Consider the following 72,089-nt stretch of genomic DNA (forward strand, 5'->3'; position numbering starts at 1 on the left):
CACAGAAACGGATAACTGGTGCCAGAGCCACGGCCTGAAGTTAAATGCCAAAATGCATAGTCATACCCTTTGGGAAAAACAAGGTTACCCCTAGCTACCAAATAGGTGGCAATCCACTGAGCACAGAAGAAGTTATCAGGGACCTGGGGACCCAGGTTGATAGTAGTCTGTCATTCGACACCCATGTAGCTAAAGTAGTTAGGAAGACTTTCTACATTGCCCACCTTATCATGAAGGGATTCTCATCTAGATCAAGGGAGGTCATAGTCTCCCTTTACTCATCACTCATCAGACCAATGATTGAGTACAATGCCCCATTTGGGATGTATCTGACCCGACACCTGCAGCAGCTGGAGAGGCCACAAAGTTCCTCACCAAAAGGATAAAGGGTCTCAAAAATCTGTCCTATGCTGCCCGACTGAAAGAACTCCAGCTCTATTCAGTCGCATACCGCTTGCCCAGAGGTGACCTTTGCCTAACATACAAGGCCATGTCAAACCCAGATTTGATGAATATGCTTCACCTCAAAAATCTAGATCCATCAGAGCCACAAGGCGGGAGACTTAAACCTCGACACGGCTATTAATAGGACGTGCTGGAGGGATAGATTCATTACCCAAAGACTCCCTATGCTGTGGAACAAAATCCCGGTACATGTGAGGCAGAGCACCTCGCTGGCCTTGTTCAAGAGAAATCTTGACCAATGGATGGGAGATCGCAGATATACCCCAGGGATTACCTCAGTGTCACTGCTCGACAGAGGCACAGCAAAATAATGGGTATAGTTCCCCATACTAAAGGGGTGGCGTAAGCCACAAAACGATGGGCTAGGCTTGTAAATGCCCTCGGGCAGATAGCCTAGTATAAACCTATGAACCTAAACCTATGAACCTATGAACTTACCCAGCACAGACCTCTTGCTATCCCTCCAGTTTTAGATATTGTGGATGATGTTTACTTGGAGTCTAGTTTAAATCCAGACACTCTACCTCCTGCTCCAGCCAAACCAGACAGATACTACAGAGTACCTGACTCTCACAAATTCCTTTATAAAAGCCCTGTGGCTGACCCAGAAACAATTTCCCAGGGTCCTAAGGGAGCTAAAGTTTCTATGGCTAAAAATCCTGTGCCCTCTGAAAGGGACTCCAGAGCCCTAGATAGATGGGGAAAGAAAATATACACCTCAGCAACTCTGGCTGTGAGAGCATTTAATTGTCAGTTTCACATGCTGAAATATCAGCAATTCCTAATGTCTCAATTAAAACAAAAAATGAGCACACATACTGAACATTCTGAATTCAAGGAAATGCAGGATCTGTTGCATGCAGCTGAACAGGTGGGCAAACATACTTTACAATGCGGATTTGATTCGTTGGAAGCTTCCTGTAGAGCAGCTGTTACTGGCTGTGTCATACGTAGACATGCTTGGTTAAAAGAACAAACCCTTCCTGATCATGTTAAAGCAAAATTATTGGATGCACCTTTACAGCAGGATGTATTATTTGGTGTCAAAGCAGAAGAGGTTTTAAAGAAAATGGAGGATAAGGCAAAGTCTATGCAGACGGTCAAGGATTATTTGCAGACAACTGGCACATCATCACAAAAGACAAATGGGTCCAAAACATTGTCTCAAGGATGCAGACTCCTCTTTCATATCTTACCAAGGATAAAAGGAATGCCAAACTTGCCACCAAATCAATGGGCAGAGGCACAAAACAAATTACAGCTCTCATGGACATGAGAGCCATTCAACAGGTACCTACACAGGAGCAAGGACAAGGATTTTACTCAAGACTCTTTCTAGTCCCAAGAAAGAACAAAGCGTGGAGACCCATTCTGGATCTTTCAATTCTGAACACCTATCTGCAAGTACCAAAATTCAAGATGCTAACACTACAGCAGCTTCTTCCCATGCTGGGCAAGAATGCTTGGCTAGTAATGTTGGACCTCAAGGAGGCATACTTGCATTTCCCTATCAGAAAAAATTGCTGAAGATACCTCCGCTTCATTGCAGGTTCAACGCATTATCAATTCTCTGCACTCCCTTTGGCTTATCTACTGAGCCCAGGGTCTTCACAAAATGCCTGGCACCAGTAATTGCATACTGCAGACAAAGAGGAATTCAAATATACCCATACCTGGATGACTACCTTATTCAAGCAGAAAGCAAGGACATTCTTTTAAACCATCTGGCATTTGTCAAACACCTTCTAAGTTGCCTAGGGTACACAGTAAACAAAAAGAAATCAAAACTAGTGCCCTCACAAAACATAATATTCCTGGGTGCCAGCTTGAATACAACGGCCCAGATGGCTTATCTCACGCCAGTCAAGCAACAACAGCTGACTCAATAATTCAAAATAATGGCAACAAAGACCCAACTCCCTGCAAGAAAAATTCTGCAGGCCTTGGGATTCATGGCATCTTGCATACTACTAATACCATTTGCAAAACTGCATATGAGGAAATTACAATGGTACCTGAAAAGCGTATGGACTCAGCACAGCCACAGTTTGGAAACAATGATACCACTCTTTCCCTGCCTTCAACAGGAGTTTTTATGGTGGGCACAGGCATGTCACCTCAACAAGGGTCAGCCTTTCACCTTACCCACAGCCAGGCAAACTATGACAACAGATGCATTGGACTATGCCTGGGGAGCACACATGGCAGGACAGTGCATTCAGGGCAAATGGACTACAGATCAGAGGCATCTGCATATCAATCAAAAAGAAATGCTAGCAGTACAGAATGCCCTAACAGCTTTCAAGGACCTCTTACACCCAGGACAACTAATAAAGACTGACAATACCACAGTAATGTGGTACATAAACAAGCAAGGGGGCACACATTCCTACCCTCTATACAGGCAAGCAATGACCTTGTGGAACACTGCACTGTCTTACCAGGTTCAATTACAAGCACAATTCCTGCCAGGAAAGAAAAACACATTGGCAGATGACCTAAGCAGAAACATCATGGATCCACATGAGTGGAAACTAGATCCACAAGTATTTGCAATGATGGCTCAAAAATGGGGACGCCCAGACAGATCTGTTAGCAAGCCTCCACAACTACTAACTTCAAAGATTTTGCACAAGGACATTCCATCCACAAGCTTGGAAAGTGGACGCCCTCTCATTCAGTTGGAAAACATTAACAGTGTATGCCTTTCCTCCACTGCCTCTTCTAGCAAAGGTACTGCTGAAAGTCAAATTAGAGAGGCCACAAATGATACTTGTTGCACCAGACTGCCCACGCCAGCATTGGCTTCCAATTCTAAGGAACATGGCCCACGGCCCACCATGGATTTTACCACAAATTCCTTACCTGCTCACCCAGCGAGACAATCGGATACTACACAGCCAGCTCAAGACTTTAAACCTGGCAGCATGGCAAATTACCTAAACAACCAGCCAACACCTCTATCCAAAGCTGTTATGGATGTCATCCTGGAGGCCAGGAGGCCCAGCACCAGGAAAACCTATTCAGACAAATGGAAAAGATTTTGCGCCTGGAACCAGGCTAAAGGCCAATATCCCCTTGATCCAAACATTCCTCAGATTCTACAATATTTAACCAAGATGTTGCACAAAGGACTTTCCTTTTCATCTATTAAGATCTACACCTCAGCAATTTCAGCTCATTACATCACGGATCCTCCTCTATTCTCACATCCACTCCTAAGACAGTACCTCAGAGGGGCTAAGAACATAAGACTGCCAAGGAGAGCACCAACACCTACTTGGGATCTCACCTTTGCTATGGAAAAGCTTACACTGCCGCCCTTTGAACCAGCTTTTTCAGCTGATTTAAAATTTCTTTCATGGAAAACTGCCCTGCTACTAGCAATAACCTCAGCTAGAAGAATCTCAGAGCTACAGGCACTAATGGCAGTAGAGCCTTTCCTCATTTTTCATCAAGACAGAGTCTCTCTGCAAACTAACCCTTCCTTTATGCCAAAGGTGGTATCCAGTGTGGCCCTAAACCAAACCATTAATTTGATCACCTTTTTCCCAAATCCCCAGAACAAAGGAGAAAGACTTCTGCACTCTTTGGACATTCACAGGCAATTACATTACTTCTTGGATAAAACTAAGGCTTTCAGAAAAACTGACCAGCTCTTTGTAGCCTATGCTACAGGATCACAAGGAAGAGCTATCTCAAAACAGGCCATTTCTAAATGGATAGGGCTTTGCATACATCTCTGCTACGCGCATCATGGGAAACCGGTACCTGCTAACATTAGGTCCCACTCCACCAGGGCTATAGCTACATCAGCAGCCTTTCTCAAGGGAGTGCCAACCAAGGATATTCTGGAAGTTGCAACTTGGAGTTCAGTGCACACCTTCACCAAACACCATCACTTACCTCTATATTCTAAGACTAGAGCTGGTTTTGCCACTGCAGTTTTGCAGGACCAACTAGCTTCTTCTAACCCTGTTTAACTCCACCTCCCATCCTTAGCTTTGGGATTCAACCCAAGTGTGATGACTGCAGCAGGGTAACACGATGAGCATAGAACAGTTTTGTACCTACCATAAATGTAGATGTTCGAGTGTTCACCCTGCTGCAGTCCAGGTTACCCTCCCTCCATCCCTTCTGAACTAGCTGAACTTAGCTATACCACTCTATCCTATACTACCTTTGTGGTGTATTTGCTTGTGCCTAAAGGTATTGTTTTATTTTTATCTAGCTATATATATATATATATATATATATATATATATAGCCTACCTATTGGGGGCACCTGACATCTGGGGCAAGAAAAACTGAAGAAAATGGTGTCAGATGCCTCTTGTATGCACCTGGCGCTCTGACGTCAGGGAAGAAGCGACAGCAACCGACGCCGGACCAAGACTTTGGAATTCAGGCCGACTGCGGAACCGCCTGATGGCAGGATAACTCAAGTGTGATGACTGCAGCAGGGTGAACACTCGGAACATCTACATTTATTGTAGGTACAAAACTGTACTTTCTACTTAAGCAGGCCCAAATCTGTAAGAAAGTCTGAGCAACTACTGGTGGAATTTGCTTCAGGATCAGAGGGGAAGGCTATATCAAAGCAGACTGTTTCTAAGTGGATAAGCCACTGCATTCTTTCTGCTACTTGCACCATGGTAAACCTGTGCCCAAGGGAATCAGGTCACATTCCACCAGGACTGCCTCTACCTCAGCAGCTTTTCTCAGAGGAGTTCCAACCAAAGACATTCTAGAAGCTGCTACTTGGAGCTCTGTCCATACCTTCACAAAGCATTATCATTTGCCTCGCTTCTCCAAATCCAGGGCAGGCTTTGCCACTGCAGTTCTACAGGGCCTTATAGCTGCTCCTAATGCTATTTAGTTCCATCCTCCCATCCATAGCTTTGGGATTCTACCCAAATGTAATGACTGCAACAGTGAAACACGAAGAACATAGTACAGTTGTGTACACTTACCATAAATGTAGATGTTTGAGTGTATTCACTGTTGCAGTCCGGGTTACCCACCCACCATCCCCCTTTTCTATAACTTCTCTTTCCTTCACTATATTCTAAAGCCTTTGTGGTAAAAGTGCCTTTACATCTATTGTTTATACATATATATATATATATATATATATATATATATATATATATATACATACATCTTTTTTTTTTAATAAAATAATGTCGGCTGCATGTTTTATACCCCTGACGTCATGGAAGAGGAGACTGCAATCGATGCAAGACCCAAGACTTTGTTATTCAGGCCGGCTGAGGGCAACCTAACAGCAGATTACCCAAATGTAATGACTGCAACAGTGAATACACTCGAACATCTACATTTATGGTAAGTGTACACAACTGTACTTTTGTTTATACTTAAACCATTTTTTTTTTAATTTATACTTGAGTATGGATGCAAGAAGTAAATGAAAAATTAACAGTCCATACAATGTCATCCGTGTAATTATACATTATTGGCAAATGTACTTCCTTCATCATTTTGTATCCACCGCTGCTTGATGTTTTATTAATTTTCTTCACTATTACATTCACAATTAATGATAAAATTACACTACTAGCTGGGCATCCCTGCTTTATTCCACATTCTATTTTTATTTGGACGGCGCAGTGGTGCAGCCAGTAGCATTGTCCTCTCTCAGCAAGAGGTTCTCTGGTTCGATTTTCAGCTGGGTGCCTTCTGTGTGGAGATTGCATGTTCTCCCTTTGTTCGTGTGCGTTTCCTCCAGGTGCTTGGTTTCCTCCCATGTTACAAAGACATGCATCTGGAGCATTTCTCTCTGGGCATCTGCTAAAAATTGGCTTGTTCCAAGGTGGACTTTCCCAGTTAACTGTTAAATAAATAAATATTTCTTCTCCAGTCCAGCCATTTACATTTAGTTTCGCATAGTTCCTTTTGTAAACAAATTTTATTACGTGTAATATTTTTTTTGCTTACATTATATGCCTGCAAAATTCCCCATAATAATTTATATTGAATATTATTCTAGGCTTTACTTGTATCCCCATCATAATCTTTGCTTCCACATTTTTTTCTCTTATTATCCATAGCAACTCTTTACTCCCTTTTTCTTTTCTTCCAAATACATTTTGATCATATATTCTATCCATGTTTTTGTAACCTTTTTGTTATTATTCCCATAAAATATGTATAATCCATATTATTCAGTTTTATAAGTCTCCAATTTTATCTCCTCTTCATTTCCTTTTTTAAATATAAATTTTATGCCTCCTGTACATATCTTTCTAATTACAGTTTGTAACCATTCATTCATAATTTCTATAAAAATTATTTGTTGCCAAACCTTCATTTCTTTATACATAACCATATTCAATTCCATCAAGTCCTGTTACAGAATTCATGTTAATATTTTTTAGAATTTCATTCAATTCTTTCATGTTTTTTTTTTTTTGGTTCTAAATACTCATTTTTATTATATTTTTCACCTTTTTAAATTTGTTCTATGTTTTCTTCTCGGTTAATAATTCCAGTACATATTTTTTAATTATTTCGTATATTCTTTCTTTGCTGACTTGTTTGCTTACCTTCCTTATTTTTAATTATCTTATTATTTTACTTCTTTTATTATTTTACTCAAATATGGTGCTACCTCTTCTTTCTAACTCCTTTTCATTAATTCTCTTTATTCCTTTTCCTATGTTTGTATAGTCTTCATGTTCATGTGCTTTAACCCATATAGCCACATAATCTGGAAATCTAGCATACTTGATTCCTTTTTTCTTAACTTTTAAGCTATCGGATATTACAAAAAAAATCAGTTTCTGTCATAATTTCATTCCTTTTGTGGGTCCAGTGCTCATATTTTTTTTCTTAAATTACAATTAAAATTACCCACCACTATAATGTCCATATTTATGCAAACATATTCGGGAATAGTATTAAACATAATTTCTCAGTCTTTTTTTTTTATTATTACGTATGCATATAAAGCTGTAATTTTATACACACACTTTTCCATCTCATGTCTATTACTGTAATTCATCCTAGTTCTGCTATGGTTACGTCTAATATTTTAATGCTTTCTTGACTAATAACATATGCCCGAGTATGTTTTTCCCCTTATGTTCCAAACTACCACCCCATTCCAAAGTTTTTTAGTTTGTGTTCTTTCTTTCTCTGTTAATAATCTGATATCTTCTAAAACAATATGTGCATCTACTACAGCACACCATTGTAATATACCTATACTCCTCTTAAGATTTTTCATACTGTTCACATTTAAAGCTAATTTCAGCTTTTAAAAACAGTTAGTGTAATAAAACGCTTATCCCGTTCCTTTATTTTCTCTAAGCATTATATTTTTTAATTTTCTTTTCCTTTCATTAACTCTCTTCCCTATCAGATTTTCATTTCTTACTATACACCAGTCAGCTTCTTCCTCACTTGTCTCCTCGGTTTATTTTTCCTTGTTACTTTAAGTTCATGTACAATATCTTTCAGTCACATCTTTTTGTACATTTTCTTGTATAACACATTCTTCTATCTTTTTCTCCTGTATAACTTTATTTTCATTTTCTTGCACATTCATTTCACATTCAAGCCATGAGTAACCAGTATTGCCACCTTTTTTGCACTTTAAAATTGCACATTGTTTTTCATTATGCCCCATTTTACCACATAGATGACATCTTTTTTATCACATTCATTAATTAAATGATAATTTTCTCCACAAAAATAAGTCTTTGCTTGACCCCTGTATTTGACAAAACTCCAATTACCATGAACATTAATGATATTAGGTACATGCATAACATTATCATTTTGATTGTCATTATTATTCCACATTTCTGTCCCACAGTCCTCTTTCATCGTATATTTTTGTAGGGTCCATTACTTCTTTAAATATAGCCAGCAGATGTTCTTTCAGTTCTTTTGTTATAACTTCACTTCTAAACTGGATCATTATTCTTTTTTTTTTTTTGTATGTAAGAAGCTTGCACCACATATATTCTGACAGTGGATAGATATTTTTCCTTTGTTCATATGCACCCAAAACATTTCTCATGGCCTGCCCTGTTTCAAATATCAAGTCACAAAAAGTCTCTCTATTAAAATAAATGCATTTACCCCTTTTGTTTTGACATCCAGAGGTGCTATGACAGAGTCCCAGATCTCATACCTATCAAGACTTTCTTCGTTTTTACTGCTCACATGTACTGTATATTTTTTCTTTTATTTCTTCTTTCTTCTTTGATCCTTCCACAACAGTTTGTGCATAAGTTTTTGTCTCTGGAACTTTTTCTAGCACAGTCTCTTCTCCTTTTTCTTCTATTTTTTCCATATCATCACTCAGTGAAATTGCTGCTCCATTTTCTAGCTCACTTTGGTTTACCATTTCTTCCAAATAATCATCCCTCACCCCCCTCCCATTGGGGGGTTGTAATTTTGCATTTTCAGAGGTAACTGTCTCTTCTAGCAATCTCCTGAAAGTTTTCCTCTGAAGCCATGTCTGTTTCTGATACAATTTCCTTTTCCTCCAGTGTCACTGTTTTTCTGCACCCACATCATCCGAAAAATCTTCGGGTAACAATTCTACCATTTCAACTACATTTTTAACAACTTTCATTCCAATTTCAGCACAAGCTGAATCAGCCATGTTTCTCCTTGTTTCTCCAGGCCACCTTCATGCCTGGAACAGGAAGTCTGTTGTGTCACACACACATGCTTCCCCTACTGCATAAAAGTAGGGGAAGTTCCCTGATGCCCTGGCCAAATTTTCCCTACTAGTTTAAATACCACCTCGGGTTTCCCCTGAAAAGAGGCGATCACCTAGTTAGTGGGACTAACCTGGTCAAAAAAGGATACATAGATAAATAAATCTATTCTTCTATTTAACATATACAAACTTTAACACAATTGAAAGTACGTATGCTCACAGACTGGATAATAAAGTGGATAAGTCACAATTTTCAGATTATATACAGTGGTAAATTCATGACTATTGACATGAATGTCAGCCTTCAATGGCAATCTTTAATGCAACTAAATGTGCTCATTAATGTTCCTTCTCTAGCCAGCCTCTCTATGTACCATCCGAGTATAGTCTTCTCCTTCCAAAAAAAAATGCAACTTACTGCACTCCAAAACACATACCATAAGCCATCTGATCAATATTCAAGTATTCTTGAAGTGTCATAATCTCACTGCGACATACTTGTATCCTTCCATTGTTTCTTTGTGAATTGCTTATCCAATCTCCCTTCCCAATCCTTTTTAACCTCTTCTGATTGATTCTTATAGATGTAATGCAATATCTATATGCTGTACTAATTATTCCCTTTTTAATGTCTGTTTCTGTTCTTGATTCTACTAAAAGCTCTGCCAGTGTTGATCTTTCATGTAGGACTCCCCCTTATTTATTTTTCTTTGCCTGTACTCTTGATATCAATCCTTGATAGGGAAGGCAGTCTCTAACCTGCAGTCCAAATAAATTCTTTGCATCTTCCCATTGTCATCTTTCCTTCTAGTTACTTGCTCCCGATACCTTCTTTTTTTCTCCAGTAAATTTCACCCCCTCTTGCCTTTTGTCTGTATCCCTGTTTGTTTTACAGTCATCCCTAGTGACAGAATCTCCTTTTTCTATTCAGGTGTTTGCTTCATTCTTAAAATACTTTCTACTACATTATGGATATAATATTCTGTACGATCATTGTTATTCTTCTTAAAGACATGCATCCAAAATCAGTCCCAGTCTCTCCTCGTTTCTTGAGCCCCCCGTTTCATCATCATCCCTTTCCCCTTTGAATTATAGTTTTCTGCTTGAGCTATGTTACACGAGCCTTAACAGTGTAGCTCTGAAATAGCCTTCCAAATTGGGTAATCCCAATCCGCCCTGTTCTGCTGGAAAAATCAGCTTTATCCCACTTGACTCTTGCCATCTTCTCCTCCCAGATTAAGTCCTTCAGCTTTTTACTAATTGCTATTCAGAATTTCTCCTCTTGTTCATAAAAATATGCCTGACCTGTGTATAAGACTAAAGGGACTGAAAACATTAACTGCTTGTTTCTTGCTATCCATATCCATATGACAAAGTTTCCATTTTCTCAGTTTTTTATTATGTTTTGTTTAATGTCTTCCCACATATCCTTAGCTGCCATACCAGAATAATTTTTAATCCATACTCCTAAATACTGTCCCCATAAATATGGATATTGCTGAACCAGTTTGTTTGTGGGTATGTAATTTACCACTTTTGCCTTTGTTTTAACTTCATTAAATTTGTATCCCGAAAAGATTTGAAACTTTCTCAAAATGTTCCACAACACTGTAATGTCTCTTTCTAGTTTTGTCAGGTATAAAATAATATCTGCAAATAGAGCCAGCTTTTCTTGACTACCATGCCAATTATATCCATGGATTTCTGAATCCCTTATTTTCTTTGCCAGTGGTTCTAAATATAAAACAAATAAAGGTCAAAGAGGACACCCCTGACTGAATCGTCTGCTCAAGCAGAAATTATCAGAGAAGACCCCCCCACTTAAATTTTCACTTCCGATCCCTCATGCATCTGTCTAATCAACCATATATTTTTTCAGGAAATGCAAATGCTTCCAATTCTCTGCTTATAAACTCCCAGCTTACTCTGTCAAATGCTTTCTCTGCATCAAGACCCACCAACAACAATGGTATTTTCTTACATTCTGCTTCTCTCTGGATTGTCAGTGTTATGTTAATGTTGTCAAATGTTTGCCACCCCTCCACAAAACCACATTGTGATCCATGTCTGTCAATTTTGGCATTACTTTTGCCATTCTTTTAACCACTATAGATATGGACACGTTATAATCATGTTTTTAGTTGAAATGGGCCTGTATGAAGTTGGAGCTAATGGATCTTTACATATTACAGCTACCACTGCTTTCTTCCAGGATGTTGGTACTTCTCCTCCTCTTAAGATACTGTTAAACAAAACCGTCCAGATCTTTATCAGTTTTTTCCCTCCTATCTTCCAAACTTCCACAGGAATACAATCTCTTCCTAGGGACTTTACTGTAAATTGGTTATGCATCACAGTTATTATCTCATTTCCTCCTATCCTAACCATTGGTAATTGTGCCTCATCTGTCTCTTAACTTGGCATATTTAATTCTTCCATAAACATTTTCATTTGTATGTTTTCTTGGTTTCCATATTTCTCTGTTTTATACAGACTTTCATAGAATTTCTGAAATATTTCTAATATCTCTACAGGATATCATGTTACCGTCCTTGTTATAGGCTTCCTAAGCTTGGTGACAACCCCTCTACTTTTGTTGCCTGAGTAGTTGTACTGAAAGTTTTTGTGCTGTAGTGCTATTTTGTGCTCTAGTGCTACAATTGCATAACAGCATTCATTTTAAACTTGTACATATCAATGTAATCTCTTATTTTCTGCTTAGCATTCTGCAGCTGATCCTCTTCTTGATCTGTGAGATTCCCCCTATGCGGCAATACTTTTAAAACATTTGTCAGTGCCTCTAAACAATTCTTGTTATTACTAAATCACATTCCCATTATTTTATTTCTAGCATACTATACATTTGAAGAACTTTATCACACACAATTTACCAGCTGTTTGCTTCAAGATGTCATGCTGTTTCTTCACTACTGCAATAGCTTAATCACTCTCACAAGACTTCAGCTGCCATGAAAAACTGTTTGGTCAAAAGTTTCAAGTCATGCATTATATCATCAAGCAGCACAGAAACACCTGGAAGCAAAAGCCTTTTGATCACTGCAGCACTTTTGTCATCAATACCAAGTTGATCTTCTGCCATGTGATTGACTTCACTGTACATCTCCAACAAATAACTGTTTCTTCCTAAGTTTTCTGCAGAACACGTGACATAGTATCCTTCATGTAGTCTGCACACACTTGCCTAAAATTGCACATCATACAAACTTTTTGTTGAAACTCAAAGCTTATTACATAGAACAATGAGGGGAAACCATCAGCTTCCATACATGACTCGTGTACCAAAACTTTTTAAATTTGAAATGACCTTTTTTTGTGCATATTCTAACCAAACTTGGTTGTAGCATAGTATTTTTCTTGCCCCCATGTACAAAACTTGGATTTCCTGTCAGAGTAAATGCAGCTGTTAAAATAAGCATTGTCTTGTTTCCCCTGTGGTTTTCTAAATAAATATGTCTGTTGTGTTGTAGTATGTCCTTTCAAACCTTTTTTTGTTAGTCTTGCAAGTGATGCATTTATTATTAAAAGCGTTGTCTTGGCTTTTACTTAAGGCCAGTTGCTTCCGTTCTTTATAGAGAATGAAGAAACTGCCTCAAATCCTTCAGAGAAGGACTTAGTAAAGCAACTTGAGTTGGTGCCTAAGGATTGTCAGGCCTCCATACAAGAAACCTCCACCCGGCAGGTAGTAGATACAGCAGTTTATTTGGAACAGGCTGAAGCTACTGCTGAACAATCTGCTTCTGCTTCCACTGGTGGTTTTGTTTCCTTAGTTCTGGAGCAGGGAAAAGGATGTCCAGCAAGCAAACAAGCTGAAGGTAGGGGATGCATTTTGCATGGATGCATGCCTTGAGTGTGTATGGATTGCTTTGCACATTGAAAGTCAGTTCCTGAATCAATGAATGAACTGCTGATGTGATTTGGATATCTACTTTAGCAACCTTTGTGCCAGATATTTGATATGCTATTGTTTACTGGCTCTTTCTTTCCTGATAGCTGACTTGGCATTTGAAAACTGTGCAAGGCTGATTATGTGTGAGGAATTTTCTAAGTATATGAATGCTAACTTGGTTTACATATTCCAGAAACGCATACCAAGTGAAAAAATACAAGTACAAGTATGACTAACCATCACCAGAGTAATTCTGTTGTTCAGTATTTAAAACACATACTAAGTGCAAAAATAAAAGTGTAATGATCAGGTATCCCTAACAGTCACCAGAGTAATGCTGTTCGGTATTTCTTTCATGAAAGCAGTTTGTTATATTACCATTAAACTGTCGAGCTGAAATTACTGTTTTACAAAACCTTTAAGTTTTATTCTGAACGCTGAAAATTTGGGGAAGCTTGCTTGCTGAACTGTGATTTAGGGAATCTTATTCGATGAGCTGTTGTGTACTTTTCATTCTTCTGCAGTGATTAATCCTGTATTATCACTGACTTATGGCTCACAGGCTGTGCTCTCCTACCTTGCTGCCATCTCAGACAGTGATGTATATAGCCATCTTGTAAGAAGTAATTGAAAAAAGAACCAGTCACTGAGGGGAATACGACCTGTGATAAGATGATTAAGCAGGGGTTTCTTGAGTATTTCTCTCAAGCAGATTCCACTTGGATTTATACATATCATGACTCCAAAACAATCTGAAATGGATTGTTTGCTGTTCTCAGATTGGTTCAGTGGTTTCCATCATAATATTAGAAGTGTAAGCTAGGATTTCTGAAGAATACATTTTTGGGGGTGAAGGACTAGGTTATTAGTGTCTGGGCTATGGAAAGGAATGAGATGACATGGTGTGTGGCAGTGTTGCACAGGCCATTTAGAACAGTGGCCTGGTATGGTGCAGTTTAGACAGAGCAGAGGCTTGCCCAGCATCTGATAAAGAATGTAATGGTAGAAGGGAATCTAGTTCAGGTAGTACAGCCATTCTTAAAGAAAAACTCCACCTTAGAACTAAAAATATCTGTTTTTTACTCTGTTTTCTGAACTGTTTTAACAACTCAATCACTTTGACTGCTTCTTGTAGAATTCTAATATGTTTTCTGCAAAATGGCTGCCATTAATAACATATCAATGTGATCTTGTTTTTTTCAAGATTTTTTCTTTTCCATAATCCATTTCAGGTCTCCTTTATATGAGTCATGCTTGACATAAGGAAGCAGTGGTGTATTCCCATGCCATTTACATAATGGGATTAGTTGTTGGTCACTGTCATCTTACATACCTTCTGGACTTCAGGATTACTTATTTTATTTCTTTAATGTCTGTCATTTGTGTGTGTCTCAGAGCTTGTTTTACAGTATATTAAGGAGTTGTGCAGCTGCACCCAAAAATGTAGCTAAATTGCAGGTCTTTGTTGAAAGTATCTTCTTGTAGTCCTAGATGAATTCACTGTCCTCTCCCCCCACCCTTTCTCTCGGGTATTAAAACTGTCATTGCTCTGTGGAATTCTTGTAGTTCTGTGTATACGTAACAGATGCTACTGGAAAGAAAAGTAATTTTGCTCCTCAGTACCAGCAGTGGAAAGTTTATTGCTTTCATTCATTCATTTATTTATTTATGTAGATAAGTAGATGTTAATTTTTTACTGTTGCAGTCATCAGCTGTGGGTTATCCCTGCTGTGGTAGCCCGCAGGTGGCCCGAATACCAGAGTCCATGTTTTTTTTTTTTGCATCTGCTGCCTTCGCTTGTATTCTGATGTCAGGTCGTCACTGCTATAAAGCAAGGCAGCCAACATCATCACATCAGTCTTTCTTGCTGTGGAGTCCGTAGCAGAAGCAGTTTTCGTGAATGCTGATTGGTTGTTACCAGAAGTTGAATTTCAGCTGAAAATGTTTAAAGAGAAGTTGGGCATCCTTTTTTCTTGCACTAACCAGTGTCTGAAAAAGTTAACAATTATCTCACCTGGGGAAAGCAGATCCCACTCCGAGACTTCCATTCTTACTTCATCACTTGTTTAGGCCCAGACCACGGTGTCCCCCATTGCCGGTTCTGTGCCCTCTTTAATGCGAGAACCATTTGCCATAGAGCTTTTTGTAGACAGTTGTTTTCATGTTCCGTCATCGCATTCCGATATGGCATTCATCAGCCAACAGTCTGTGAGCATTCTGAAAAAACGTAGAGATAAAAGTAGAGACAGACCACACAAGGCTAAGCTTTCTGATGACACTACCGCTAAGCAGGTCGTCAGTTCTCCAGAATTAAGTGAGGAGCTTTCACAGCCTGTGATGCCCAATTCGATATCTATGCAGGCCTCTACTGAGACTCTTTCGTAGTCCAGTATGCTGCACTAATCTTCTTTGTCTTCTGAGCCTTTGGCTGTTTGCCTCGGTTGGGTCCGGAGCTGCGACACAGGCACTGGCTTCCAAGGAGACGGTTCACACTACCGAATCTAGACAAAAAAATGCCTTCTTCGCATCCGACTACCGTTTCTCTCAGACAAATGGATTCTCTCGGGCCTAGTAGCCAGGCCACTCCTAGGAAATCTGCTTCTAGCCACCATCTTGCTACTGCTCCACCACCCCAAGCACAAATGCTTAAAATGACGGAGGATCTCATCTTCCTTATCCAGGGTAGTCAGGCCACAACTTCTAAAAGGAAATGCACCCTTCTCCAGAAATTATGACAGAATGGGATTCTGAGGAATCTGATTATTCAGTTTTTGAAGAGGAACAGCATCCCTTAACTGCTTATGAGGATTCAGATGCAGAGGAATCCATCCCTTCTTCCTCCCCTCCAGAGGACCTTTCTGTTGGGGAAACCCTTGTCTCCCTCAGGGAACATTTCCAGTGGTAATCTCCGGACTTTCCACAGTCTAAGAAAAGACTTGGACCTGCCCCACCACAGACCCCTGGCTATCCCCCCATTTTAGAAGTGGTGGATGATGTTTTCTATGAATCCAGCTTAGCCCCCTGATGCTCTCCCTCCTGCTCCCAGTAAACCTGACAGGTACTACAGAGTACCAGATTCTCACAAATACCTGTACAGAAATCCTGCTGCAGACCCAGAGGTCATTACACAGGGACCTAAATGAGCTAAGACTAGTTCTGCCAAGAATCCTCTTCCTTCTGACAAGGACTCCAGAGTTCTGGACAAATGGGGTAAAAAAGTGTACACCTCTGCAACCTTAGCCATCAGAGCACTCAGTTGATAGTTCCATGTGTTAAAATGTCAACAACACTCTTTAGAACTATTAAAACAGAAGATTGGTACATTTCCTGACTGTGACAATTCAAAAGAGTTAGCAGATTTACTACGCTCTGCTTGTCAAGCGCCCAAACACACTATGTGGATATGATGCCCTAGAAGCCTCTAGCAGGGCAGCAGTGACAGGATCTGTTATTAGAAGACATGCATGGCTGAAGGAACAAACTCTCCCTGATCATGTCAAGTCTAAACCTATTGATGCACCCCTAGATAAGGAGCGCTTGTTTGGGGGAAAAAGCAGAAGAGGTGCTTAAAAAGATGGAAGACAAAGCAAAATCTATGCAAACATTAAAAGATTTCCTTGAGGTTCAACCTCCCAGATTCAGCAGGAACTAAGCACTGGGCCTTCCCTGCACCTAGCAGATAGGGCCAAGGTAAGGGACAGACCACCCAGTCCCTTATCCCAGGGCCAGCAGAGAAGCAAACAATGGACCACTTCCATCTCTAAGGCAGAGAGTTCTAAGCCAACCTTCTATGACAAACGCTCACAATGACTCCCCCTCCCCACTCTGCCCTCCCTTCACTCATCAAAAACTAGGAAGAAGGCTATCCCTCTTCAAAGATAATTGGCTTTCTGTAACAAAGGACCAATGGGTCTTAAAGATCATTTTTCAGGGATACAAATTTTCTTTCAGTGAGCTCCCAATTCCAAGAGTTTTCCCAGACTTCCCTCCAAATCAGTGGGCAGAGGCATTTCTAACAGGTCTAAACTCTCATATCCCAGGAAGCAGTAGAACCTATTCCCTCAGATCAAACAGGCAAATGCTTTTATTCCAGGCTATTCCTTGTTCCCAGAAAAGAAGGCACTTGGCGCCCCATCCTGGATCTATTCATTCTGAACACCTCCCTGGTAGTCCCCAGATTCAGAATGCTAATTTTGCAGAAGCTGCAGCCTATGCTAACCAAAAATGCCTGGCTAGTGACCTTAGACCTAAAAGATGCCTACCTCCACATCCCCATCAGGGAATTGTGCAGGAAATTCCTGTGCTTCAGAGCAGGCTCACAACACTTTCAGTTCTCTGCACTGCCCTTTAGCTTATCTACTGCTCCCAGAGTATTCACCAAATGCTTGGCCCTGGCCATAGCATTCTGCAGATGAGAAGTTTACAGATTTACCCTCCCTGGATGATTGCCTCATTCAGGCAGAGTGCAAAGCAAAGCTGTTCCATGACCTTCTCTTTGTCAAGTCACTCCTAACTTCCCTAGGGTTCACCATCAATGAGAAGAAGTCAAAGCAAAACCCCACCAGGAAGATTATTTTCTTGGGAGCTGTGCTAGACACAGCATCACAAATGGCCTTCCTATCCCCAGAAAAGTAGAACTTCCTGCCTCTCTACTTTACCAACCTGGCTTCCAGAAGTCACCTCACTGTGAGGAAGTTCCTGAAAGCCCTAGGATACATGGCATCTTGCATCCTTCTCATTCCCCTGGCCAGGCTTCACATGAGAAAACTTCAGTGTTATTTAGAGAACCTTTGGTGCCAACACTCTCTCCCTAGAGACCTCTCTCCCTCTGATCCTATGTATAAGGGCTGAGTTTCTCTGGTGGGCAGAAGCCTTTGCCAGGAACAGGGGTCTTCCCTTCATCCTCCACCCTTCTGGCCAAAACATCACCACCGACACCTCAGACATTGCTTGGGGTGCTCACCTAGCAGGCAGGTGCACACAAGGTCTTTGGGTTGTCCAGCAACGTCACTTGCACATCAATCAGAAAGAAATGATAGCAGTACAAAAGGCTCTGACATCTTTCAAACCCCATCACAGGCCAGGGGTTCTCCTTATAAAAACAGACAACACCACAGTAATGTGGTATATCAACAAACGGGGGGGGGCCCAATCTTACCCCCTGTGCAGGTTATCCATGAGCCTCTGGCTTACAGCCACCTCCATGGGTCTACACCTAATTGCCCAATACCTACCAGGGGTCAACAACACCCTGGCAGACCACCTATTCAGAAATTTACAGGACCGCCATGAATGGTAGATCCACAGGGAAATCTTTCTGCAAATCACTAAGTTGTGGGGGACTGCAGAAGTGGATCTCTTTGCCTCGCACCTCAACCACCAGCTGTAAAAGTTCTGTACCAGGGAATATCACCTCCTAGCCTGGAAGGTGGATGCCTTTACCTTCCCCTGGAACTCCCTCTTTGTGTACACGTTCTCTCCTCTGCCCCTTATTCCCAAGATATACTGATCAAAATAAGGGAGGAGAGACCAAAGGCCATCCTCATTGCTCCAGATTGGCCCAGACAGCATCGGTACCTCTTACTGCGCAGCCTGACTTTACAGCCCCCCAAGCAGCTTCCCCTGATCTCAGACCTCTTGACCCAGGTGAGGGGGAAGATACTGCACCCAGACTTACTCTCAGTCTTTCAGCATAGCTTATACCTTAAAAGCTAACAAGGAGTCCCTGTTAAGCAAACAGGTCATAGACATCATCACAGAGGCCAGAAGGCCTAGCACCAGAAAATCATATGCAGGGAAATGGAAAAGATTCTGCTCCTGGAACCAGTCCAAAGGGGCCAGTACCTTCCATCCCTCTTACCTTGGATTACCTAGCCGAGTTGCTTAATAGTGGCCTCTTTCTCCTCTATTAAAATCCATGCCTCAGCCATTTCTGCCCATTACAATTCAGACCCACCCCTCTTCTCTCATCCTTTGATTAAGCAGTTCCACAGAGGGGCTTCTAATATCAGACCTCCCAGAAGGCCTCCCATGCCAACCAGGGACCTGAATTATGTTCTAGAAAAATTAAACTTGCCTCCTTTCGAATCTGCTGCTCCTACAGAACTGAAATGCCTCTCCTGGGAGACCGCCTTCCTACTGGCTATTACCTCAGCCAGAAGGGTATCAGAACTTCAGGCTCTCATGGCTGTTGAGCTCTTCATCTTTTTTCATGCAGACAAGGTCTCCCTGAGGACTAACTCCTCCTTTATGCCCAAGGTAGTATCTCATGTGACCCTCAACCAGACCATACACCTACCCACCTTCTTTCCCAACCCTCAAAACAAGGGAGAAAGAATTATATACTTGCTAGACATGCACAGACAACTCAGATACTATCTGGGCCATACTAAACCATTCAGAAAAACAGACCAACTTCTTGCCAGCTTTGCTACTGGAACAGAGGGGAAGCCCATTTCCAAACAAACCATTTCCAAATGGATATCACACTGCATCCATTTCTGCTACAGACTACTTGGGGAAACCCCTCCTCTAAGTCTGTCCATACCAATTCCACTAGGGCAGCCTCAACTTCCACAGCCTTCCTCAGAGGAGTCCCCACCAGGGACATATTGGAAGCTGCCACCTGGACCTCTGTCCATACCTTTACAAAGCATTACCACCTACCTCTTTTTCTAAGTCTAGGGCAGAGCTTGCCTTTTCAGTTCTGCAGGGCCTGCTGACCCATGCCTAGGACTCTAACCTATCCTTCCATCCCTCTCCTCAGCTTTGGGAATCCTCCCACATGTGATGACTCCAACAGTGAAACACTAAGAACAAAGTACAGTTGTGTACAATTATAAATGTAGATGTTCAAGTGTATTGTCTGTTGCAGTCCTGGTTTCCCTCCCTCCATCCCCCATATAGCATCTTCCCCTAGGGGACATGAGCTTCCCACAGTGGCTTTTAGCCACCAGGACCACTTTTCCTCATTTCCTTGTGCTTCTGATGGGTTAGAACAAGAAAAACTGATGTAATGATGTCTGCTGCCTTGCTTTGTAGCACTGATGACCTAACATCAGACTGCAGGCGATGGCAGCCAACGCAAAAAAAATTGACTCTGGTATTCGGGCCGGCCGAGGGCTACCACAGCAGGGATAATCCACAGGTGATGACTGCAACAGTCAATACACTCGAACATCTGCGTTTATGGTAAGTGTACACAACAACTGTACTTTAAAGTACTTCACATCATGCTTTTCTAATGTTTTAATGAAAGGGCAGATAGCACATGCAATCCAAAATAATTCCGCTGTATTTCTGATGGTTTCCATCAATTGTTAAATTTCCTTTATTGACTAGAAAAAGCTGATGTACTCCACTTGTGTAAGGACTTATTCAAAGATGTCTCTTCCCAGACATGCATCCTCCTGTGGAAGGATGTCACAAGAAAACATAAAACAGCTTTTTATAAACAGTATTAGTGCACCTTGTTCATAGGGTTGCCACCTGGCTCTTTTCCTTTACAGAAGTCTTAATTTGGGCAGTTTTGTCCTATTTTGATTGGAGGGCATGAAAATGGTAAATGTGTTGATACTTTACAAAAATTACAAGAAAAAATATTTTCTGATTTTTCTTTAAATGTCGCAGATATCTTTGATACTACATCTAGGTAATCTTAAAATGTGTAGTAGTATAAACAACAAACATTTAAAGTTTAAGGCTTAGCATTTCAGTACTGTTATGCTGCTTATGTAAATTTGTCAAAAGAGGGTTATGCTGCTTATGCAAGTTTGTCAAAAGAGGTGACCACTGCCAATGGATTGTAAGGAGGATGAGTGTCACTCATCTTTGACTAATATAGATGACGACCAGGTGGGGTAGTTCATTTATATGCTTTATTACATAGAAATACATCATGATGGATAGCAGCATTACAAAATATAAACAAAGTGATTAACTGACAGATTACACAGACATATACATAGCTGCGGTGGTGGTGCTGCGGTAGCATTGTCGCTTCACATTAAGACGTTGTCTTCAATTCTCAGCTAGAGCGTCTTCTGTGGGGAGACGTGCGTGAATGGGTGTACCTTCGTTGAAGGTTGTGCGTCAGGACTAGCAACTCGGCACGTAAAAATCTACTGTCAGTCATTAGCGGACCGGAATTCCACTGTGGCGAAAGACACAACAACTACACAGACATATGCATGCTTACATCTCAACAGCTTACTACAAAATGGCAGTCAGGCTCACACGTGCTCAGTATTTTAACTTTAATGAGGATCTGTGGTGGTGACGCGACATTCGAATGTGTGCCCTATCAACTTTCAATCGTACTATCTGTGCCTGCCATGGTGACCATGGGGAATGGGGAGTCAGGGTTTGATTCTGGAGAGGGAGCCTGAGAAATGGCTACCACATCCAAGGAAGGCAGCAGGCATGCAAATTATCCACTCCTGGCTCAGGAAGGTAGTGTAACAATACAAGACTCTTTCGAGACACTGTAATCAGAATGAGTACACTTTAAATCCATTTATACCCTTGTGCAAGCCCCTAGAAAGCTTCTTAAAGGCATACATAGAATACTGATCTACACCCCCCCCCCTTATATAGATTGTTGCTGTCAATGAAATGACAGAGTAAGACATGCAATAATGTAGACAGAAATAAACACAAAGACATGCAATAATATAGACATCAGAAATAAACACAGTGTTCATGTCCAAGTTGCTGTGTGTCTGTAATATGGTCTGGAAATGCGATCTGATCTAGTAATATAATAATCAGTACTGGGTTTAGCAACAGGAACAGTATTCGGTGAACAACTCGTATCAGGAATTTCAGGATTCACCTCAGGAACAAGGGATATTTTACTGGAACGTCCTCTGAAACTGGAATGCTGGATAACTCACTCTGAGATGGTCTTTTTCACAATCTAAATGCTGTGGTACAGGCTCGGACAGAGGCATCAAATGTTTCCGATTCCACTTAAACTCTGCTCTTTGTGATTCCACAATGTATGATCTTGGCTCTGGGCAAACACTTTTCATGACTCCAATCTGATCATAGCCTTTGCATGGTTGCATTCTCACCATCTCTCCTTCACTTAATGGATTGAGTGGTTTGCTGGATTTGTAATAAGACTTCTGGGTTAGGCGCTTCTTTCACAGTGGGTTTTCACTGATCTGTTATTCTTGGCACTTGGAACCAATAAACTACTGCTGACTGATCATGTAGTTCTGGTTGGTCTTAACAGAAGTATTTGGGCAGGTGAACAAAGATCTTTATCACAAGGAATATTTCTGAGATTCAAGAGATTTCAGGAAAACATGACTGTTATCTCGTTACGACTTCTCTGGTAACTGCTTCACATTTTGAACTGCACGTTCTGCCAAACCATTTGACTGCGGGTATTCAGTACTACTCATAACATGGATAAAGTCCCACTCTTTGATGAATCTTTTGAATTGTTGGCTAGTAAACTGTTACCATTGTCAGAAATAACTTTGTGCGGACTACTATGGAATGCAAAACGATGCTTCATCTTAGTAATGATAGTACTGGATACTAGATTAGGAAGCAGGTCAATCTCGAACCAATTAGAATAAGAGTTTACTAACACCAAGTAATGTTGACCATTCCATTCGAAAATGTCATTGGCTACTGTCGACCAAGGTAGTTCAGGAATCTGGTTTAGCTGAAGTGGTTCCTTCTGTTGATGTGGCTTTGTACTATTACATACAAAACAAGATGAATGTACTCTCTCAATGTCTTGTGACGTAGAAGGCCAAAATACTAGTCCTCTCGTCCTTCTTTTGGTAGAATCAGTTAATGGGTGCCACAGTGCAAGATAGCAATGTACTCTGGATGCAAGGACTTTGGAACAATGACTTTTGGACCTTTCATGGTGATAACATTGTCAGACAAGCTAGATTACTTTAACGGCCATCCTTGATTGATTAGGTGGTTGAGCTTCTGTTGAAGAGGATCTGAGGCTGTGTGATTTCTAAGCTCATCAAGATGTGTGGAAGAAAAATTTCCCACTTCCATGACTTCAAAATCAAGTTGCTCATTCTCATGCTTTTCACTGGTATTTCTGGGTGATCTGGATAAAGTATCAGCAAGATAAAGAAGTTTGCCTTTTGTGTTGACCAGATTAAAATTGTACTTCTGCAATCTTGACATCATATGTTGTAATCTGGCAGGAGATGTATGGTTAGGCTTTCTCAGAATAGTGACTAGAAGTTGGTGATCAGTTTCAGTCTGGATAGGTCTACCGTAAATGTAATCATGGAACTTCAAACATGCAGACACAATTGCCAAGAGCTTTTTCTCTATCTGAGCACACTGCATTTCAGTTTGTGTTCGAGTTCTGGATGCATAGGCAACAGGTTGACCCTCTTGAAGAGTGACTGCAGCAAGACCGAATTTTGACGCATCACTGGAAAGAATAATTTGTTTGAAAACCTCATAGGATCCAAGAGTTGGTGGACTGGCAATTCTCCGTTTTAGGACATCAAATGCTGTCTGGTGCTATTCCAGCCATGACCAGGATGCATCTTTACGTGTCAGCTCTCTGAACAGTGCTGCTGGTTGGCTCAAGACTGGAATGAATTTACCTAGATAACCATGCCAAGAACATTTTGAAGGGCTTGAACATTGTCTAGAGCTAGCATCTCAAGAATAGCTGTTTGCTTGGAAGGGTCTGGTTATAAGCCTTAACTGGTAAACAAATGAGCAACATAAGTACCTTCTCGTTACCTGAACTTGCACTTCGAGGATTCAGCTTAAGATTTACTTGACTTGCTCTTTCCAGAACTTTCTTGAGGTTTCTGTCATGCTCAGCTTCACCATTACCTCCTCCTAGAAGAACATCTACTATAATAACATAGGCATACCTAGAAAAAATTTTGCTCCATTGCACACTGAAAGACTTCACTGGCAGAATTTATTCCAAATGGCATTCTCAAAAATCTATAACTGCCAAAAGGAATACTGAATGTAATTAGCAACAAGGATTTCTTGTCAAGCAAAATTTGTCAAAATGAACTCTTGCATGCAAGACAGAAAAAACAGTGGCATTTGGCATAAGAGTGGTGACGACTTCTACTGTATGTATTGGATGATGAGGTCTTTTCAGTGCTTTGTTCAAATCTCTTGGATCAATACATATTCTGATATCATCTGAGCTTTTCTTATGAGCTACCACCATGGAAGATACCTATTCAGATGGTCCTTCATCTGGACAAATAGCACCTTGTTGCACCATTTTATCTAGCTTGGCTTTTACTAGTTTGTCTTCAAAAGATCACCATAGAAACTATACTGGGTGAAATTAGAATAGTGGTCAAACTAACATGATAGATTTATTTATTAAATGAAAGTTCCTTTTTTCAAACGGTCTCTGAACACTAATAATGACTGTGCTTTTCTTTTGACCATATAAAATAACAGGTCATAGCTTCTCCCAGCAGAGCAACATGAAAGTACTACTGAGCCTTCAGTTTGAATCTTTTCACCACTGTAAGCAACAAGCTTCGCACACTTTGTCAAATCAAACTTCTCACCAGCACATACTCTAGCAAATGTTTCTACAGACATAATATTGCACTTTGAACATGTTTCAACTTTGAGCTCTCTGGGTTTTCCATTTATCCGAACAGTACAATGCACTGACTGTTTCATGAAGCACTCGCACACCATCAACATTAAAAGTAGGGTCAAAGCTTTCTAATTGATCAACATGTCTCTTTGAATGTTTCCTTTCAGTAAAAGAATGTGTTCCCTTTTGATTTACAAAACTTTTTGAAATGATTCCACTTATTACATCTGTGACATTGCTGACCAAAAGGTAAACATGTTTCTCTTTTAGGCTCATGGTTTTCACAACAATTACAACAGTTGGCAATACAACTGGTTGGGGACCCATTCATTGAGTTTGCTGACTCACTCCTATGTTTCACTGAGACTTTGCATACTCTGGAATTTGCTAGGAAGGTATGGGGTCTCCCAAGGACCATTACAGGGTTTACAGTTGCTGCCATGTACTTGGGTCTACTTCTTTTAACCACGTGCTGCATACTATCAGCATTGGCCTTAGAAGTTACTGGAAGCATGTTTCTCTCATTTGTAAACATATTTGTGTGCTTTCCTGTAAGCCAGTGTTTCTGACAAATCTCAGTGGCCTTATTCAAAGTTAAACCACTGTCACCAAGCAAAATCTTTCTCAAAGCATTATCTTTAATACTACACACAAGTCTGTCTTTTATCAACTCATCCCTTAATCGCCAAATCTGCACACTTTAGCCTTGTTTTCAAATCAGTTATATATGCTGCAAAAGTTTCACCAGGCTGTTGATCTCTTGTTTAAAATAAGTGCCTTTTCATTGTAATGTCAGTTTGGGGGTTACACATTTCTCTAAATTTGTTTTAAGCACTTGGGAGTCTTCCCTTGATTGAGCCGGTACAACTACATGACAGTTTTCCCCATCTCCTGCAAAGACAGCAGGTGCATACACAAATGAATGCTCTCTTTCTATGGCTTCTGACCCAGCTAAATTAAGGAGAATAAATGTCTTTCTACAGTCATCTTTGTCAGAAAATGCAGCCTGTATGAAAATATACTCTTGCTCACTCTCCATTTCTCTGCAGTATTATTGCCAAACACCAGTGGACCTGGTTTTCAAAATCTCTCTGCCGTGATAAATTATACCCAAACACACTGCAATAATATGGCTTTTGTAATTATATATGAACAAGCTACTATGTGTGCCTGTAATAACATTCAAATGCACCGTACACTCTTCGAAACACTGTACTTTGTGATATATGCTTTGAAATGGCAGTATTTTGCAAAATAACTGTACTGTAATACTGCAGAAACATAGGAACACAATTTATTTCAGACAACTCAAATAACTTTGATTAATGCGAAAAAGTAGTGCATAGAGAAAAAATGTGGTGGTTTCCCTTGTACATTTTATGCAATTCGGACTTTATTTCAAACATTTTCCGTAGTTATTTTGAATATTTCTATTAATATGTCACAGTTTTGTATATTTCTGTTACATAGAAATTTAGTTTAAAGCTTTCTGAATGCTTTTTTCATATTTTGTGAATAAGAAATCATTTCAGCAAGTTTTAATACCTGAAATTCATTTCTGACCTGTTTTGCGAGTTTTATACGTGCAGTAAGGATGATTCACTCCTGTATATTTCTCCAATTTTAACTGAGTGCCTCTTGGTCTCGAATCTGTAGAATCTGGATCCCATTGTGGCACCATGTCACTAGTCTCTCTCTAGTATAGATGACAAATAGGCGGGGTAGTTCGTTTGTGTGTTTCATTACATAGAAATATATCAGGATGGATAGCAACATTACAAAATGTAAACTGATTAGCTGACAGACATGCTTACATCTCAACAGCTTACTACAAAATGGCAGTCAGGCTTGCAAGTGCTCAGTATTTATACACTTGTACAAAGTCTCAGAAAAGCTTCTTAAAAGCATACATATATATTGATCTACAATGAATAACAAAGTAGAGAACTATGAGAGATGACAGTGATAGAAATAGGCAGGGAGGAAGACAACTGAGTTAAAAGGAGGAAGGTGAAAATCAGGAAAGGAATATGGAGTGTGTGGTGTAATGTTAGGAACCTGTAAGCATTGTCAGAGGGGAGGCTGATCTATTGTGGAGGTAAATAAGACCTGCGCTAACTGGACAGGCAAGGTAACAGTAATTCCACAGTACTGAATCAGTAGTAGTGAGAAATGAGATAAATGGAAGCTGTAGTAGTATATGTTGGGATAAGACTGTTGAGCTTACAGAGATGAGGATACAGTTAATAATATCCTGTGCTTGTTTGGAAGTGTATTCCAAAACTTCACTCGTCTCACTGATCTGGAGTAGAAAACTTTTCTTGTAAAAATCTTCAGTGTTCAAGTATTCAGTGGGAATATTTTTCTCATAAGGCTCCCCCTTCTCTTTCAGGCATTTCTGTACTTCTAATACAGGGGCATCAGTATAAATAAGATGTGGAGGCAGAAGCTGAGATGCTGATTCCTTTAATTTCATTGTAGTTATCCACACACTGCTTTTGGATTTAGCCCTGTTTGTACATTGCTTCAAAGAACACAGTCACTAAATGGAGAATGTTCCAGCACTGCACCCTGATCAGTACTTAGTAGATTCTCCATGGCATCTGAGTACTGTATTAAGCAAACATGATGCATCCATGACTGAAAACTATAAGAATTCCCATCAGGGATTTTGGGATCTCTGTAGAAATTCCTGGCTGCAGGTTCCATTGAATTTGGAATCCAGAAGGATCCCATCACCACTCTTCTTGTCCCAGTAGAAGATATTTGGTTCTGGATAATAACGCATACCAAGTATATCAGCTACTTTCCTTGCAAGTTCTCCTTTCCCTGAACCTAAGATGTTCTTTGTATTTCACTGTTGCAGTCATCACACTTGGGTTTATCTGCCTGCAGGTAGCCCTCAGTTGGCCCGAATACCAGAGACTTAGTATTTCTGCATTGGTTGCTGTCGCTTCAGGACTGACGTCAGGTGTATAAAAACAGGCAGCTAACTCCATTACATCAGTCTTTCTTGCCGAGGAGCCCGAAGGAGAAGCGGATGTTCTTCGTGTTTCACTGTTGCAGTCATCACATTTCAGTTATCTGCAGTAGCCATCCGTCGGCCTGATTAACAAAGTCTTGGGTCCTGCATCAGTTGCTGTCCCTTCTTCCATGACGTCAGGTTGTCAGGGGTATAAAACATGCAGCGGACGCCATTACATCAGTCTTTCTTGCAGTGCGGTGCCTGAACCAGCAGCATTTCTCAAGTGCCGGTCGGCCGACTCCTGAAATTTTCATTTTCGAGTTTCAGAACCAAAGTCTTCAACTAAAGCTAAGTACCCCAGTGGGGAAACGTTTTCTTGCTCCTTACCGATGTCAGTAAAAGTTAATAATTGCATTTCTTGTGGAAAGCAAATACCTCACAATGATTTTCATTCATATTGTATTCCTTGCCTAGGCCCTGACCATGATGTACTTTGCTGTTGGTTTTGTGCGTTATTTAATCAACGCACTATCCGTCATCGGTATATTTTCACCTCTAAATATTTCAGTTCTCTGTTCAGTTATCCAGAAATGTCATCTGTAAGCAGTCCGACTACCGGAATTCTGAAAAAAATGCAGAGATAAAGACAGAGACAGGCCACCTAGGTCCAAAGCTGCCGGCGACGCTTCTCCTAAGCCAGTCGCCAGTACTCAGTGAGGCGCTTTCGCAGCCCCTGATACCCGCTACTTCTGATTCGCAGGCCTCTACTGAGACCCATTCGGAGTCCGGTATGCCGTGAGATACTTCAGCTGTGGAAACTGCGGATGTCTCTACCTTGGATGGGTCCAGAGCCACTCTGCAGGCACCGGCTTCTGAGGGTGTATTCAGGCCTATGGACTTGCATATTAAACCGATGCCTCCTCCTTCTTTAAGGCCTAAATCTCGAACCATGCCTAGAAAACCGCCCAGGCCACATGCTCAGGCCTCTATACCTTAAAAAACAAATGATAAAAATGGCTGAAGATCTTCTAACTTTAATCAGGGGAAGCCAACCACCCTCTTCTAAGGGACATAGGACTGAAATTGTTTGAATCTTCTGACCAGGATTCTGATTTTTCTGATTCTTCTGATGATCTGGATTTACCCTTATGTACTTATGAGGATTCTGATGCAGTGGACTTTATTCCCTCTGCTTCTCCTCCAGAGGATTTTTCTTTTTGTGAAACCTTGCACACTCTAAGGGGGGCATTTCCACTGGGAAAGCCAGGAGTTTTCTAATTCGAAAGAGGCTTAGGGATTTCTTACTCTTGCCTCAGCATAGGCCCTTAGCTATACCTCCTGTACTAGACATTGTTGATGATGCCTTTTTGGAATCTAGTTTGGCCCCCTGATTCTTTGCCTCCTTCTCCCAGAAAACCTGACTGATATTACAGGGTTCCTGATTCTCACAAGTTCCTATTTAAAAATCCTATTGCGGATCCAGAGACTATTTCACAGGGACCCAAGGGTATTAAGGTCTCTACTGCCAAAAACCCTACCCCTTCTGATAGAGACTCCAGGGCGCTGGATAGATGGGGTAAGAAGGCTTACACTTCTGCAACCTTGGCTATTAGGGCCTTAAACTGTCAGTTTCATATGTTAAAGTTTCAACAACATATTGGATTGTTTAAACAGAAAATTATGTTGATTCCTGACTGTGCTGAAAGTAACGAATTACAGGATTTAATGCATTCTGCTGAACAGGTTGGAAAACGTACTTTGCAATGTGGGTTGATTCTTTAGAGGCCTCTTGCAGGGCTGCTGTCACTGGGTCTGTACTCAGAAGGCATGCTTGGCTTAAGGAGCAATCTTTGCCTGATCATGTTAAAGCTAAACTGTTGGATGCTCCCTTAAATCAGGACCACCAGTTTGGCAACAAAGCTGAGGAAGTTCTTAAAAAGATGGAGGATAAAGCTAAATCTATGCAAACTGTTATAGATTTCTTACAAGTTCAGCCTCCGAGATATAGTAGGCATTGACCCTGTAAGAAATGGTCCTTTCCGGCCCTTCCAGGCCTTCTCAATCCAAACCCGGACACAGCAGAAATCCCAGGTTTCAGTTCCAGGGTACGCACAAAACTAAGCAGTGGGGGGCTTCCGCTTCCAAATCTGGGAGTAGTAAGACTCCCCCTATGGAAAACTGTCTCAATGACATGATTTTAAAACTTCCAAGCACTTCTCAACTGAATACTCCTTTAGGGGGAAAGATTGATCTGCAGGCCAAAAACTGGAAACTCATTACCCAGGACAATTGCATTTTAAATATAGTGGCCCAAGGATACAGATTTCACTTCCACACATTACCAACGCCAAAAGGTTGGCCAGATCTACCCCCAAATCAGTGGGCAGATACTCAAAAGCAAATACTCTCTCTTTTAAATGTAAAGGCTATTCACACTGTACCAGAAGAGGAAAAAGGACAAGGTTTCTACTCAAGACATTTCCTGGTACCCAGAAAAGACAATTCATGGCATCCTATTTTGGACCTGTTTATTCTAAACACCATTTTGGTGATTCCAAAATTCAAGATGCTGACTCTTCACCAGTTGCTTCCTATGCTAGGAAAAGTTGCCTGGATGATAACACTCAATTTAAAGGAAGCATACCTGCACATCCCAATCAGGGAATCTTGCAGAAGATACCTATGCTTCAAAGCAGGCTATAATCACTACCAGTTCTCTGCACTGCCCTTTGGCTTATCTACTGCGCCCAGGGTATTCACAAAGTGCCTAGCCCCAGTCATCCCATTTTGCAGGCAAAGAAATATTCAAATATACCAATACCTGGACGATTGTTTAGTTCAGGCAGAAAGCCAGGACATACTTTTAAGTCATCTGGCCTTTGTACAAAGGGTGCTAACTTGTCTGGGGTACATCATAAACGAAAATAAATCACACCTGGTACCCTGTCACCAAATCATATTCCTGGGAGCAAGCTTGAATACAACTTCCCAGATGGCTTTCTTCACACCAGAGAAACAAATTAATTTGACAAACTACTTCAAACAAGTGGCCACAAAATCCCTACTATCTGCAAGGCAAATACTACAAGCCTTGGGATTCATGGCCTCCTGCATTCTTCTGATTCCATATGCTTGACTGCATATGAAGAAACTACAATGGTATCTAAAAAGCCTATGGTGTCAACATTCTCAGGATCTAGAAGCAATGATTCCTATCATACCTTGCCTATGCCTAGAGTTTCTTTGGTGAGCAGAGGCCTGCCACCAAAACAAGGGACTACAATTCACACCACTCCCTGCCGCCCAAACCCTGCCGCATGCATCAGACTATGCATTGGGGGCTCACCTGGCAGGGAAGTGCATTCAGGGCACATGGAACCCAAGTCAAATGCACTTGCATATCAATCAAAAAGAAATGTTAGCTGTACAGCATGCTCTGACTGCCTTCAAGGACCACATTCTTCCAGGACAATTAATGGTAAAGACGGACAACACCACTGTTATGTGGTACATAAGCAGGGGGTACACATTCTGACCCTCTATGCAGACTAGCCATGGCATTGTGGAACACAGCCCTGAGCTACCAAGTGCATCTGCAAGCTCAATTCTTGCCAGGAAAACTAAATACACTGGCAGACGAACTAAGCAGAAACCTCATGGACCCACACAAGTGGAAGCTGGAACCAAGGATTTTCAACATGTTGACAAGCAAATGGGGAAGCCCAGATATATACCTGTTTGCCTCCCCCGAGAACTATCATTTGGACAAATTTTGCACAAAGACTCCCCACAAACAAGCTTGGAAAGTGGATGCTCTGTTCTTCAGCTGGAAAAACCTATCAGTTTATGCCTTTCCTCTTCTGCTCTCCAGAGTACTACTAAAGATCAAACAAGACAAACCAAGGACTGTTTTGATTGCACCAGACTGGCCACGACAGCACTGGTACCCCCTCATGCGCAGTGTGTCACTGTTGACTCCATGGCAACTGCCTCAGACTCCTACCGTATTGTCTCAGCAGGAGAACCATTTTCTGCACCCTCAGCTTCATACACTGAATCTAGCAGCCTGGCTAATTACCTAATCTCTCCTTTTCCATCAAAAATCACACCTCAGCCATTTCAGCTCATTATTACACAGAACCTCCCCTCTTCTCTCATCCACTGCTTAAGCAGTTCCTCAGAGGGGCCAAAAATCTACGACCACCCAGGAGAGCTCCAAGTCCAGCCTGAGACCTTAACTTTGTATTGGAAAAGCACATCCTTCCTCCTTTCGAGCCACCTGCCACTGCGGATTTAAAATTCCTCTCTTGGAAAACAGCTTTCCTTTTAGCAATCACTTCAGCAAGAAGGGTATCTGAATTACAGGCCCTCATAGCAGTGGAGCCTTTCATCATCTTTCATGCAGACAGGGTGTCCCTCAGGACCAATCCCTCCTTCATGCCCAAGGTGGTATCCAGTGTGGCCCTTAATCAGTCCATTCATTTGCCTACCTTCTTTCCTAATCCACAGAACAAAGGGAAATGGATCCTGCACTCCTTAGATGTGCACAGACAACTTAGATTCTACTTGGACAGGTCTAAACCTCAAAGGAAATCTGAGCAACTGCTCGTGGCATTTGCTGCAGGGACAGAGGGGAAGGCTATTTCAAAGCAAACCATCTCCAAATGGATAGGCCATTGCATTCATTTCTACTACAAGCACCATGGAAAACCTATCCCACAGGGGATCAGACCCCACATAAGCACGGCTGCGTCTACCTCTACAGCCTTGCTCAGAGGCATACCTACCAGGGACATCCTAGAAGCTGCTACCTGGAGTTCTGTACATACTTTCACCAAGCATTACCATTTGCCAATTTTTTCTAAATCCAGAGCTGGCTTTGCCACTGCAGTTTTGCAGGACCTTATTGCTGGTCCTAATGCTATCTATCTACACAAATGTAATGACTGCAACAGTGAAACATGAAGAACATAGTACAGTTGTGTACTCTTACCATAAATGTAGATGTTCGAGTGTATTCACTGTTGCAGTCCTGGTTACCCTCCCTCCAGCCCCCTGATTTCGTTTGGCTATACTTCTCTCCTTTTCAATGCTTAAAAGCTTTTTGGTGTATTTGCTTTTTTTATTTGAGGTATAACCTTGTATATTTATAGATTTAATTGCTTCCCATTAGGGGGCACCTGACATGTGGGGCAAGAAAAACTGATGTAATTATGTCGGATGCATGTTTTATACCCCCTGACGACCTGACATCACGGAAGAAGAGACTGCAACCGACGCAGGACCCAAGACTTTGTTAATTAGGCCAACTGAGGGCTACCTGCAAGCAGATAACCCAAATGTAATGACTGCAACAGTGAATACACTCAAACATCTACATTTATGGTAAGTGTACACAACTGTAGTTTCTGGATGTTGTGGATGATGTCTTTATGGAATCCAGTCTAACTCCTGATACTTTACCCTGCTCCAAGGAAACCAGACCGGTACTACAGAGTCCCTGACTCTCACAAATGTCTTTTCAAAAATCCTACTGCTGACCCAGAGGTCATCTTCCAAGGGCCTAAAGGCATAAAAGCAACTACAGCTAAGAATCCTGCCCCTTTGGACAGGGATTCCCGAGCTTTAGACAGATGGGGTAAGAAAGTATACACCTCTGCAACTCTCACCATCAGGGCATTGAATTGTGCCAGTTCCACATGCTGAAATATGAGCAACATACTATGGAACCTATTAAGCAAAAATGATCTACCTTTCCTGACTGTGCAGAAAATAATTACAGGAGCTTATGCATTCTGCAAGCCAAGTCAGCAAGCATACCTTGCAATGTGGGTTTGACGCCCTAGAAGCATCTTCCAGGGCAGCAGTCACAGGTTCTGTGCTTAGAAGGCATGCTTGGCTTAAGGTGCAGACCTTGTCATATCAAAATTAATGGACACTCCTTTAAACAAGGACAATCTGTTTGGCATCAAAGCAGAAGAGGTTCTAAAAAACATTGAAGAAAAGGCTAAGTCTATGCAGACAAAGATTTTTTGCAAGTCCAGCCTCCAAGATTCAGTAGGCATAGACCCTCAAAACATTGGTCCTTTCCAACCCCCTCAAGACCATCTCAAACTAGACCCAGGGGAAACAGATCCCCCAGATTGCAATCTCAGGGTATGCAGAGATCTAAGCAATGGAGTTCCTCCAATTCTAAAACGGGGAGTGCTAAGCCACCCCCTTATGGAAAGAACGCACAATGACTTCTCAACTCCACTCCTCACCTCTGCCCAATTGCTCGTGTCCCTAGGAGGAAAACTTGTCCACCATGCAAAAAACTGGACCTCCATCATCAAAGACCGATGGGTCCTCAACATAGTATCCCAGGGGTACAGATTTTATTTCCACATGCTGCTAACCCCAAAAGGATTCCCAGACCTTCCTCCAAACCAATGGGCAGAGGCACAAAACCAAGTTCAATCCCTGCTCTCTCTAAGGGCAATTCAACCTGTTCCTGCAGAACAGATAGGTCAAGTGTTTTATTCCAGACTTTTCCTGGTACCCAGAAAAGAGGGCACCTGGCTCCCAATCTTAGATTTTTAAATTCTAAACACCTTCCTGGTAGTACCAAAATTCAAAATGCTCACCCTTCAGCAGCTTCTCCCTGTGCTGTCCAAAGATGCCTGGTTATCCACCCTAGACCTAAAGGAAGCCTGTCTGCACGTCCCCTATCAGGGACTCATGCAGGAAATATCTACGTTTCAGGGCAGGATCTATACATTATCAGTTCTCTGTGCTTCCCTTTGGCTTATCCACTGATCCCAGAGTCTTCACAAAATGCCTGGCTCCAGCCATTGCCTACTGCAGACAGAGAAAGATTCAAATACACACTTACTTGGACGATTGCCTGATTCAAGCAGACAGTCAGACAAAGCTGTTGCAGCACCTGACATTTGTAAAGGACTTTCTAACCTCCCTGGGGTACACTATCAACGAAACAAAATCAAAACTAGTCCTTAGTCAAAAGATTGTATTCCTGGAAGCAAGCTTGGACACAGCATCCCAGATGGCATTCCTTACTCCAGAAAAATAAGCCTAACAGGCTACTTTGCTCAGATGGCCACCATAACCCAGCTGTCCACAAGGAAAATCCTGCAGGCTCTAGGGTTCATGGTCTCTTGTATTCTACTAATTCCATATGCCAGACTGCATATAAGGAAACTTTAGTGGTACTTAGAGTCTTTGGTGCCAACATTCTCAGGACCTGGAAACCATCATACCTTGTCTAAGGACAGAGTTTCTTTGGTGGGCAGCAGCATGCAACCACAACACGGGACTTCCATTTGCACAACCCCACGCCACCCAGACCCTAACCACAGATGCATCAGACTATGCCTGGGGGGCACATCTGGACGACAGGTGCATTCAGGGCCACTGGAGCCCAGATGTGCCCCCCAGGCATAGTCTGATTCATCTGTGGTTAAGGTTTGCGCGGCATGGGGTTGTGTAAATGGAAGTCCCTTGTGGTTGCATGCTGCTGCCCACCAAAGGGACTTCCATTTACAGAACCCCACGCCAGCCAGACCCTAACCACAGACGCATCAGACTGTGCCTGGGGGGCACATCTGGACGACAAGGTGCATTCAGGGCCACTGGAGCCCAAGCCAAATTCATCTGCACATCAACTAAAAAGAGATGCTAGCTGACAGCTTTCAGATCCCTACTCTCACGAGGACCCCTGCTAATAAAAACTAACAACACCATAGTTATGTGGCACATCAACAAGCAGGGGGGTGTCCCACTCTTATCCATTCTGCAGGCTAGCCATGACCCTGTAGAACATGGCTTTAGCCATGCATATTCGTCTGCAAGCTCAATTCCTGCCAGACAAACAAAACTCTCTGGCAGACGACTTATGCAGAAATCTCCTAGACCCACAGAGTGGCAATTAGACCTCATCACCTTCTTCCTTTTAACCCAGAAATTGGGGACCTTGATGTTGGATCTATTTGCCTCCCCCTACAATCACCAGCTCAGCAAATTCTGCACCAGGACACCTCACAGCAGGACCCGGAAAGTGGATGCCCTTTTCTTCCAGTGGGCAAACCTCTCAATCTATGCATTTCCCCCTCTGCCAAGATAAGACAGGAAGGACCAAGGGCAGTCTTGATTCCCCCAGACTGGCCATGCCAGCACTGGTACCACCATAGCACCTACCCCAGATCCCAACCCTCCTCACTCAGCAGGAGGGACAGATCTCGCATCCGCAATTGCAAACCCTGAACCTTGCAGCCTGGCTTATTCTTTGAATTGTCCTCCAGTGGCCAGCCTAAGTAAGCAGGTGCTGGACGTCATTCTTGAAGCCAAAAGACCCAGTACAAGGAAATCCTCTGCTAAGTGGATAAGTGGAAAAGGTATTGCTCTTGGATTCACTCTAAAGGAGCAGACACAGCACTGCCGTCCTTGCCTCTCATCCTGGAGTACCTAGCAAACCTACTCCACAGAGGCCTATCCTTCTCTTCCATTAAGATCCATGCCTCTGCCATCTGTGCTCATTACAACACTGAGCCACCTCTCTTCTCTCACCCTCTCATCAAACAGTTCCTGAGAGGGGCTAACAACTTAAGGCCACCAAGGAGAGCCCCCCACCCCTGCTTGGGACCTTAACTTTGTGCTGGAAAAGCTCACACTTACCCCCCATTGAGCCTGCAACATCAACAGAGTTAAAATTCCTCTGTTGGAAAACAGCCTTGCTTCTGGCCATCACTTCAGCTAGAAGGGTGTCTGAGCTACAAGCACTTATGGCTGTGAAACCCTTCATTATTTTTCATGCTGACAGGGTCCCTCTGGACTAACCCTACTTTTATGCCTAAAGTGGTGTCCAGTGTGACTCTCAACCAATCTGTCCATTTGCCAACCTTTTTCCCTAATCCTCAAAATAAAGGGGAAAGGATCCTGCACTTTCTAGACATGCACAGACAGCTCCAATTCTACATTGATAGGACTAAGCCCTTCAGGAAATCTGACCAGTTACTAGTCAGCTTTGCACCAGGGGCAGAGGGCAAGACCATATCAAAACAAATCATCTCCAAATGGATAGCACACTGTATCCATTTCTGTTATAAACACCATGGAAAACTGCCCCCTTTGGAGGTCAGAACGCATTCCACTAGGGTAACTTCAACCTCTACAGCATTCCTCACTGGAGTCCCTATCAGGGACATTCTGGAAGCTGCTGCCTGGAGTTCTGTTCACACCTTCACCAAGCATTACCATCTGCCTATCTTTGCCATATCCAGGGTGGGTTTTGCAACAGCAGTCCTGCAGGGCATACTAGCCAGCCCCAACACTTCCTGACTGCCTCCACACATTCTTCAGCTTTGGGAATCAACCCAAGTGTGATGACTGCAACAGTGAAACATGAAGAACATAGTACAGTTGTGTACAGTTACCATAAATGTAGATGTTCAAGTGTATTCACTGTTGCAGTCCTGGATGTTCATCGTGTTTCACTGTTGCAGTCATTACACTTGGGTTATCCTGCTGGCAGGTTACCCGCAGTCGGCCTGAATTCCAAAGTCCTGGTCCGGCATCGGTTGCTGTCGCCTCTTCCCTGACGTCAGTGCGCCAGGGGTATAAAAGATGCAGCTGACGCCATTTTCTTCAGTCTTTCTTGCCGCTTGGTGCCCGAAGCAAAAGCAGTTCGCAAGTGCCGGTCGGCCGACTCCTGAGATTTTCAAAACCGAATTTCAGATCCGAATTCTTCATTAAAGGTAAGTACCTCGTTGGGAAAACTTTTTTTTCTTGCTCCAGACTGATGTCAGAAAAAGTTAACAATTGTATTTCTTGTGGGAAGCTTATACCTCATAAGGATGTTTATTCTTACTGTATTCCTTGCCTAGGTCCTGACCACGACTAGCTAGCTGTTGGTTTTGTGCTAGGTTTAACCAACACACTATTAAGCGTCAGTATGATTTTGCCTTTCATTACTTTGGCCGTTGGCCGAAGATTTAATTATATAATGCCGTCGGAACAGCCGACAACCTGAATTTATAAAAAGCGCAAGGAAAAGGACAGGCATCCAAGGTCCAAAACAGATGACGAGGCCTCCGCTAGGCCAGTTGCTGGTTCGACAGTTCTCAGTGAGGTGCTTTCGCAGCCCCTGGCGCCCGCTACCTCAGAGCCACAGGCCGCTTCCGACTCCCACATGGAGCAGACTTAGGCCTGTGGATACTCAAGGTATTGGACACTCAGAAACTGTTCCCTCAGATGGGTCCGGAGCCGCTGAGCAGGCATCGGCTTCTGAGGGTGTTTTCAGACCTACAGTTATATGTAAAGCCAACCTCGGCTTCAAAGGCAAAGATTAAAGCAGCTCTAAAGACAAAGAAACAAGTACAGCATTCTCCTGCAGAGACTTCCATGCCTAAAAAACAGATGCTTAAAATGGCCGAAGACCTAATTAGATCAGGGGTTCCCATTCCCATCCTAATAAGAGGCCTAGGCAAGAGACAGAATATGAATCTTCAGATCAGGTTTCCATTTCCTCTGACTCCTCTTCTGAACAGGGATACTCCCTTCCTCCCTATGAGGATTCTTATGCTGAAGAGTCTGTTCCTTCAGCCTCTCCTCCTGAGGATTATTCTTTTGGGGAAGCCCTTCATACCATGAGGGAGCACTTTCAGTGGGAGAGCCAAATTACTCAGAATCTAAGAAAAGACTCCGACTTTCTTTTGCTACCTCAGCATAGAAATCTTGCTATTCCACCTGTTCTAGACATAGAAGATGATGTATTCTCAGAGTCCAGCCTGTCTCCTGACTCTTTACCCCCTGCCAGACAGATACTACAGGGTTCCAGATTCCCACAAAAAACCCTGCTGCTGACCCAGAAACTATCTCAGGGTCCCAGAGGGGTCAAGGCTTCCACTGCGAAAAACCCTGTCCCCTCTAATAGGGATTCTAGGGCACTGGACAGATGGGGTGAAAAGTTTACACTTCTGCTACCTTGGCTGTAAGGGCTTTAAATTGTCAGTTTCATATGCTTAAATATCAGCAATATTTAATGTCACTGCTAAAACAGAAAATGTTGACAAATTCTGACTGTCAATATAACAAGGAAATGCAGGATTTATTGCATGCAGCTGAACAAGTGGGAAAGCATACTTTGCAATGTGGTTTTGATTCACTGGAGGCCTCTTGCAGGGCCGCTGTTACAGGTACTGTCATTAGAAGGCATGCTTGATTAAAGGAACAAAATCTGCCTGATCATGTTAAAGCAAAATTATTGGATGCTCCTTTACAGCATGAAACTTTGTTTGGTGTTAAGGCAGAAGAGGTGTTGAAGAAAATGGAGGATAAAGCGAATACTATGCAGACAGTTAAGGATTTCTTACAGGTGCAACCACCCAGATTTAGCAGGAACCAGCCTTCAAAGAATTGGTCCTTTCCAGTGTCAGGCCACAAAGAAGGCAGATACAGATGCCCTAGCGGTAGATCCCAGCCCCAAGGCTCATACAGGCCTAAACAATGGGGCGCTTCTACCTCCAAAAGCAGAGAAGATAAATCACAGCCGTACAGAAAACAGTCCCAATGACTTTCCTCTGCCAATACCGAGCACTTATCTTTTGACAGCCCCCTTAGGGGGAAACTAGCACTTTTCACAAAATCGGCATATAATCACCCAGGACAAATGGGTCTTGAATATAGTGTCCCAGGGCTACAGGTTCCACTTTCACATCCTGCCAAAGGCAAAAGGTATGCCAGACCTGCCACAAAATCAATGGGCAGAGGCACAAAAGCAAGTTGCATCCCTCGTGGACATGAGGGCCATTCAGCGAGTACCACAGCAAGAGCAAGGACAAGGATTTTACTCAAGACTATTCCTGGTACCCAGAAAGGACAAAGCCTGGAGACCAATACTGGACCTGTCTATTCTAAACACTTTACTGGACGTTCCAAAATTCAAAATGTTGACTCTGCAGCAGCTTCTACCCATGCTGGGCAAGAAGGCTTGGCTTGTAACTTTGGACCTAAGAGGCATACCTGCATGTCCCAATCAGGCAATCTTGCAGACGATACCACAGATTCATAGCTGGCTCAATGCACTGCCCTTTGGCTTATCTACTGTGCCCAGGGTCTTCACAAAATGCCTGGCATCAGTAATTGCTTTCTGCAGACAAAGGGGAATTCAAATATACCCTTACTTGGACGATTGCCTTATTCAAGCAGAGAACAGACATTCTACTGAGGCATCTGGCGTTTGTAAAAAGATTACCAATTTGCCTGGGGTACATGGTAAACGAAAAGAAATCAAAACTAGTCCCCTCTCAAGAGATAATATTCCTGGGTGCAAGCTTAAATACAACTAGCCAGATGGCTTCTCACGCCAGACAAAGGCAACTGACTTCTTACTTCGAAATGTTGGCAACAAAGACCCAGTTATCTGCAAGAAAAATTCTGCAGGCTTTGGGCTTCATGGCATCCTGCATTCTGTTAATTCCATATGCAAGACTGCATATGAGGAAACTACAATGGTATCTAAAAAGTGTTTGGACTCAACATTGCCACAGCCTGGAAACATTAATTACCCTCATTCCCTGCCTGCAACAGGAGTTTCGATGGTGGGCACAGGCCTGTCACCACAACAAGGGACAGCCATTCACTCTACCCACGGCCAGGCCGACACTAACAACAGATGCATCAGATTATGCCTGGAGGGCCCACATGGCAGGAAGATGTATTCAGGGACATGGCCCACAAGCCAAATGCATCTTCATATCAATCAAAAAGTGATGCTGGCTGTTCAGAATGCCCTGACAGCCTTCAAGGATCTACTTCATCCAGGACAACTGCTGGTAAAGACGGACAGTACTACAGTCATGTGGTACATAAGCAGGGAGGCACACATTCCTACCCCCTCTGCAGACAAGCCATGACGTTGTGGAGCACAGCATTGACTTCTCAAGTACACCTGCAAGCACAATTCCTGCCAGGAAAGGCAAATACTCTGGCAGACGAACTAAGCAGAAATCTCAAGGATCCTCACGAGTGGAAACTAGATCCACAAATCTTCAGCATGATAACAAGGAAATGGGGATGCCCAGACATAGATCTATTTGCCTCCCCGCACAACTGCCAACTACAGAGATTCTGCACAAGGAATTATCACAAACAAGCATGGAAAGTGGATGCCCTGTCATTCAGCTGTAAAACCCTCACAGTATATGCCTTTCCTCCACTGCCACTCCTCCCCAAGGTACTCCTAAAGGTCAGACAAGAGAAGCCAAAAATTATACTGATTGCCCCAGACTGGCCATGCCAGCACTGGTACCCAATCCTAAAGAGCTTGTCTCAAGGCCCAGCCTGGACATTACCTCAAATTCCTCATTTGCTGACCCAACAAAACAATCAGATCCTGCACAGCCAACTCAGAACCCTAAATTTGGCTGCATGGCTGATAATGTAACCATTCAGAACACACCTCTCTCTAAAGCAGTTATGGGTGTTATTTTGGAGGCCAGGAGACCCAGCACCAGAAAATCTTATACAGAAAAATGGAAGAGATTCTGTGCTTGGAACCAGGCACAAGGAATGGACAAGCTTGTACCAAATATTCCTCAGATTTTACAATACCTAACTGAGATGCTGGACAAAGGCCTATCCTTATCAATTAAGATCCATGCCTCTGCCATTTCAGCTCATTACAATCCACCTATTTTTTCACATCCACTGCTAAGGCAGTACCTCAGAGAGGCCAAAAACATAAGACCTCCAAGGAGAGCTCCAACACCTGCATGGGACTTCAATTTTGTTTTGGAAAAACTCACACTGCCTCCTTTTGAGCCAAGCAATACAGCTGAGATAAAATACTTATGGAAAACAGCTCTGCTCCTAGCAATAGCAAGAGGAGTCTCAGAGTTACAGGCACTAGTGGCTGTGGAACCTTTTATTATTTTCCATCCGGACAGGGTTTCTCTAAGGACAAACCCAACATTTATGCCTAAGGTAGTGTCCAGTGTGGCTCTTAACCAAACCATTCATTTGTCTACCTTTTATCCAAACCCACAGAATAAGGGGGAGAGACTTCTGCATTCTTTGGACATACACCAACAGCTACCCTTCTACTTGGACAAAACTAAAGCTTTCAGAAAGACTCAGCAACTCTTAGTGGCATATGCTGCAGGATCGCAAGGAAAAGCTATTTCAAAGCAAACTGTTTCAAAATGGATAGGCCACTGCATTCGTTTCTGCTATTCACAACATGGCAAATCAGTGTCTAAGGGCATTAGGCCACATTCAACCAGAGCAGCAGCCTTCCTCAGAGGAGTAACAACCAAGGACATTTTGGAGGCTGCAACTTGGACTTCAGTGCACACTTTTACAAAGCACTACCACTTACCTCTTTACTCTAAATCCAGAGCAGGCTTCACCACTGCAGTTCTGCAGGGCCTCATAGCCACTCTTAATTCTATCTAGACCCAGCCACCCAACCTCAGCTTTGGGATTCAACCCAAGTGTAATGACTGCAACAGTGAAACACGATGAACATAGTGCAATTGTGTACCTACCATGAATGTAGATGTTCGAGTGTATTCACTATTGCAGTCCAGGTTACCCTCCCTCAATCCCCCTTTCATTGCTGAGGCTTATCTGTACTTCTCTTTTCTATACAACCTATGTGGTGTATTGGCTTGTAGATGAAGGTAATGTTTATGTTAGTGCATGCTTTTTTATGAGCAGAATTTTTAGCCTACCCTTTTGGGGGCACCTGACATCTGGGGCAAGAAAAACTGAAGAAAATGGCGTTGGCTGCTTCTTTTATACCCCTGGTGCACTGACGTCAAGGAAGAGGCGACAGCAACCGACGCCGGACCAGGACTTTGGAATTCAGGCCGACTGCGGGTAGCCTGCCAGCAGGATAACCCAAGTGTAATGACTGCAACAGTGAATACACTCGAACATCTACATTTATGGTAGGTACACAACTGTACTGTTCCCACCTTCCAGCCCCTTGTCTCGCTCTCTCCTTCTCTATCTCTATTACTCACCCCTTACAGGGCTGTTGGTATTTACTTTTTGCTGGTGGTGTTTTTTCCACCATAACTTAGCTCCTGACATTTGGGGCAAGAAAAACTGATGTAATGGTGTTTGCTGCCTATTTATATACCTCTGATGACCTAACATCAGTCCTGAAGTGCAACCGATGCAGAAATACAAAGTCTCTGGTATTCGGGCTGACTAAGGGCTACCTGCTGGCAGATAACCCAAGTGTGATGACTGCAACAATGAATACACTTGAACATCTACATTTATGGTTAGTGTACACAACTGTACTTTTCCATCCAAAGTAATGATCTTGCTGTTTTTGAATTTTGTTGTGGTCTTTTCTCCCATGAAATACACCAACCAACCATATTGGAGCATCTTTTGGGAACTTGCATGTATTTGGGCCACATGGTCCCTATTTAGTAGGGGGCAAAAGAAAGAATTAGTGGATTAATTTTCTCTGTGAAAGCCTTTAAATGAAAGTAAATGGAAAGTCAGCTCAAGGTTATATTAAAGAAGTGGAGATGTGTGAAAAGGATGGTAGTAATGTGACCTTAAATTCCAAATCCCATAAGGTCAACCCCCACACAATACAATAGTCCTAGTTAGAGGTGACTCCATAGTGAGTCATATCAATGCACCACTCATCAGGCTGTGCAAGGAGAGGGAGAAGGTCATGGTCAGTTGCTTATCAGGTGCCAGGATTCACCACATTGCACTTACACACAGGTTCCTGCATTACAAGTACACATATGATGCAGTCATAGTGCTTGTGGATGTAAGCTTAAGACACATTGCCCTGGACCCAGGACCATATGAAGAGGGACATGCTTGAGCTCTGAGAATGCCTTGGGCAGGTATGAACCCAGCTTTAAGTATTCTACATTCTCCAAAAATATTACCTCAGTACCAGTAAAAGATTGACTTAAAAAAAATTGGCTTAGCTTCCAGTATAATTTAATAGGTGTACAATACACTCATGCCAGGGAGGAGATTGTAGTAAGTCCTAACTTCTTTGCCAGGGACAGTCTGCAGCTTATCTCCCAAGGCATCTGTATTTGGTTAAATCCTTGTCTACCCCCCCCATAGTGCCTTTTTTAGTGACATCAGTCATCTAAAGTTTCCAGCATAACAAAACGGAATCCAGACAACATGAAGGTATTGCTGCTGAATGCTAAGATTGTAAACAAAAATCACTCCACACTACAGGCATTTGTTCTGTAGGAAGATGTTGATTTATGCAAATCATGAAGACCTGCTTCAAGACAGATGAGAGTACTCTGTCATTGCAGGGTTTCATAGTCTTCCACTCCTTCATAGCCACTACTTTTAATGAAGACATTACAGCAGAGATGTTGCCATATTCTTAAAAATTCATCCCCAGACTCAACAAACAGGATAATGACCTGGAAATCCTTCATATTCAACTTACTATTAACAAAACCCACTTATCAAAGCTAACTGTAGAACCCCCTGTCTGTCCCCTTCAGGCCATACCTCCTACCTTACTAGTATGGAATCCCTCTGCATTAAGCCAAGCACCATTTTCCTAGGCAATATCAGCTACCTCTTCATCATATCAGACACTTGTACATACTCAAACATGTATGGCCAGAAATATCTGAGACCAGTTAGTATGCAACCCAAACAAGGGTGATAAAATCAAAGACTTCGTCCTTACCAATGTGGGACAGCTTTGCTCCCCAAGAGGGTTTCTCTTATAAGCAAAGTGAAACCCTCTAGGCTAAGAGTTCAACACCGAATATCAGTGAAGTGATAACAATAACCCCCACTTACTGCAGAGAGACAGAGAGATCACAATATTCAGTGAAGCAAATAAACAGAAAAATAAAATGCAGTACTAATTTTAACAGTATTCAATGAAACAAACAGAAAAATAAAATGCAGTACTGCCTTTTAACACTGCAGGTTTGTACTTGTCTCCGTTTGTAATACAGTTGATGTAAGTATATAGCAGCTAACTAAACAGCTCAATATATTCAGCTATTCAGCAGAAATAAATTCACAGATACTGGCCAAGGCCCTTGCCACCACTATAGTGCCTTTTTTAGGCGGTGTTCCAAAGACCAAATTACCACTGTAGCAGCTACAAACAAATGCAATCTGAGGGTTATGCTGCTCAACGCTAGAAGTCTACATCTTAAAATGCACTCGCTCGAAGCACTCTTTAAAATGGAGAACATCGACATTTGTGCTGCAACAGAGACCTGGTTCAAGGCAGCAGAAGGCACCCCTGCACTGCCAGGCTTTAACTCATTCCACACCTTTCTGCCCCAGAACTTGGACTGAAGCTCCAAAGGCGGTGGTATTTCCATATTTATAAAGGATGCACACACCTCCAGACTGATAGCTCAACATAAAGCATCAGAGGTACTTCAGGTGCAGCTAACATTGGGTAAGACAGCTATTCAGGTCGTAGCCTGTTATAGGTCCCCAACCATGTCCCAAGACACTCACTCCACATTCCTAAGCACCCTGGAGAATATTAGGGTCCAACCTAACACACTCATACTGGGCGACTTCAACTACCCCTCCATTAACTGAGAAAACTACTCTTGTAGCAGTAACTTGCCCGACTTTTCCTGGAATTCAATAATTCCACTGCCCTGGACCAGCTCATTCTTACCCGCACTAGAGGTATCAACATCCTTGACCTGGTCATTACTAACTTGGGCGACCATTGCTCTACACCAATAGTCATCTCCTCCCTGGTTGGATCTGACCACAAACTAATTACCTTAGAAATCCACCCCACCCCCCCGGCATAGGCAATCGGAATGAAAAACTTCTCCAAAGCCAACTTTGGGCTCCTAAGAACAGAGGTGGCTAACTTCATGGCACCCATGCAAATGGAGAATAGTTGCATGAATGCTGAATCATACACCAGTACACTGTACGAACACGTAAACAAATGCATGGATCTTGCCATACCCAATAGAACCAAGATGCTCTCCTCCAAAAAAAGGAAGTCAATCTGGTGGTCCCCAGCCATAAACAAACTCCTACAACAGAAGGAGGAAACTGGTGAGGAATAAGATGGAAGTCCCAAGACTGGAAAAACTCCCTTATCGACCTCAACAAAAAGTTGAGATCCCTCATCAAATCCTCTAAAGCTAGCTATGAATACAGAACTGCAGCAGATAGTAAAGACAACCACAAGGCCTTCTATAGTTAAGTAAAGAACTTCCACAGCAATAACCAGTTTTGCTCTGAGCTACTGCACAATGGTACCTCCTATACCGAGCCAACAGATATTGCCAATATACTGTCCGACAGATTCAGTGATAACTTTACCCCCCCAAAAGGACCAGTCACAATACCAGTAGATTGCCAGGCACCCAGTATTACTGCTACATAGGTTAAAACAACACTGACCAAGGCCAAGAATACAGCTTCTATGGGACCTGACAATATCCCTGGCTGTGTTCTACATGAACTACAGAGTGAACTGGCACCTCACCTGTGTGCTCTGTTCAATCACAGCCTCACCTCAGGCTTTGTCCCTACCTTAAAGCACACTGCTATAGTCATCCCTCTCCACAAAGGAGGAGCGACTACCCATTAGCCTGACAAGTCTGATATGCAAAGCTATGGAACGCATCATCATGGACCTAATAAACATGGATATAGGGAATCTCCAAACTCTGAATCCCACACAGTTTAGTTTTGTGAAGGGTAGGTCATGCCTGCTCAACTTGGTCGACTTCTTTGAGTCTGTCGCCAGAGCTGTGGATTAAGGCAAGGTGGGTCATACAGCCTACCTTGATCTGGCCAAGGCCTTTCGTACCATTCTCTACTCAGGAATCATAGAAAAACTCACTAAGCTAGGCATCAACCCCTATATCACTAGGTGGGTTGCAAATTGGCTCACAGGTAGAACCCACCATGTGAAAGTAGCTGACTCCAAGTCAGACTGCCGACCAGTTACTAGTGGATTCCCACAGGGATCGGTCCTGGGTCCTCTCCTGTTTGGTATCTACTTTGCAGAAGTCCAGGCCAACATGAAGGGACTCTGGCTGACTACGTTTGCAGACAATTGCAAGTTGAGAGCCATTATTAACTCCCCAATTGATGTCGACCGCATATAGAAAGGCCTCACTGAGACTAACGACTGGTGTCAGAACCATGGCCTTAAGCTCAATGCCAAAAAAATGCGTCATCAGCTTTGGGAAAAACCCAGTTCCCATGAAGTACCACATCGATGGTAGTTCACTGAACACAGAAGGCTTTATAAGAGATCTGGAAACACAGGTTGACAGCAACCTCTCTTTTGACCACCACACTGCCACTGTGGTCAGAAAGTCTTTCTGTGTGGTACATCTCATTGCTAAGGGTTTTGCATCCAGGAAGAAAGAGGTCATTGTTTCTCTCTAATTTTCCCTCATTAGGCCAATCATCAAGTACAATGCCTCATTTGGCATATACCTCACTAGACACCTACAGCTACTGGAGAGGCTGCAAAAGTACCTCACAGAGGATTCTAGGCCTTAAACACTTGTCCTATATAGACAGACTCAAAAAACTCCAACTATTCTCTGTCTCATATGGCCTACTAAGAGGCGATCTCTGCTTGACTAACAAAGCCATGTCTGACCCAGCTCTTTTAGAAATGCTACATCTAAAGAGATCCCAATCCCTCCCCACCACACGCTCCGGAGACCTCAACCTCATTACCACAATCAACAGAATGTGCTCGAGGGACAGGTTCATAACCCAGCAAGACTGCCCATGCTATGGAATAGACTTCCATACATGTCAAACAGACCACCTCACTGGCCCTCTATAAGAGAAATCTTGATGAGTGGATGGGAAATAGAAAATTCACCCCAGGGATCACTCCAGTGGCTCTTCTCGATAGAGGCACTGGAAATTAAGGTCAGGTGGCACAATGCCAGGGTAATCCTATGGGCTAGGCTCCAGGGTCATTAGCCTAGTACACACCTATGAACCTATCAGTTGTTACTTCATCCATGATCAAATCAGACCACAAATTTGTCACTTTTTGCTTCAGTCTTATAATGAATGTATCTTCCAGTACTTCATTTCAGAGATTATACTAAACCTACTAAACCGAGTAACCTGACCAAATTTAAAATATCCCTCAAACCTGATAATCCCACTGTGGAGGTGGAAACCTCTGATGCATAATTCTATGCACACACAAATAGCTGCATAGATTAATATCCCCCCCCCCCCGAAGTAAATAAAATGCAAAGTTACAGTAAACCTCTATGGTGGAACCCTATTATAAACACTGTATGAAAGCTCTGAAGGGCTTGGTGCTGAAACCTGCCTTTTTAGTCTGCTCATCTTGAGCTGCTTTATGGTTTGAGTACATGGAAGATGGCCTGAAACTTTGGAAGCTAGATGGTTGTTATATTCTTGTCGGGATGTAATTAATATGAAGAACATAGTACAGTTTTTTAAGTAAACTTATAATAAAGGCAGATTCTCAAATTATCACTGCTACACTAGTTGCTTCCTCCTTCATCACCATTGTTTTTATGCCAAGTTTGGATATTTGGTTCCTTGCAATGTCCTCTCAGGGCTCAGCCTTCCTTTCTTAGCATGAAATCTCTGATGGGCTTGGCTCCCAAACCTTGCTTTTTAGTCAGCTCAAGTTTTGGTAAGTTTACTTATATAGCTGTACTTTTCTGACTTCTCAGCAGCTGATCACCCTTCCCACCTTCTTTGGTTTCTTCCAGCTATGGAGATCTCTTATTTTTAACGGCTATGCAGACAGACCAAGTAACCAAGTTATTGACAATATTTAAAACTTCTGTTCTTGTAATAAGTTGAAGTGCAGCACATTCAGAGATTCCTTGCTAAAGAGGGGTCTTTTTCTTGCACAACTCAATTTAGCTGTGCAAACGCTTTCTAAGTAACACATGGATTAGCAGTTAATTTTTAAGAGGACATAATTTTTCCCATTTCAGGGTAGTCAAATGAAATAAAGTAGAACTAAAGCTAAAAAAAGATGCAGTACATGTTTGATTCTCTGAAAAAAATGAGATGATGCGGTAGCTGTAGCCTTAACGGTAACAGAATACCTATATCAGGTAAGATTATGTAACCCTTTTAAGAAGAGGATAGTTGGGCCTATAAGAGCCCTCAACCTCTTCCCCCTGAATCAGACACTTGTATTAAAAAAATAACGTTGGTACTGTCACAATTGAAGGCTCTGTATCGCACTGAAATTAACTGGAAGAAATCTTTATTTTTTAATTACCCAGATCTGTGCTGAACTGTCTCAGTTTCTCTTTTATGGGCCAAGTCTTCTTGTACCTTTGAGTAAAAGTCAGCACACAAGATCTGATGAAGGTGTTTTATGTATTAGCAGCATACAGTAGAGGTAGATGTGAACAATATCCAAATCGAGTTTTATTGTCTCAAATAACGGTGCTGATAAAATGAAATAGAATTATAAAAAAAAAAAAGAAAAATGAAAACTACTTGAGAGTGCCAGAAACGAGTAGTGAAACGTCTTTAGTGTACCAAAAACTCTTTAGCGCTTTTGTCAACAGAACTAACGTCTTCATAAATTAATACCATTTTAAAAACACATTTTATGTATTGTATAAAAATCAAGAACCAATAAAATTTAACATTCCGCCAACTGTGTTGATAGATACAACAGTGTTAACCCTTGATATGTAAAAAAAACATACTACTAGTCTACTATCACTAAGAAGACATTTAAGATTGATGGTCTCATTCAATCCTGGCAGTTTGTCCACCCCTAATCTTATTTGCCACTAAATCTGTTTTTTTCCCCATCTAAAATTTATAGGAATATGTTCAAGTACTTCAAACAGAAACCTTTTAAATTGGTTACAGTTAGTGGTATGTCTGTAAAGAGCCTTGCTAGTGTTTTTTAGTTTTGATGTCATATACATGCTCCTGTTTTCTGGTACTTAAACTCCTAGTACTCATACCAATCTAATATCTTGTGCAACCTGAGCCTAATTCAATGTAAACTAGCCCTTTGGTTTGACAAGTGAACCTCCCTGGTATAGAAATGGTGTACTTAAATGTTCAAACATCATGTGTGGTCCTTCATATATAAAATGACAGACCATACACAAATTACACTTAAAAGTACAAAAAAGATTTTTTGTCAGTAGAAGGGGTAGAAACTTTAACATGGTCATGTTGTAAAAGTTGTTTAATGTTACAACTTTTCATATAAACAAAGGAAGAAGGATGACTGCCTATAATCTGTACTAGATCGCTGCTTCCTTCTGTGATTTTCCAGTTGTTGGAAATATGTCTAATGTCAGTGCTGCCAGTGGACATCTGTACTGAACGTCTTGGTACAAGTGGCAAGTCTTGCAGGTGGTCATGCTGTTTAAAACTTTTTATAGGTTCATAGGTTGGTACTAAGCTATTGGCCCTAGGGCCTATACAAGCCAAGCCATAACAATTCCCTGGCTATTTCATCCCACAGTATTTACTTCCCTGGACCCCTGTCTAGCAGGGCAACTGACGTGATCCCTGGGGTGAATTTCCTATCTCCCATCCAATCATCAAGGTTCCTTTTGAAGATGGCCAAAGAGGCACTCTGCTTTACATGTATGAGCAAGTCTATTCCACAGTCTGGGGAGTCTCTGGGCCAGGAACCTATCCCTCCAGCATGTTTTGTTCATTGTGATGACAAGGTTTAGATCCCTGGACAGTGTGTCTCTGACTGACTGGGATTTCTTTAAGTGTAGCATGTCCAGCAGCTCTGGGTTTGACATGGCCTTGTATGTTAAGCAGAGACAGCCTCCAAGTAAATGATATGCCACCGAGTATAGGTGGAGTTTTTTTCAGACGGTCAGCATAGGGCATCTGCTTTAGGCCTGTGATTCTTTTAGTGAGGTATTTCTGCGGCCTTTCCAGTTGTTGCAGATGTCTTGAGAGGTACATACCAAATGGGGCGTTGTATTCTCTAATGGGTCTAATGAAGGATGAGTACAGTGGGACAATAACCTCCTTTTTTCTGGATGAAAAGCCCTTAGTGATGAGGTGTGCCACATACAAGGATTTCCTGACTGTTGTGGCGATGTGGTTATCGAAGGTGAGACCACTGTCCACCTGTGTCCCTAAGTCTCTTATCACACTTTTGGTGTTTAGTGTACTGCCAACTATGTGGTAATTCATGGGTACATGTTTTTTCCCAAAGGGGGATAACTATGCACTTTTACTAAACTGGGTCCATAATTGTCCCACGTTTTAGAAAAGATTTCCTGAACACTATTATTTAAAAATACTGCATCATATCCTCTCTAAAAATAAAGATGTAATGTATTTAATTTCTTCAATAAAATCTTTGTTGTCACTCGTCATCCTGAAGGCCCTGATAAATTGACCTCTAGGAATATTATTTTTGATGAATTAAAAAAATATTTCCAACAACTGGAAAATCATAGAAGGAAGCAGTGATCTAGTACAGATTATAGGCAGTCATCCGTCTTCCCTCGTTTATAAGAAAAGTTGCAACGTTAAACAACTGTTACAATATGACCATGTTACAGTTTCTACCCCTTCTACTGACAAAAAAATCTTTCAGTAACTTTAAATGTAATTTGTGTACGGTCTGTCATTTTATATATGAAGAACCATACATGCTGTAGAACATTTAAAGTACACTATTCCAATATCAGGGAGATTTACTTGTCAAACCAAAGGGGTAGTTTACACATTGCATTATGCTCAGGCTGCACAGGATATTCCATTGGTATGAGTACTAGGAGTTTAAATACCAGAATACAGGAGCATGTATACAACATCAAAACTAAAAAAAAAAAAAAACTAATAATGTTCTTTACAGACATACCACTAACTGTAACCAACATAAAAGGTTTTTGTCTGCAGTACTTGAACATATTCTTATGAATTTTAGATGGGATAATTACAGAAACCTGATTTAAAAAACTGAGACATAGTGGCAGATAAGATTAGGGGTGGACAAACTGCCAAGATTGAATGAGATCGTCAACATTAAATGTTTCCTTAGTGATTTGATTGTAGTCTAGCAGTATGAGTTTTATATATCAAGGGTTAACACTGTTGTATCTAACAACACAGCTGACTGAATGTTAAATGTTCTTGATTTTTATACCACAGTGTGTTTGTAAAATGGGTTTTGTTTCAGAGGATTTCAGTTCTATTGACAAAACCGTAGAGTTTTTCGGTATGCTAAAGATGTTTCACTAATTATTTCTTCTGACACTATCAAGTGGTTTTGTTTTTGAGTTTATTTCACTACTAGTCAGAATTGTTTCAGGTTTGATTTACTCACAGATTGAATTATAATGTCCATAGTATCTCCACTCATACTGTCCATAAGTTCTGTACATAGAATTATTCCTTTGGCACTCTATCTTGAGTGTCAGTACCGAACCTTTGTGGACTGCAGTGGTATCTGTGTATCAGTCCGAATTAACTTACTGACTTCTGTGTCTGAAGTCTCTCTCCTAGTAATATCCAAACTCTGTAAATTTTCTACAATTCTGTACACCTCTTTAACCTTGATTCTCAAGCCTTATACCATCTAAACAAGATCTGTTTGTTACGCAGTGTACTTCACAATGTGTTACCACACTTTATTCTTATTGGTATTCTTGACTGAAGGTTATTCATTTGTATCTTTCACTAAAAAAAATCCTTTCTATTAAAATTGCATTCACTGAAACTGAATGTAAAATGTATTGTATCTAACAAACTATATTTAACTGAAATCTGGTCTTCATAGGTACTATTACCTTGAAAAATTGACAGTCTAGTAGAATACGAGTCCATACATATTTTCATACATAAAAGAAGTCTGTAACTCCCAATTCTTTTCTCCCAAAATCAGTTTTAGAAGGGATAAAGCAAAATTTTGAGACAAAATCTGAGATGTCCCTGTAAATGAAGGACAGTTGAGAGGCATTTAAGAACACTTGTCAATGGGGTCAGGTGTCATTTGCCGGAAAGTATGACTGGGGCCAGCAATTCCCCAGTTGAGCAGACAGTTTAGTGGAACAACTACTGAAGAAACTGTGAAGGGCAATTGCAGTCACAGTTTGTTAGATAGTACGCTGCAGCTTGGCCTCTGAGAGTGGTAGCTCCCCTCATAAACTCTCTGACATATTTAATGTTCTGAAAAACCAAAAAAGGTGCAGAAGCAGTGAAAACACCAACTAATAAAATGTCCACTTCTGGAGCCAATATACTAGTACCCAGAGAACTTTTATTGTTAAAAACACAATAGTTGTTAAATCCACAATAGTCCGTGAAGCGCTTTCATCAAATGACCATCAGAACTAGAAAAATCCTAATTACTTCTCATTTTATACAAGTTGATTAAAAATCAAATCATCAAGTAAAAAACAATTAGAAAACAATTTGTTAAAATTTACTAAAAGTAAAACTGTGGGGTGAACACTGATGTATAACCTTAGAAAAATACAATCTATGAAAAACTATCTGTAAAGAGCACACAAAAGCATTGTTTAAAAATATAAAAAATACATTACAGTTTTGTAGCCCTAAACCTTAATTCAGGTTTGATACTAATGGCATCATTGATGCCTGGAAATTCTATAGCAATTCAGCTTAAGTTGCCACCTAGTTTCAGCCCTTAATAATTTATTCGTCCAATCCCCCCCTCTGAAATCCATGATAACTACCTCTAGGATACCAAATCTAAAACAATGGGAAGGGTTAGCACTAACATGTTTAAACAGGGCGTTTTTTTCATCTTTTGAAAATGTCAGCTGCCAGGAGATTTTTAAAACTTTGCAACCCCATAAATACAAGAAACATAATCTTTCCTTGGCTGAGAAGAAGTTACTTTTTGATCTCAGGGACAACCAGAATATTAGATTTATGAAACCAGACAAGGGTGGGGGTATGGTTATTATAAATACAGAAGATTATAATAATAAAATAACCTGTATGTTAAATGATACCACTAAATATGAGGTGGCATCTAGGAATGAAATTCACCTTTGTTATAGAAAAATGTAATTTTTATTGGAAGATTCCCTTTATCAAGGGGTTATTAATGAAGAAGTTTACAACTTTCTTCATGTAGAATAACCTGTTATTCCCATTGCATTTGGAATCCATAAAACACACAAGGATGTAAAAGACCCACCCTACTGACTTATAATTTCTGGTCATAATAGTATTACCTATCCTTTAGGTATTTTCATTGATCGAATGGTTCGACGGGCTTTGGTTTCTATCAAACATATTCTCATTGATTCATGGAACTTTTTAAGAAAAGTGAAAGATGATTTATTCAGTGATGAGGTTTATTTTTCTACTGTCGATGTTGTCGACCTTTTTACCTCTATCCCCCATGATATTGGTTTGGAATTTTTTAATAATGTATTAGTGAGTAAAACCAATTTAAGTGGAAACATGATCAACGTTATTCTAGAACTAAGAGAGATTGTGTTGAAAAATATCTTTTTCACTTTTGGGGGGGAATTTTATAGACAGGTAAAAGGTGTAGCAATGGGCAATAGTTGTGCCCCTATCTTTGCAAATCTTATGTATCAATGGGAAAACCAATATATTTTCAACTCATGTTTTAAGAGTGACTGGTGTTTATACCTAAGGTTTTTAGATGATTTATTTATTTTGTGGAAAGATGGTAGGACTTTCCAACCATTCCTTGAGTATATTAACAAAAGTTGTGAATATTTTAAATTTACTGGTAATGGTAATAACAGGCAGATTAATTTCCTGGATGTCAAACTGATTAAAGATTTTGGTGGTAACAAGTTTCAATCTAGGGTATTCAGGAAACCCACCTTTTCTAATGATTATCTGGAATTTTCTAGCAACCACCCCCCCTATACTAAAAGAAATATAGTTAAGGGGCAGATGGTTAGAGTAGTTAGGATGTGTTCTAACTTCACCTTTGTGGAAGAAGAAATTAGGCTAGTTATGGAATTGTTCCTTGGTAGGGGTTACCCCTTAGATTTTTTAACAAAAATTAGAGATCACGTTATGGGTGAATGGAATGCTAGATATAAACCTTTATTAGGAGCAAATGAAGAAGTGTTAGTTAAGATCATAACGAGCCCAAGGATTTTTCTCAAGCTATGGTTTTAACATCTAGCGAAGTGAAAAAGATTATTAAAAACAACTGGGCTATGTTAAAGGGAAATAGGGATGTATGGACAGTTCTTGGTCCCGAACCCTTATTTACCTATAGAGTTAACTGTAACTTGAAAACAATTTTGGAAAATAAACTTCCTAAAAAGGACAACAAAAAGAATGTTGCCATCAAATGTGGGGCTTGTGACTATTGTAGTTATATACATGAAACACCCAAGGTAAAGTTGGGTCCAACACTGTTATAGCATTTCCAAAAAAGATGAAAAAAAACGACCTGTTTAAACATGTTAGTGTTTAACCCTTCCCATTGTTTTAGATTTGGTATCCTAGAGATAGTTAACATGGATTTCAGAGGGGGGCTACAAAACTGTAATGTATTTTATATATTTTTTAAACAATGCTTTCATGTGCTTTTTACAGATAAGTTTTCATAGATTGTATTTTTCTAAGGTTATATATCAGTGTTCACACCACGCTTTTACTTTAAATAGTAAATTTTAACAAATTGTTTAAGTGCTTTTTAATTGATGATTTGATTTTTAATCAACTTGTATAAAATGAGAAGTAATTAAGATTTTTCTAGTTCTGATGAAGTCATTTGACGAAAGCGCTTGAATGACTATTGTGGATTTAACAAATATTGTGTTTTTAACAATAAAAGTTCTCTGGGTACTAGTATATTGGCTCCAGAAGTGGATATTTAATGTTCTGGTTATGTGATCATACCCTGAAAATGAGTCTGTACAGAAATTAAAATGTAACAAAAGATGTAGAAGTGCCCTAAATTAGTTCCTTTTGGTGGTCACTTAATACCTTTGTATGCATTCACCCTAATAACCAAGGGATGCTGTGCAATATGCTTTCAGGAACAGCATTCGAAACAGAAAAGCAAGTTTATAACTAAGAAACTTACCCACTCTGAACAGTGTGTGTGTGTGTGTGTGTGTGTGTGTGTGTGTGTGTGTGTGTGTGTGTGTGTGTGTTTTGGTACAGAGGTGTGTTGTTTAGAACCTTAAAACAGTAACACAGTACAAATAAACACCCAAGTGAGCAAACCAGTTTGACATATAAGCAGCAGTCTTTTCTTTAAGTGCTATTCACCAAAATCTAACTGAAGTATTTGCCCCACCCACAACACCATTAAAGTTTTACACAAATTTATAGTACAGTTGCATCTCCCAGTACCAATTTTGATCACTACTACCTTCTGTTGTTATATCAGCATAATTAAATCTAACAAAAGTATGGTGACTCGCTTTATGTAGTTTCTGTAACCAAACTGGAGCTGTTTATCCCTGGATCTTGGACAAGAGTCGGCCATAAACGTTTTCCAAAGGAAATTTAAAATCTGGTCCAAGTTCAAAAAAATGATCGTTCTTTCTCAAAGAAAAGACAGCAATATTGCCATCCGTACAGAATTAGAAACTTCCAAATTAATCTTCAATTTCTCTGAAAAGCTATTCATCCTTTAATAAAGTGGACACATTCTAGTTAAACTGAGCTAATCTGTACCAGTCTTACCTGCTGAGCTAATCTGTACCAGTCTTACCTGCTGAGCTAATCTGGACCAGTCTTACCTGCTGAGCTAATCTGGACCAGTCTTACCTGCTGAGCTAATCTGGACCAGTCTTACCTGCTGAGCTAATCTGTACCAGTCTTACCTGCTGAGCTAATCTGTACCAGTCTTACCTGCTGAGCTAATCTGTACCAGTCTTACCTGCTGAGCTAATCTGTACCAGTCTTACCTGCTGAGCTAATCTGTACCAGTCTTACCTGCTGAGCTAATCTGTACCAGTCTTACCTGCTGAGCTAATCTGTACCAGTCTTACCTGCTGAGCTAATCTGTACCAGTCTTACCTGCTGAGCTAATCTGTACCAGTCTTACCTGCTGAGCTAATCTGTACCAGTCTTACTTCCTTCTACTTCAGTACAGCCTCTACACTATTTCTATTCCCTCTTTAAATCAGCCCTGTCCTACTGTCAGTAGCCATATCCTTGTAGTTTATTTTCCTAACGCTAAGCCTTCCATGTTGTCTTGTACTTATGTCATTTATTTTTATCATTTCTCCTTAAATTTGTCTTAATCCAACAACTGTAGTCTAAAGGTTGTTTCACTTTGTAGAATTGTATGTATTATACTATCTGTATAACTCTGTTTAATCAAGTGACTGCATGTATTATTTTTTTGCATCTATGCCTTGCAATTTTTACTTGCATAAGCTTGTAAACTCGGTATTTGTAACTGCTTTGAATATTTTAGGGAGCTTCTCTCTCTCTCCAGAACTTGTCTGAAAAAAGTTATAGCCCAGTAGGATTATCCTAGATGTCCTTCTGTTCGTATGCTGCAGTGTTCATAACATGAGAGAGTCTGCCTCTGGCTGACTCGTACATCAAACCAGTATACCAAAGTCTAAATGGTACTGTAAGGTATGTGCGATGCCTCACATCAGTTAGTGTACATCAGCCATAAAGAGACATTGAGTATAAAGCAGATGTCAGCACGTACCTACCTCAGAATTTTTCTGCCACCCGTCCGATTGCCAGCTCCGGTCATCGCTCGCCAGATAAGTCACATTTGTGCTTCAGGTAAGTACCCCATTGGGTTTTTTCTTTATTCCTTTCAGCTACTGTGTGTTTTTTCTAGTGAGTACATGTCAGCTAGGAAGGGCAAGTGTCAGTGTAGAAGGCAGATTCCACATAAAGACTCACACAAGCTTTGCTTGTTTTGTCTAGGCCCAAATCACGATCACACCACCTGTGATAGCTGTAAGGCCTTTGTTCCAAAGACCTTCCATAGCTGTCTCTCGTCCCTTAGGCTATACTTGGAAAATCAGTGCCTTAAGCGCTAGCTCATGACATGGATCTGACATCAGGCCTTTCAGAAGAGCCGCAACTCAAGAAGGCCAAGAAGCATCGGCCCTATCCTACTGCTGGTACCTGTATTTCAGGCATCCCTCCAGAGGCCGATGAAGGCCCAGGGGCCACTTCAGAATCTGAAGAGCCTCCTTTGATGGGTACCATTGCAGAAGCTGTCAAGGAATCTGCAGGCACATCCCAGAGGGATTCGCAGGCATCCGATTCAGGCACTGGAGGGAACCAAGGCTGGTTATCTCTGAAGGCCCATGTCATTCAGATTGTTGTACACAAAGATGTTCCTATGGATGTCATGGAATGCTGCCCAACATCAGGCCCATCAACTTTTCACTGTTTGGCTCCAGAGGCTCCAAAGAAGAAGAAACTAAAAACTAAACATGTTTCTCCGGTTCCTCAGGACCAGCCACCCAGTCTGACTCCTGACTGGCAGGCCTTTACCCAAGTCCTCTTTAATGTCTTTATTGTTCTCCGCCAGACCTCAGTCCCTTCTATTTCTTCACCAGCCCCTTCTCCTTCTATCCCAATGAAGAGACCTTCTGAGGATGTCTCTACTGAGGAGGAGGATTCATCAGGGGATGAGTCTGGCTTACTCTACTCAAATTGCTTCTCCTCTAGGGTATGCCTTCCCAGAGGAGGAATCTAATAGGTTTATAGGTGTGTACTAGGCTAATGGCCCTGGAGCCTTTCAAGCCTAGCCCATAGGAGTAGCCTGGGATCGTGCCACCTGACCTTAGTTCCCAGTGCCTCTGAGTAGGGTGATCGCCGAAGTGAATTTTCTATTTCCCATCCACTCATCAAGATTTCTCTTGAAGAGGGCCAGTGAGGTGCTTTGCTTGACATGTATGGGAAGATTATTCCGTAGCATGGGCAGTCTCTGTGTTATGAACCTGTCTGTTCAGCATGTTCTGTTGATTGTTGTAATGAGGGTGAGGTCTCTGGAGTGTGCGGTGCGTAGGGATTGGGATTTCTTTAGATGTAGCATTTCTAACAGAGCTGGGTCAGACATGGCTTTATAAGTCAAGCAGAGATCACCTCTAAGTAGGCGATATGAGACATAGAATAGTTGGAGTTTTTTTTTTAGTCTGTCCATATAGGACAAGTGTTTAATGCCTGGGATCCTCTTTGCGAGGTACTTTTGTGACCTCTCCAGTTGTTGCAGATGTCTATTGAGGTGCATGCCAAATTGGGCATTGTATGCGATGATTGGCCTGATGGAGGAGTAGAGGGGGACAATGACCTCTTTCTTCCTGGATGCAAAACCCTTATTAATGAGACGTGTGACATAGAAGGATTTTCTGACCACAGTGGCAATGTGGTGGTCAAAAGAGAGGTTGCTGTCAACCTGTGTTCCCAGATCTCTTATAACACCTTCTGTGTTCAGTGGACTACCATCAATGTGGTATTTCGTGGGAACCACGTTTTTCCCAAAGGGGATAACACATTTTTTGGCATTGAGCTTAAGGCCATGGTTCTGACACCAGTTGGTCTCAGTGAGGCCTTTTCTGTAGGATGCTTAAACATCACTTGGAGAGTTAATGATAGCTCCCAACTTGCAATAGTCTCCGAACTTTCTCAGCCAGAGACCCTTCATGTTGGCCTGGACGTCAGAGAAAGTAGATACCAAGCAGGAGATGACCCAGGACTGAACCCTGGAGGATTTTACTCATGACTGATTGGTAGTATGACTTGGAGTCAGCTACATTCACACTGTGGGTTCTATCTGTGAGCCAGTTTGCAACCCACCTAGTGATATAGGGGTTGATGCCTAGCTTAATGAGTTTTTCTATGATTCCTGAGTGGGGAATGGTATCAAAGGCCTTGGCCAGATCAAGGTAGGCTGTATGTACCACCTTGCCTCCATCTTTAATATTATGGATTCCCCTGGGGAGGAAATTTCCTTTTGGGAGACCATCTTGAAGATGAGGGACTTCTTTGTGGGATTGCTGCCAGGTCTGTGTGATACAGAAGAGGTACTATGACCTCCTTCAGATGGAATCCTCTAACCCATCAGCTATCCCTTCTGTCCTGCCAGCATTCTTGGATGCCTTCATTGCAGCCCAGATTCCCAGCCTGCAGCTCCCAAGTGCCCAGACAAATTTTATAATGTAAAATACCACAAAGATTTTATTATGTACCTGAGGATGCCAAATTCCTCTTTAAGGCACCCTTTGCTGATCCAGCTGCTATTTTAGTGGCAGCAGAAAAGGCTTCCGAGCTTTTGCCTTCCACCTCTCTGCTACCCTGTGATGAGGAGAGTAAGGTCATGGAAAGACTGGGGGAAAAGTGTATACGTCTGCAACTTTGGTCTTCAGGGCAATGAACTATCAGATGCACATGGCTAAATATTCCCTGGCTCTGTTTGCAGGTGCAGTGAAACTCCTGTTAGAGCTCCCGGATTCAGCAACCAAAGCCAAGCTCTCTACCATTCTTAATTCCTCCTCCTAGGTTACCAGGCACTCCAAGTGCAGTCATGATGCTGTGGAGGCTTCAGGTAGGGCTGCACCTACAGGGTCAGTCCTGAGAAGGTATTCATGGCTTAGATTACAACCTTTGCCGGATTATGTCAACGCTAAGTTTATGGATGACCCTCTAGACAACAAAGCCTTATTTGGCAGTGCAGCTGCAGGGCGCTTTAAAACTCTTCAGGAAAAGGGGAAGGAACTCTAAGACTTGAAACACATTTTTGTCTCTTCTGTTCCCCACTTCCAGAGAATTACCCAGCCAGAACCAGCTTTGTAAGAAAGGAAGCTAAATCTCTCCCATCATATGGTAAGAGGGATTTTAGAAAATGGCCTCCGTCCAAGTCTGCTTCTTCCACACCTTCTCAGAAAGAACCTTTTCAGGCCAAACCTGGTAGTCTGTGATTACCAGGCCCCAGATCCATGCATCCCCCCTTCTCTTTGCCTCTTTCCCTCCCAGCTTGGAAACTGATAACCCAGGACTCTTGGGTCCTTTCCATCATCAGTCAAGGCTGTTTCATGGAATGAGAAACCCCTCATTCTGTCAGGGAATACCACCTCCTCCAAACAACAGTTCAGCTGTGGTTTTTACTTCCACTATTCCTTACATTCGCAGTTAACAAAAAGAAGAACTAATAAGTAGAAAAACACTCACTTTATTAATAAGAAACAACAAAACTTTCGGGAATCTCCATTCTTCAGTGTTCAGTTAAATCAGTTAAAACCATTGTGTATGTAAAGATAAAACAGCAAACCACATGACACAACCATCCAATGTGGAAACAAATATCATTAAGGAGTCCGTTATAACATTTTAAAACCATACTATTGTTTAAGAATATATCTATATTAATATATCATCTATATGCATATGCTTATACCTACATCTAGAATAAAAACTCAGAAATGACATACAATCAATAAAACCACATTTTTTAAAGAGGAAAATATGCAAAACAAAATAAATCACCTATATCACTTCTGTTTGAAATCTAGCATAAATGTGGTTGTTACTGTATTTTGACCCTAATGCATATGCATGTACAAACATCTAAAATAAACTCTCAAAAACGGCATATATTTAATAAAAACATATATTTCAAGCGAAAAATAAAACAAGTTATTTATATTGCTTCTGCTTAAAGTCTAACATAGGTTTAATTGTTACCATATTATTTAACCTAGGTGCTCTGTCTGCTTCAAGTCTTAATATCCACTTGTACTCGGACATCTCCAATTTATTATTTATATCACCAAGCCTCTAACTTCTATGTACAACTTCTAATACTTTAAATTTAAAATTATGTGAGATTCCCTCATCCTTCCTATGTTGTGCTAAAGCAACACTCCTTATGTCCAATTTATGCTCAATGATGCGGTCTTTCAGGCATCTTGAGCATTTTTCAACATAGAATCCTTGGCACTGTGTGCATGAAGCTAAATATACTACCATCATAGTTCTACAGGTTGCTTGGTGTTTAATCTCCTATCTTAATCTACTTACTGGATGCTCAAAGAATTTTCTATCACATATGTCAGAGCAGCAACTGCAACTATGGCAGGGAACTGTTCCAACATTGTGTGTTACTTGATTCACCAAATTCACCTCAAAATCTTTGTAGCATAATTTTCTCTCCAAGTTGTTCATATTTCTATATGCAAATCGGGGTGTACTGCCCAATATTGTACGCAATTTAGGCTAAGCCATTAGAATCTGCCAGTTCTTTTTAATTATTACTTCAACAAACTTGGTCATACAATTATAATTTTAAATTAAAATTTTAATTTTAAATATGATAGCTTGTTTACCCTCAGAAAAGATCCTGCCTCTGAGTATCTTGTTTATTTATTTTACATTTGTTGACCAGGAATGTCTGACTGAACAATAGCTCTTTTTTCAGCAGAGTCCTGGGGAGAAAAGCTCCATAATACAGTAAATATAAGCTAATGCTATACAAACTGGTATAAAAGACTAAAAACACAAAGTATTTTAACATTGACAAACATAACATTGCTGTACATACATGTTTGAATAAGCAAAAAAAAAAAAAAAACGTATATATGGTAATTCTAGGGTAAGGCACATTCTGTTCGGACAACAATATATCGAGAAAGGTGACAACAGAGAGTAGTAGGCTAGTGTTTGAAGAACTTAATCAGTAACAATTTCAGAGAAGAGAGGAGGTGTATAGATAGTAGGAAGGAGGATGAGGGAAGAAGTAAGATGAGGGAATCTGTAGATGATTGACAAGAAGGAAGGAAGGACTAGAAGGAAGGAGGGAAGGTAGGTAGATCAGACGACGATAGTGGTAAAAGGGAAGTGTGTTAGTTGAATGGTTGTAGTCAGGGAGGATGAGAGCAGTGGTAGATCCAGTGCTTTTTGTAGTATTCTTTTGTAGCCAACTTAAATTGTTTGGGATTTGTCAGATTTCTGATTTTCAGAGGGACCTTGTTCAAAGCCATAGAAGGGTAGTAGCTGTATATGTCTTGACCTGATTTAGATTTGGGTTTATAGATGTGTAATAGATCAAGGGATGAATTCCTGAGATTTCTAGCTGGTGAGTAGTTAGATACAAGAGAAGACAAGCAGGGACTGTATTCTGACTGATACAAAATTCTGTGTATGGTTTGAAGCTGTGTGAGCTGAAGTAGGTGGGATAGTTCTAGCCAGTTTGTGTTTCAGGGATAGACAGTGGTGGGATTTATAGGTTTGTTGAGCTGCAAATCTAGCAATATTGTGGTATGTCTATTCAAGCTTTGATAGAGTTTAGATTAGTAAGGATTTGGGAGCAATAAGTTAAGCAAGGTAGAACATAAGCATGTGCAAGTGTGCTTCAAGCTTCATGGGAGAGAAATTGTTTCTATATAGGAGTCCTAGTTTCTGATGAGTTTTTTTGATGCAATTATTAATGTGATGGTCGAATTTCAGTTGGTCGTCAATGGTAACACCTAGGAGTTTTGTACTTGATTCTACTAGAATAGGGGTATTATTTTGAGACATTATAGCAAATGAAGCTTTGATATGATTGGCTGTTTTAGGGAGAAAGAGTAGCAGTTTTATTTATTTATTTATTTATTTTGGTTAAGGATGAGCTGATTGTTGGAGAGCAATATCTCTACTGAATTAAAGGAAGATTGGGTGGCAGCTAGGAGTTCAGAGAGGGATTTAGCTGTGGTTATGACAGTGGAGTCATCAGCGTATTCTATAGTAGAAGAGTGTGGACAGGAGGAATGAAGTAAGTTGGTAAAGATATTAAAAAGTAGTGGGCCGAGAATAGGTCCTTGGGGAACTCCCATTTTAACTGGAAGAGGAGAAGATAGTGCAGAATACCATCTGACAGATTGAAGTCTAACAGTGAGGTAGCTAGAGAACCATGCTACAGTGTCAGAGATATTTAGTTCAGTTAGTTTCTTAAGTAGCAGAGAGTGTGAAACAGTATCAAAGGCCTTTGAGAGATCAAGGAATAAACAGGAGATGAGTTTATGGTCATCTTTGGCTAAGGAGATAGTGTTAAGGAAGGAGATAAGGGCAGTAGTAGTGCTATGCTTAGGTCAGAATCCATGCTGCGTTGGAGTGAGCAGTTTTTCATGTAAGAGGTGTTGAATAACCTATGTGTGTATGCATTTCTCTAATATTTTAGAAAGAGGGACAGAATAGCAATGGGTCTGAAATTTGAGATTTCTGTTGAGTTACCCCCTTTATGAATGGGTAGGGTGTAGAATTGTTTCCAGATAGCTGAGACTTGAGATTCTGATATAGAACGATTAATAATGATAGATATAGGCAGAGCAAGGGAGTGAGCAGCAATCTGAAGAAAGTAGGATGGGATGTTGTCAGCAGATACAGAGCATGGTTTTAGCCTAGAAAGCAGAGTTTTTATGTAGGAGGTGGGCATCTTAAGGTAGAAATCCCGACTGTTCCTGTAAATTTTGCGATACTGAAGCTACACAAGAGCCAAAATGACCCACCCTTTAGGTCAACTGTTGCAGCTCGGGGCTCTAAAAACTGAACCCCTGGCAGCTTTTGTTGACTATTATTTCAAACCGGTGGTTCAAAAATATACACACATTCTAAGGCATTCCTGGCCTTGTTTGGAACAATTGAGGATGTTGGAGGTGAATCAAAAAGTCTTATTTGTTACAGATGACGTGGTGAATCTCTTCACTGTAATACCCCATGAAATCGGCTTAGAACTGTATGCGCAAAGTTTAGTGCAGAGTGGACTAATTGATCAACCGAAAGTGAATCTGTTGGTAGATCTGTTAGAGATGGCCCTAAGTAATAATTTTTTACACTTTGATGGTAAATATTTTAGACAAAAATCAGATGTGGCAGTGGGAGCGAAATGTGCCCCAGTGTCTGCCAATCTAGTCCTAGCAGAATGGTAGAGAAGAGAGGTATTCCCTTCAGTATGTAAGGAAAACATTTTTGCTTATTATAGATTCTTGGATGATATACTGATCATTTGGAAGGGCAAATATGAGTAAGTTAGTGAATTCATTAATTTTCCTTAATGAAACAACTTATTTCTTGAAATTTACATGTAGAATTCATGAAAATGAGGTAGACTATCTGGATATTAAACTGTTAAGATGCAGTTACTGGTGAGTTGTCAAGTATATTCAGGAAAAAGACTTATGCCAATATGTTCTTACATTTTGACAGTTGTCACCCCTTTCACCAAAGAAAAAGTGTAGTAAAGGGCCAAATGGTCAGACTTTCTAGATTAGTAAGTAATGACAGATTTAAGGAGAGATGCACATTATTATTGTAATGTTTAAAGACATGGGATATCCCATGTTCAAATTTTGAAGAAGAGAAATTCTAGATTTGCCCCCGTTTTAAAAGTAGAATGCTATGGTGAGGGAAATACAACTGATGGTCTAAAAATGACGTCATGATTATTTAATATAATCCTGATGCACCAAAGTTGTTGAGGACCTTAAGCACGATATGGAATGGTGTATTTGACCAAGATTTGAGAGAGAACTTGGGACCCCAACTAAAGGTAGTTTATAGTAGGGGAAAAAATATTAGAGATTTTAGAGAAAGACAGAGAGATATGCCAAAACTTACCTTTCCAGGATGAGCAAATATGGAGCTTGCAGTACTTGTAGATACCATAAATGATGGTGCGTACGTAGAAATAGAAACACACGATAGAACTCTGCAGTGTCCTGGGCGTTGCAGTTGTAAAACTAAATATGTGATTTATATTGCTACTTTTGTTTTATGTCCAGCCATCCTACATAGGAAAAACCATCAGAAGTCTGCATGATAGGGTTTTGGTACATAATAGGGACATTAGAAAAGGTAAATTAAGTAGTTCCCTTTATTCACACACAGATTGTGAAAATTTCAGCAAATTTATATTCTTCATTATTGAAAACGTTAGAATGGATAATAGAGGGGGTGATTATGATTTAAAACTTTTAATAAAGGAGACAGAATGGCAGCTGAGGCTTAATGCCAAAGAAAAGCCAGGAATTAATGACAGCATATCCATTAGCAGCATTTTAAAATGAAGGGCTAACCAGATTTAGATAATGATATTTCTTAAATACTTAAATATGAGAATATGCAGTGTCTGTTGAGTTTTTTTATTAATATGTTGTGTTTCTGTCCATTGTAGCAAACAAAACATTTCCTGAAAATATTGCTGGCAGTTTTAAAATATTGCTGGCAGTTTTAAAGACAGGTGTTGAGTTTTGGTGGAATTATTCATGTTTTATTATAACTTTTACAGTAATTTTAACAATATTATATGTACAATATGTTTTGAGTTTAGGTGTATTATTGTATTGATAACATTAGTATGACTTAACAGCTGATGCTTTTGAAACAAGAAATTACGTTTCTACATTATTTTCCTATGCAAGACATTTGTTTTTTTCTGTGTGATGACTCTGATGATGCCTTAACCCATGTATACAAAGGCAAAAGCGCTTAGTCCTGTTTAAATTGTTTTTATCGTGTTTGGTTTATTAAAAGGTGCTGGTCTGTACAGTGCGAGCTGTGGGTTTGGATTTTTTCATTTTTTTTTTTTTGTTATTGGACGTAGTGACTGGAGTTTTGTTTTTAATCCTATATTAGCAATTCCAGTACATAGTTCTACTGCCTTTTGCTATTTAAGTGGTCTAACTCTTGGTATTAATCCCTAGTTTCATTCTTATGAATGGAGTGCATGTCTGGTTAGTTCAGGACTTGTCTTTGCATTAAGGCAGTTCCAGGTCAGTCAACTGAGAGGTAAGGGTCTAAGAGTTTTTCCCTCCCACCTACCCTGTTGTATTTGTGGTCTTATATCCAGTATATCTTGTTCCCTTATGATAACTTGACAGTATCCCTCCCCCTCCTCATTTATTAACTACTGACATTAAGCACACAAGTATCATTTTGCAAAGTCTCTCCCCTTAATCTACTCTCCAGGCTAAAAGGTCTTCGATGAATTCCTTAATATTGAGTGTACTGAAATTGCTTGCACTGATTTTAGTATCAAGTTAGTGAGGTGTTTTTTTTTTTTTTTGCTATAATTAGTTTATTGGTTCTTGCTGGTGGCAGAAGTTTCCAGGTTAGTTGTTTTGTATTGAACCTTATATATTCAGCAGCATGTCCACCCAAGCAGTATTCTAAAACTGAACTCCAAGCAGTTATAGTTACCCCTGCCCCCAGAGTCATTCCTGTTGGCATCATGGGCAAGCAGTTGCTCACAACTTCTTTAGCCTGATTGATATGTCTTGAGACAATGTAAGAATTTTATCATGCTGTCTGAAGATCACCTGTTACTCAAACAGCTTAACACAGTGTGTGAGAGAGGTACAGGCATAATATCCTTGGAGGCAAAAATGTTTCACATGGTAAACTGGGTTACCAAAATCATTGGCTGTACATTACACATCACGTCTGTTCAAGGCCTTCACAATACACACAATCCATCATATGCTGAACTTCTAAAGATCAACTTGCCTAAACCTCAGAGACCTCCAAAGCACAACACAGACACAAAGCACAATCAGCAAATTAAGCCTACCTCCTCACATAGCACAAGGAGCCCCATAGTCACAGATGCTGGACCTGTAAGGCAGACATCGACCCAACCAAGCATTCTTATTATAGATGATGCCACTGTAAGAAATACAGATGTGCTTAACAGGCTGAGCAAGGAAAGAGTAACTGTTTGTTTCTTGTCTGGTGCCACAAACCAGATCATGCATGTACTGAAGTCCTTGAACAAACAAGTACCAGTATGACTGTCATAGTTCATGTAGGTTTCAGTGACTAAAGGTGTACCTCCCTAGATTATGAGAAGAGAGACATGATGGACCTCTGGGAGTGTGTGTCCAAGACCAGTGTTAGCCTAGCATTGAGCAGCATTCTACCTTCTGCAAGGATGATGTAGCAATATGAGCAAACAACTGATTTCAGTAATTGTCTTATTTTTTCAGTGTCATTTAAAGAAGGTCCAGTATTTATCAGCCTGAGAGGATGTGATCAACAGATGTTCTTCGTGTTTCACTGTTGCAGTCATTACATTTGGGTTATCTGCCTGCAGGTAGCCCTCAGCCAGCCTGAATTTCAAAGTCTTGGATTCCTGCGTCGGATGCTGTCTCTTCTTCCATGACGTCAGGTCGTCAGGGGTATAAAACATGCAGCCGACGCCATTACATCAGTCTTTCTTGCTGCGCGGTGCCCGAAGCAGAAGTAGTTCGCAAGTGCCGGTCGACTCCAGAAATTTTCATTTTTTGAGTTTCAGAACCGAAGTCTTCAAAAAAAGCTAAGTACCCCATTGGGGATCCTTTTTCTTGCTCTTAACCGATGTCAGTAAAAGTTAACAATTGTATCACCTGTGGAAAGCAAATACCTCCTAAAGATTTTCATTCGTACTGCATTCCTTGCTTAGGCCCAGAACACGACGTCCCTCGCTGTCAATTTTGTGCCTTATTCAACCCCCGGCCTATTCGTCATCTGTTTCTTTTTGCAGCAAATTATTTTGGTACTGGGTTTAACTATCCAGAAATGGCTTCGGTAAGCCATCCAACTGCCTATATTCTGAAAAAACATAAAGATAAAGACAGAGACAGAATGCATAGGTCCAAAGCTGCCGACGACGCTTCCGTTAAGCTACTCGCCAGTTCGTTGGTACTCAGTGAGGCGCTTTCGCAGCCCCTGATACCTGCTACTTCAGATTCACAAGCCTCTACGGAGACCGATTCGGAGTCCAGGATGCCGCAAGATGCTTCTTCGACTATGGAACCTGTGGATGTCTCTACCTTGGATGGGTCCGAAGCCACTGTGCAGGCACCGGCTTCTGAGGGTGTATTCAGGCCTACTGACTTGCATTTCAAACCAACGCCATCTTCTTCTTCAAGGCCTAAAACTCGACCCACGCCTAGAAAACCAATGTCCAAACCGCATAGTCAGGCTCATATGCCTAAAAAAACAAATTATAAGAATGGCTGAAGACCTTTTAACTTTAATTATGGAAGCCAGCCTTCACCTTCTAAGAGACCTTGAACTGATTTTCCTTCTGATTCTTCTGAGCAGGATTCTGAAATTTGTTTCTTCTGATTACCAGAATTTGCCCTGATCTACCTATGAGGATTCTGATGCAGAGGATTCCATTCCCTCCACTTCCCCTCCAGAAGATTTTTCTTTTGGTGAAACCTTGAACACTCTTAGGGAGCATTTCCATTGGGAAAGCCAGGATTACTCTGACTCCAAAAAGAGGCTTAGGGAATTCTTACTCCTCCCTCAACACAGGCCTTTAGCTATCCCTCCTGTCCTGGACATTGCAGATGATTCCTTCTTGGAATCTAGCCTGGCGCAAGACACTTCACCTCCAGCTCCCAGGAAGCCTGACCGGTATTAAAGTACCTGACTCGCACAAGTTCCTATTCAAGAATCCTACTGCGGACCCAAGCACCTAAAGGCATTAAGGCTACTACTGCCAAAAATTCTACCCCCTCTGATAGAGATTCCAGGGCCTTGGACAAATTGGGTAAGAAGGTATACACTAATGCTACTTTGGCCATTAGGGCCTTAAACTGCCAGTTTCATATGTTAAAGTATCAGCAGCATATTATGGGACTACTTAAACAGAAAATGATGTTGATTCCTGACTGTGCTGAGAATAAGGAATTACAGGATTTAATGCATTCTGCTGAACAAGTTGGTAAACATACTATGCAATATGGTTTTGACTCTTTAGAAGCATCTTGCAGGACTGCAGTCACTGGATCTGTACTTAGAAAGCATGCTTGGCTTAAGGAGCAAAATTTGCCAGATCATGTTAAAGCTAAATTACTGGATGCTCCCTTAAACCAAGACCGCCTGTTTGGCAACAAAGCAGAAGAAGTCCTTAAAAGGATGGAGGAAAAAGCTAAATCTATGCAAACCACCTAGGCTACAGTCTCAAGGCACTCACAAGCCTAAGCAGTGGGGGGCTTCCACTCCCAAAGCTGGAAGTAGTAAGACACCCCCCCATGGTAAAATGTCACAATGACTTAACCTTAAACCTTCCCAAACCCTGCTCTACTGCCTGCTCCCTTATGGGGAAAGATCGCCCTGCATGCATAAAACTGGGAACGCCTTACCCAGGACAAATGGGTATTAAATATAGTTTTCCAAGGACACAGATTCCACTTCCACACCTTACCATCCCCAAACGGTTGGCCAGACCGACCCCCAAATCAGTGGGCAGAAGCTCAACAACAGGTTCTCTCTCTTCTGACTATCAGGGCTATTCATCCTGTCCCTGCAGAAGAAAGGGGACAAGGTTTTTACTCAAGACTTTCTTGGTACCCAGAAAAGACAGCTCCTGGCATCCTATCCTGGACCTCTCCATTCTAAACACCTTTTTCATAATCCCAAAATGCTAACACTTTAACAGCTGCTTCCTGTGCTAGGCAAAGATGCCTGGTTGGCAACCTTAGATTAAAGGAAGCTTACCTGCACATTCCAAAAAGGGAATCTTGCAGGAAATACCTATGCTTCAGAGCAGGCTCCATGTACTATCTGTTCTCTGCACTTCCTTTTGGCTTATCTACTGCGTCCAGGCTATTCACAAAGTGGCTTGCTCCAGTCATTGCATTTTGCAGGCAAATAAATATTCAAATATACCCATACCTGGACGATTGCCTAATTCAGGCAGAAAGCCAGGACATGCTACTAAAACATCTGGCATTTGTAAAGAAACTTCTAACCTCACTGGAGTACACCATAAACGAAAAGAAATCTCATCTAGTACCCTGCCAACAAATTGTATTCCTGGGAGCAAGCTTGAACACAACTTCCCAGATGGTTTACCTCATGCCAAGTTTATTTGACAGCTTACTTCAAACTACTGGCCTTCAAAGACCAAGCTGTCTGCAAGGAAAATCCTGCAAGCCCTAGGGTTCATGGCCTCTTGCATTCTACTAATTCCATATGCAAGACTGCATATGAGGAAGCTACAATGGTATCTAAAAAGCCTATGGTGTCAACATTCTCAGGACCTAGAATCAATGATTCCTATCATTCCTTGCATAATGACAGAGTTCCTTTAGCGGGCAGAGGCCTGCTACCACAACAAGGAGCTACCATTCACTCTACCCCCTGCCACCCAGACCCTAACAGACGCATCAGACTATGCATGGTGGGCTCACTTGGCAGGACAGTGCATTCAGGGCAAATGGAACCAGAGTCAGATGCACCTGCATATCGGTCAAAAAGAAATGTTAGCTGTCCAGAATTCCCTGACAGCCTTCAAGGACCACATTCTTCCAGGGCAATTATTGGTAAAGACAGACAACACCACTGTTATGTGGTACATAAACAAGCAGGGGGCATCCCACTCGTACCCTCTCTGCAGACTAGCCATGGCTCTGTTTAACACGGCCTTGAGCTACCAAGTGCACCTACAAGCTCAATTCCTGCCAGGCAAGCTAAATTCACTGATAGATAACCTAAGCAGAAAAATCATGGACCCACACGAGTGGAAACTGGAACCAAAGATATTCAACTTTTTGAGAAACACATGGAGGAATCCAGAGATAGACCTGTTTGCCTCCCCTCAGAACTACCCATTGGACAAATTCTGCACAAGGAAACCCCACAGTCAAGCTTGGAAAGTGGATGCCCTGTCCTTCACCTGGGAAAGCCTCCCAGTTTATGCCTTTTCCCCCTCTGCCTCTCCTCTCAACTTCTACTAAAGATCAAACAGGACAAACCAAGTACAATACTGATTGCACTAGACTGGCCACGCCAACACTGGTGCCCTCTCTTGCGTAGTATGTCACTGCTGGAACCATGGCACCTGCCTCAGACTCCTTTACTGCTGTCCCAGCAGGAGGGCCAGATTCTGCATCCTCAACTTCAAACCCTGAACCATGCAGCCTAGCTAATTACTTGAGGTCTCCAATAACATCCCTCAGTAAACAGGTGCAAGATGTCATTCTGGAGGCAAGGACGCTTAGTACTAGAATATCCTGTGCTGAAATGTGGAAAAGATACTGTTCCTGGAGCTAGGCACAGGGGATGGGCACAACGGTGCCCAACCTACTGCATATTCTTCAGTACTTGCTCCACAAGGGCCTTTCCTTCTCCTCAATTAAAATTTGTGCCTCTGCCATTTCAGCTCATTATAATACTGAACCCACCCCTCTTCTCTCACCCCGCTAAAGCAATTCCTCAGAGGGGCCAAAAATGTAAGACCACCCAGGAGAGCACCTACTCCAGCCTGGGACCTTAACTTTGTATTGGAAAAGCTTACTCTACCTCCTTTTGAGCCAGCTGCAACTGCAGAGTTGAAATTTATTTCTTGGAAAACAGCCTTCCTTCTAGCCATCACTTCAGCAAGAAGAGTATCTGAATTACAGGCCCTCATGGCAGTGGAGCCATTCATCATCTTCCATGCAGACAGGGTGCCCCTCAAGACCAATCCGTTCTTTATGCCTAAGGTGGTGTCTAGTGTGGCCCTTAATCAGTCCATTCATTTGCCTACTTTTTTACCAAATCCACA

At 41.4% G+C, this 72,089-nt stretch overlaps 1 pseudogene; it reads right to left on the reverse strand.

The window, feature by feature from the left end:
* Nucleotides 1–12,113: 12,113 nt before the first annotated feature.
* LOC122800370 lies at nucleotides 12,114–57,314 on the reverse strand (annotated as a pseudogene).
* Nucleotides 57,315–72,089: the final 14,775 nt, after the last annotated feature.

Source organism: Protopterus annectens, chromosome 4.part0 (genome assembly GCF_019279795.1).
Source record: "Protopterus annectens isolate FY-2018-M chromosome 4.part0, PAN1.0, whole genome shotgun sequence".
NCBI lineage: Eukaryota > Metazoa > Chordata > Ceratodontiformes > Protopteridae > Protopterus > Protopterus annectens.